This window comes from Taudactylus pleione, unplaced genomic scaffold (assembly GCF_031769625.1).
Source record: "Taudactylus pleione unplaced genomic scaffold, aTauple2 ptg000683l, whole genome shotgun sequence".
Taxonomy (NCBI): domain Eukaryota; kingdom Metazoa; phylum Chordata; class Amphibia; order Anura; family Myobatrachidae; genus Taudactylus; species Taudactylus pleione.
The window spans coordinates 2,105,009-2,177,097 of NW_028285085.1; the positions used below are offsets into that span (position 1 = coordinate 2,105,009).

The window sequence follows — 72,089 nt, forward strand, 5'->3', positions numbered from 1 at the left end:
TGCTGGAATGCCAAAGATTGCCTTCGCCTGGACTATAGTAATAGTATAATCAATCTATCTATCAATCTATCTTTCTCATATTTATCTATCTATCTATCTATCTATCTATCTATCTATCTATCTATCTATCTATCTATCTAATAAGGGCTCTGCACTCACCATAATAACTAACAATAATAATAAACCCCACTGTTCTTCATTATTGTTCGTTACTATGGTGAGTGCAGAGCCCTTGTGATTTCTACTTACACAATGTGTTGCACCCCAAATCTAGGAATGGTGGATTAGTGTTTTATATATATATATATATATATATATATATATATATATATATATATATATATATATATATATAATTATATATATATTATATATTATATACACACGCAAGCACGCACTATATCACACATGTATACAACCACCTACCCACACACATACATATCTGTAAAGAACCTGAGTGAGACCTTGGAGATTCCCCTTTGATAAGAGATACGTGACCACCTGACTTCCTCCTGTTTCCCAGGAGTGTCACATTGTATCAGCAGCATCACAGGAATCACCGTGCGTGTCCTAGTGTCAGCAGTAGGAACTACATCTCCCATAGACCTGCAGGAAGCCCCCTCCTCCTATCAGCATCATAGGATCTATCCTCCTCCGCAACTCACTGTAGAGACAAGGAGGAAGGGGAGACCGACAATTCCCTCAGCCTGGCACCAACAGGAGGGGGGCTGATAGGGAGGGTGAGAGACCCTGGAATGGAGTAAGCCCTCAGCCATGGTGAGGGAGGGGGCAGAGACAAACTCTCAGGCCTGGTGCATGGAAGCAATCACCCTGGTCCTCCTCCCTGCAGACCTCTAGACCAGAGCATCCTTCATCCTCAGGAGGAGGGAGGAGGTGGAGAGAGACAAGGTCTGGGCTGACATGGAACACTGAAGGCTGTGAGGCTGCTGCTGTCAGACTGAGGTACCTGCTTTGGGGATTCTCTGTCCCCAGCAGAGAGGGAGGGGAGTTTGCAGGGTAGAAATATGGAGATCTTGGTGTACGCACGTGCCAGCAGCCTCTTGCTGATGCTCTTACCCAGCTTCCTGCCAGTTCCTGGGGAGGTGGCCATCAAAGTACCCCTGAAAAATTATCCAGGCCTTGGAGCAGTTCTGTTTAACAGAGCCAAGCGGTCGACAGAGGATGAGATGGGACAAGAAATCAACTTCATGGACATGAAAGATAATCTGAGAGGAAAGTCTGGTCAAGGGTATTACGTGGAAATGAGGGTGGGCACTCCTCCACAGATGGTACGTGACACTCTTATGCCAACACTTGAATGTTGTGTACCTCAGCATGCCAGTCTATGGGCTATATAAATGTACAGTAGTCATTTTTGTTTGAGGGTTTTGCTAACTGATAACATGGCCAAAGCATAAATGCACTTTCCTAAACAATTTAGTAGTCAATAACTGAGCCAGACGGACTGCCAAAAGATGAGATAATCCACTAATGTGTCATCATTTGTAATTAATGCATTACCTTTTATCCTACAGTATAACGCTCACTAATGAGTCATATCTACTTCTCATACATAATGATATACTTTAGATAACAAGTTCATGACCAAGGGACAGATATCTATTATTAACCACATAGCTTATCAGCTTACAAAAAGCTGAGAGTCAGTACTGGAACTTCAGTATTTAGCTCAAAAATATCGGAGAACACAAAAGGCCTAATGCAATGTCAATCGTACGTCTATTCGCAGAACATTTCTAGTTATGAGTTTTTGTACTGAGCATGCTCCAGTACCAAGCACGTGCAAGTACTGGCAATGCAGAGTTGTATGTATTTCGTTTGCATCAAGGGGTGTCAAGAGCTAACAAGGACTCGGGTACCGGGGCAAAAAATACTGTGCATGGCGGCGCATGCTGCAAAAGTGGACATTTGGCCCCCTCAGCAGCACTGCAATGGGGAACATTTGTCCCCCTCAGTTGCACAGCAAAGGTGGACAATGGCCCCCTCAGCAGCTGACCTGGGCCCCTCTAACAAGCCCGACCCTGTGTAATTGGTACCTGCCCACCGGCCCTCTTGGCGCCTCTTGTTGCATCTCCACATGGCAACTGATTAGGCATAACTGGGATGTAATGGAGCACTTTCACTTACACAAAGTTCAGTGGGGACGTGTTGACGTAACTGCGTGCTATGCAGAATTAGATGGAAGTGTAAATATGTATGATCCCGGGTGTATCATTTGCACCAATTATATATAGGTGCAAATATAGGCATTTATTTTCGTGCATACAATGCCGAAGCATCTACCGCCAGTATGCGTTCAACTTTGCATCAGTCCCAACGTTTCCAGATATTTCTCATTTACAATTTTTCAGTTTTTGGATGTTGTTTTTATAGACTTCACCCTGTCTGCCAATATTAACCAACACTTATAATTATGCATACAATATAAATTTCTCCTTATCAATTCTTTTCCCGTGCAAATTTGTAAATATTAATTTAATACAGCATAAAGAGGCTCTGGAAAAAATATGAAAGCTGCCTCATGTAGGAGAGGACAAATCAACTGTAATCATGGCCCAACAAAACGTATATGGGATCAGTAAGCCATTAGCCTTAGCAGAGCCGTAACTAGACTTTTTGGTGCCCTGTGCCAGAAAGAGCATTGGCGCCCCCCTCATTTTTCAAAGCAACATAATGCACCCAAAAAAGGGCCATGGCTTCATGGGGAAGGGCCAGGGAAGAGATAGGAGAGGCCAGGAGATGCTGGGGATCAAATAAGGGGAAGCTACAATCAAGAATGATAATAGACAGAAATTTAACAGGTCCAAGCAGCGCCCCCTGACCTGTGGTGCCCTGTGCGATGGCACCGGCCGCACTACCCTAGCTACGGCCCTGAGCCCTAGCCACAGCAGTGGTAAGCAGAGCAATACAACATGGTAGGTTGAGTCACAGCAATTGCAGGAAGAACCTGTCATAGTAGGTGGAACTAACTCAAGTAGGTGAAGCATTGCACTGATAGATGAAGCATTGCACTGGTCGGTAAAGAAAATAAGTTGGCAGAGTCAGCACTCTTCGGTGGAGTACACTCATTAGTTAAATGAGTGGTACTGCTTAATCCAGCAGTACGAAGGTCCCCCTTGGATTAGTATTGAAATTATAATAGTTGATGGAAATCCTTGCAATTGGATGAATACAGGGCCTGATTCAGAGCCGGACGCTATTTGCGCTCGCTCGTCCAGAAAAAGGGGCTGGCTATTTAAATTAACCGTTCGCTCTTTGCGGTCTGTTCACGCCTCTATGTCTGAACGAGCGAACGAAACATGCGAACGTAATTTTGAAAAAAACGCCCCCTGGCCGCTCGCATCATACGTCATTTCCGCTATTTATTAGATTAATCGAGTACATCGGACGGCGTATGAACTGCTCGCTATTCTTGTGGTTGGTTTTTCCTACCACAATCATGCGAGCAGTTCTAACTATAAAACAACCAAGTGACGTGGGCACTGACGCTGATTTGTTAACTATGCACACCCTTAAAACGCCCGTTTTGACCTTTTGGCACGCCTGCGTTCGGATCTCCACTCCCCGTTTTCAAGCACCTTCCCCTGTTACCACCCACAAACGCCTCATTCTGTCACTCAAAATAGCAGGCATTCGCTATTTAGCGAGCACACGATTTTCGGCTGTACTGACTGGTTTGCGCATGCGTATTAAAATCCGTACGCATGCGTAGTTGTGCGAACATCGGTCGGAACGAACGAGCGGCCGCTTACGAGCGGCTCTGAATCAGTCCCACAGGTCATTGTAACATAGATTATTATTACTAGGGTCTCATCCAGTCAAATCTCCCACTGGATCTAAATTTATCCCTAGCAATGTAAAAGTAAATCATATTGCCTTTGCCTACCATTCTAGTAACAGATAATTCAATATTGCATTCCATTATCTGCCATACAATAAAGAGGGAATCCCAGTGACCACCAAACAGTACAGACAGCATTCCAGTGACTACCATACATTACAGTGAGCAATCCAGGGATGACCCTACCATACAGGGCATATACTAGGGACCAACATACAATAGGGAGAACATCCCAGTGGCTGCTATACAGTACATCACAGTCAGGGCTGGATTAAGGCTTGTGGGGCCCCGGGGCAATAAAGTTGGGGGCTCCCTCCAATAAAATTGACATCCCACAATGCCCCCCACCCCTGTTATGATCCAGAGTGCCTCACCCAATATGCCCCAGAGAACCCCTGTTTGCAAACAGAAATGCCACCACCAGCCCCCGCATATTCAGGCTCCACTTGAAACCTTCCAGCTCTTCTGTGTTCTGCATGCACAGTTACAGTGCATACAGCGCAAGCAGCTCCCTAATGAGTCCTCTCATCAGTGTCACGGATGTGAGGTGTCACACGATGCTGAAGAGGAGCCACTCTGTGCTATGTGCACTCACTGTCACTGTGCATGCAGAACACGGCATTCTCGGCTGTTACAGGCTCAGACCGACCATGTGTGGGACCCCTCTGTGTGTGGGGGGTCGGCTGCTCCTGTCACTCTATCCCTTAATCTGGACCTGATCATGGCGACTGCGATACAGTACAGTAAATCTAATCCACGATACATTTCAGTTTTTAATGCAATTCAGAGAGTATAATTCTCTCAACAATAATTAGCATTTCCACAAAAACTATTAACTACAGATGTATCCACATACATCTATCCTCCGTGCACTACAAGTCACGTTACACATAATGGACCTCATTCAGAGTCGGTCGAAGCGGCCGCACGGTCGTACGCCACCGATGTTCGCTATACTGCGCATGCGTAAAGTTCGCAATGCGCGTGCGCAAACTAGCCGCTACGATCAGAAATTTCTCTCTCCTTGAACACAGCCAGGTCGGTAGTTTGAGTGACAGAATGAGGCGTTTGTGGGTGGTAACAGGGGAAGGTGCTTGAAAACGGGGGAGTGGAAATCCGAATGCAGGCGTGCCTAATTATGCGAATGGAGTTTTATGGGAGTGCATACGGTTTATGGGAGTGCATACGGTTTATGGGAGTGCATAATTAACAAAGTAACGTCATGGCACATGTGACATGGGAGGTTTTTACACTGACATGATTGTAGAGTTTAAGAGAGGGTATGGTCAACCTTAAGCTTACGACCAGTTCCGATGGTTCCCGATGGTCTCGATTAATCCTTATATGCCTGGAGATGATGTGTAATGCGTACGAGAAGGGGGCGTATTTTTTTGTCTTCCGGCCGCTTCCTCCCCTTGGTCGGCCAGCTACCGATCCGAACTTAGGGACGCAACTTGCGAGGGAATCATTTGCATATCCGGCCCCTTTTCCCGTACGACCGTGCGGCCGCTTCAACCGTCTCTGAATGAGGTCCAATGTGTGAGCGTCGCACGACTCAGTAGTGCCGAGCGTCTTTTTCATGTGACTTTTTCCCTTCAAATGCGATGCGAATGTGAAGCATACACAGCTTCTGCTGATTAAAATGATATGCAGCATGCCTATATTCTGTGTGCGACTGCGACTGTATCTTCATGCGAAATGCTATGTTACAGTGTCAGCAGCTGTGACACTGTAACGTAGCATTTCGCATTCAGATGCATTCGCAGTTGCACATAGAATATAGGCATGCCGCATATCATTTTAAACAGCAGAAGCTGCTCGTGTGTCCTATTCACATTGTGAATAAGATGCTTTTGAAGGGAAAGAGTCTCAAGAAAAGCCACTCAGCCCTACCGAGTCGTGCCATGGCATAGCACGACTAAAAGAGTTATTTAATGCACAAGAAGGCTAAATGTATGTGGATACATCTGTACTTCAGCATCATCGTAAAACCCCCATTCAATGTAATTACTACAATTAACATCTTTACAAATATCACCTACATAATCCTTATTATTAATTAGTCCCAACATCATCAAATAATTTCAATTATGTACACTATGGGCCATATTTAATTAGGCTGTGAAAACCCGTTATGACGTAATTTTCGCCATTTTTACTTTTCCCCACGTATTCAATTTCAAAGACTTTTCGCAGGTGCGAAAAGTCTTTGCCAAAATCCAGGGATAAGTTTTCACCATAGAATAGGTGGCGAAAAAAAGTCCAGAATTGGGGTTTTGGGCAACAAAGTAAAAAAAAGTACCCTGCACCCCTTGGACTGTCCCCCAAAAAATGTACTTTAATTTTGGGGGCAAAAAAAAGAAATTGGGGGGACAAACTTCTAAACTAGCAAAACAGACTCAGGGGGGTCCCCAAGTATGCGGCAGGTGTTTTTTGGATTGCAGGTGGTTGCGGCAGGTGGATTTTTTACGCTTTTTAAAACTTCACATTAACCACTTTAATATATGCTAGTACCCATTTTCATGTTCCCCAAATTTGATGGGACACCTTATTTTTCCACAAAAAAATTGCTGAAAGCTATTCTTCACCACTATCCCAAAGACGCTATACTGCACCTATTGAGACCATTTAAAGAACCCACATACCTTTAGCAGGGCTATTCGGGGGTACCCATAGTGAACCCCCATGTCACAGCATCTTTTGGGGGTGTCAGGCTTATTTCCCCAAAAATGACAGGACTTTTCGCCGATTTCCTTTTCCCTGGGTCCCGTTTTCGCCTAAATGAAATTGAATACGGGGAATAGCGGGGACGAGCGCAATACTTTATCATTGGCAAAACCTCAGATGACGGCGAAAAGTCCAGCAACGGACTTTTCGCCTCAAATTGAATATGGTCCTATGGGGTATATTTACTTAAGTGAGTGTTTTTAGAAGTGGAGATGTTGCCCATAGCAACCAATCAGATTCTACTTAACATTTATCTAGCATCTTATAGAAGATAATAGCTAGAATCTGATTGGTTGCTCTGGGCAACATCTCCACTTCTAAAACGCTCACTTTAGTAAATATACCCCTAACCCTCTTATTGCATCCCTCAGGGGTCTTTTTACTGAGCCTTGGATGGAGATAAAGTGAATGGAGATAAAGTACCAGCCAATCAGTTCCTAACTGTCATTTTTCAAACACAGCCTGTGACATGGCAGTTAGGAGCTGATTGGCTGGTACCTTATCACCGTTCACTTTATCTCCATCCAAGGCTTAGTAAATAGGCCCCTCAGTCTCATTAATACTTCACCTAAATTACCCCATTAAAGCAGTAACCCCTTACCCCCTTATTTTTATATTATTTATCATAAACAATACCCTCTCCTCTTCCCTCCCATATCCTTTCTTACCTGTTGGAGTTCTCTTCTATTCCCCTCCTGTCGCAGCTACTGTGTTCAGGAAGAAGCATCATCAAGCAGCTGCCTGTCATGCAGGTCCCGCCGAGGCTGCTTTCAGTGAGGACGAGGAGGAGCCATGCACGGGCATGCAGAGACAGGAGCTGCTCAGCTTATTGCTGCAGTATACGGCCCCTGGAAGGAGATAAATCTAAGCTATCCACCCTCCCATCCTGCTCACCGAGGCTGTGGCAGCTGCACCTTTGGCTCATCCGCTGGTGCCCTCCTTCCTACGTCTCCTGGGACACATGTACCACCTGAATGATGCACACCCCTTACTGGCTGCATGCAAATAATAATTATAGTTGTACTTTAGGAAGGACTAAAGGGCCTATAAAGCAAGACTCATACTACAGGTGTTTCTGCATGATTAAGGCATTATTTAGTGGCAGGATACAAAAAGCTCAATGAAAGAGATATCAAAAGTAGATTCCCTGTGACCGCAGATCGGGACTATTTTTCTTTGTCAGGAATATAGTACCAGGGAATCGGTATGTATGCAGCCGGATGTATTGCCGGCGGACTAAATACTGACGCTGGAAGCCCGAACCGTCAGGATCCCGACTGGGGCTGGTAAGACTCATGTATGACACGCAGATACCCAGTAGAAGCGGGAAGCGATTTATTAAGACATACTAATAAAATCCATAGTTTTGTACAACATAGACTAAAAATAGGACACAACAGGATATATTCCAAGCAGGGCTTACAAACAGATCCACACCATCTCTGTGCTGCAGTCTCTCAGAGATCGCGGGGATATCGGCAATAATCAGTCCGAACAGTAATGAAATCGCGAGGTGTTTTGGATATTGTTTTTAAACCTTACTTATTATAAGAAGAAATGGAATATTTCACTCCAATACCAACTTTAAAATAAATGACAATGTTTTACTTGAAAAGCAAATGAATTATACATGTATTATGGCATTAATGACAAAGCAGACTTACAACATAAAAACAACAAGTTCAGCAACAGTGAGAAAATGATTATGTGCAATGCCTAGCCCAGACGCACAAGGTGACAGCCAGCCCTGTTTATACTTACAGCCCAGCGCCCCGCCACTCTCATGACCTACGATCTCTCCTGCTCAGCCCGACTGACGACCCCTCCCCTTTTTAATCAATCTTTTATACTTTTTCCTCTCTGCTACTAACATATTCTAAAATGGTGAATATTAATTAATTAATTCAATATTCATGCGCACTAAACATTACACTGATAATATGTTTTAATCAGAACAAAAACCTATAATCTCCTTTCTATGTTCTCAAAATACTGGTGACCGCTTATAGGCCAAGGCTGTTCTGATTAGCTCCCTTCTTGCTTAGACAGATCTGAGACATGCTGTCTTCTAGTCTGTTAGTATTAAACTAACCCATGATTCTGTCTTTGCTAGTAAAGAAATAGTTTTCCACAGTTCTGATTTATACCTATTTCCGTAATAACACTTATACCTTTTAGATTAAACAATATTAACCAATAATAACTGTTGCTTTGTTGCTTCAGACACACACCTGCCTACTTTAGAGAGAGGGTACACCTCATCTCTAGGCCTGAGGCCATTCGACACACGTGACGGTCCTCCGCAACTTACAACTAATATATATTCTGAATCATTTCTATATACTTTTAATTGTAATGAAAATAATGAAAGACATAAGCATGCATATATATATATGTGAATTGCTGAAGGAATATGTATGGTCACATATTCTGGCGTTATCAGTAAGTACCCGAATGTGTGATCCTTCCATCAACTTCAACTAAGGACTATAAGGACCGCACATTCGGGTACTTACTTACTGAGGCCCTTTGTCTAGACCACTCCAAAACCTTAATTTTGTTTCTTTGGAGCCATTCAGAGGTGGACTTGCTCTTGTGTTTTGGATCTTGCTGCATAACCCAGATCATGGACTGATGACCGGACATTGGGCCTCATTTATTAACGAGTTTTATCACCAAAACGAGTGATACATTCCACTGTGTATGATAAATGGTGCTCCAGCCAATCAGCTCCCAACTGTCAACTGTTAGAAAAATGACAGGGTGAGCTGATTGGCTGGAGCACCATTTATCATACACAGTGACATTTATCACTCGTTCTGTTGATAAAACTGGGGGCCATTATCCCTTATAATTACCTGGTATAAAGCAGAAATCATGATTAATGATGCCCTGGTCCACAAGCAGCAAAGCATCCTTAGACCATCACTCTACCACCAATATGTCTGACTGTTGGCATGATGTTCTTATTGCAGAATGCTGTGTTAACTTTACCCCAGATGTAACGGGACCCATGTCTTACACAAAGTTACATTTTTGACTCATCAGTCCAAACAACATTGGCCCAAAAGGCTTTGGGGTAGTTAATGTGTTGTTTGGCAAATGTGAGACCATTAATGCTGCAAATGTGAGACCATTAATGCTACATTTCCTTAGATGTTCATCTGGGTTCTTTAGTGACTTCCTGGATGAGTCGTTGATGCGCTCGTGAAAACATTTTGGTAAGCCGCCACTCCTGGGATGGATCACCAATGTTAAAAGTTTTCTCTATTTGGAAGTAATAGCTCTCCTGTGATTCGCTGCAGTCCCAGAGCCTTAGCATGGGTTTTGCACCCCTTTTCAGACTGATATACTTAAATAACTTTCTGTCGCAGAGCTCACTTACCGGGTACGGTCTCCCCGGGCTGCCATGTCTCCACTGCGGCTGGGACATCAGGCAGCTGTTCCTTTCTCTCTGGCCCCCCGCTGTGTGTACAGGTGGCCGCAGCTCCCTAGCAGCATGCGCACCAACCTGTTTCAGATTTAAAAGGAAAGTGCTCAACAATCATGGCGTCATGTTCGGCACCAAATTCAAATCTCTTCCCTATATAAGGGAGACTCTGAACACAAGTGCCAGAGTATTAGGTCCCATCCCTAGCTCCACCGTTCCTGCTTACTAGCTTGCTTATATCCTGTTAACCTGTTAGTCAGGCTGCGTCCAAGATCGGACGTTTGCTCACCTATGCGCCGACTTCCCCTGATCCCATGTGGGGTCAGACGTCAGGTGCCGCGGAGGGTAATTATTTTACTTAGTGCCATGTGATCTGCCTGGGACTGCTTCGTGTCTGGTTTCTGCGGTTGCTGTCATGGACGCGGCCATTTATTTTATTTATTATTATTTATTTTCAGTTATTTATATAGCGCACACATATTCCGCAGCGCTTTACAGAGAATAGTTGACCATTCACATCAGTCCATGACAGTTTGCATCACCTGATGACTCCATACCCAATGGTAGCATGACGGTGGTCAGCTGACACTGTCCACCAAAGATCTGCTACTGCAGGACCACAGGAAGTTGCCTGAGCAATATTGTCGTTTTCCAGTGTCTGCTGATGCTACTTCGTTCCAGGTCTGGCTTTGTGTTATTCCTGTGATTACCAGTGCTGACTTTTGTGCTCCAGTGTGTTCAGAATATCTCTCCTGTGCTTGCAACAATTACCAAAATCACTGTGCTCCAGTGTGTTCTGAATTTCTCTCCTGTTTTGCAGCAGTTACCAAATCATTGTGCTACAGGGATGTAGCATGGAAGCCGACGGTCTAAATGCCGACCGCCGGCTTCCAGACTTTTTAATCTCGGCGTGGTACTAATGACAGGCGTCGAAAACTCAACGCCTGTCATTAACCATACGCCGGAAGACCGACGCCCGGCATACCGAACGACGGTAAGCCGGGCGCGGACTGACGCGTTTAGGTTTAGGGCTCCCCAGGGGACTTAGGGTTAGGCACCCCCCCAGGATTGTTAGGTTTAGGCTAGGGGAAGGGGGGGTTAGGGTTAGGCACCCTCGGGGGGAGGCTAGGGTTAGGCACTCCCCCAGGATTGTTAGGTTTAGGCTAGGGGAAGGGGGGTTAGGGTTAGGCCTCCCCGGGGTGACTGAGGGTTAGGCACCCCCCAGGATTGTTAGGTTTAGGCTAGGGGAAGGGGGGCTAGGGTTAGGCCTCCCCGGGGTGACTTAGGGTTAGGCACTCCCCCAGGATTGTTAGGTTTAGGCTAGGGGAAGGGGGGTTAGGGATAGGCCTCCCCGGGGTGACTTAGGGTTAGGCACTCCCCCAGGATTGTTAGGTTTAGGCTAGGGGAAGGAGGGTTAGGGTTAGGCCTCCCTGGGGGGAGGTTAGGGTTAGGAACCCCCCCGGGGGATTTAGGATTAGGCTGCGGGGAAGGGGGGGTTAGGTTTAGGCACTTAGAGGGGGGATTAGAGTTAGGCACTTGGGGGGGAGGTTAGGGTTAGGCACCCCTAAGGGAGGGTTAGGGGGGGAAATTAGGTTAGCGATACTTACCTTAGGGATGATCGGGATCTTCCCCCTTGTCGGGCTGCCGCTGTCGGGATTTGAACCATGCGGCCAGCGGTAATACCTACTACACCCATGCTCCAGTGTGTTCAGAATATCTCTCGTGTGTTGCAGCAATTACCAAAGCATTGATACTACAGTGTCCAGCCTCAGTTATGCTGTCATTACAGCATCCAGTCTCAGTACTGCTATCACTACAGCTTCTACCCTCAGTACCGCTGTCACTACAGCATCCAGTCCTCAGTGCCGTTGAGCTTCCTAGATCCTCCGGTGTATATATTGGAAGCTATACAAGGGTATAGCATAATCCTTGTAAGAAGTATCCACTAGGGCCACGGTAGCAAGGCTCTCTATTCCCGTGAGTACCAGTTACCTGACCAAAGGACCGCGACCTCCCAGCTGGGTGCAGCTAAACCCATATCCCGCTTGGAGGGGTCACTGGAGAACATCTCCTGGCTGGTTAGACTCCGCACCTTTGGTCAGGCCTTGTCAAAAACTGGTACTTGTGGATGAGGAGACCTTGTGTATAGGCCCCACGCCTCAGACTTCCTCTAGCCCTGAACCTCAGCTTGGACCCCTCAGTAAGGGATTCCATACAGCCAGTCGTGACACTGTTCCTGGCCACCACAATTCCTCAGATACAGTCAGGTGCATAAATATTGGGACATTGACAGAATTTTCATATTTTGGCCTCTATTCACCACCACAATGGCTTTGAAATGAAACAACCAAGATGTGCTTTAACTGCAGACTTTCATATTTAATTTGAGGGTAATTACATCCAAATCAGGTGAACGGTGTAGGATTTACAACGGTTTCTATATGTGCCTCCCACTTTTTAAGGGGCCAAAAGTAATGGGACAAACTAAACAATCCTAAATCTAACTTTCACTTTTTAATACTTTGTTGCCTGAAGTCTGGAACGCATAGACATCACCAGACGCTGGGCTTCATCCCTGGTGATGCTCTGCCAGGCCTCTACTGCAAATGTCTTCAGTTCCTGCTTGTTCTTGGGGCATTTTCCCTTCAGTTTTGTCTTCATCAAGTGAAATGCATGCTCAATCGGATTCAGGTCAGGGGATTGACTTGGCCATTGCATAATATTCCACTTTTTAGCCTTAAAAAACTCTTTGGTTGCTGTTGCAGTATGCTTCGGGTCATTGTCCATCTGCACTGTGAAGCGCCGTCCAATGAGTTCTGAAGCATTTGACTGAATATGAGCACATAATATTGCCTGAAACACTTCAGAATTCATTCTGCTGCTTTTGTCAGCAGTCATATCATCAATAAATACAAGGGAACCAGTTCCATTGGCAGCCATACATGCCCACGCCATGACACTACCACCACCATGCTTCACTGATGAGGTGGTATGTTTTGGATCATGAGCAGTTCTTTCCTTCTCCATACTCTTCTCTTCCCATCACTCTGGTACAAGTTGATCTTTGTCTCATCTGTCCATAGGATGTTGTTCCAGAACTGTAATGGCTTTTTTAGATGTTGTTTGGCAAATTCTAATCTGGTCTTCCTGTTTTTGTGGCTCACCAATGGTTTACATCTTGCGGTGAACCCTCTATATTCACTCTTGTGAAGTCTTCTCTTGATTGTTGACTTTGACACATATACACCTACCTCCTGGAGAGTGTTCTTGATTTGGCCAACTGTTGTGAAGGGGTTTTTCTTCACCAGGGAAATAATTCTTCTGTCATCCACCACAGTTGTTTTCCATGGTCTTCCGGGTCTTTTGGTGTTGCTGAGCTCTCTGGTGCATTCTTTCTTTTTAAGAATGTTCCAAACAGTTGATTTGGCCACAACTAATGTTTTTGCTATCTCTCTGATGGGTTTGTTTTGATTTTTCAGCCTAATAATGGCTTGCTTCACTGATAGTGACAGCTCTTTGGATCTTATATTGAGAGTCGACAGCAACTGATTCCAAATGCAAATGTCACACCTAGAATCAACTCCAGACCTTTTACCTGCTTAATTGATAATGAAATAACGAGGGAATAGCCCACACCTGTCCATGAAATAGCTTTTGAGTTGATAGTCCCATTACTTTTGGCCCATTACAAAGTGGGAGGCACATATAGAAACCGTTGTAATTCCTACACCGTTCACCCGATTTGGATGTAATTACCCTCAAATTAAATCTGAAAGTCTGCAGTTAAAGCTCATCTTGTTTGTTTCATTTCAAAGCCATTGTGGTGGTGAATAGAGGCCAAAATATGAAAATTCTGTCAATGTCCCAATATTTATGCACCTGACTGTAAGTCTGTCTTTTTTGTTGAAGTCATTGTTACGCTCCAGCCTGTCTCCAGTCCCTTGTTTTGTCTACTATCCGGTGCCTACCAGCTCCACAGCTCCATACTAAGAAAAAACCCAGACAGACGGCCATGACCTGCGTGTCGGGCACTGCAAAGCCCAAACTTCCTTGTGGGGTCCCTGGTAAAAACCCGCAGCAGTGTTCGACTCCGCGTCTCTGTTCTGGGTATTAGTCAATCCCTCAAGTACGGGTCAGCATCCACACTATCATTATTGAGTTGCACCACTTTCTTTATCGTCTCTTCTGGAATTTATTTTGATCGCTGGATACTGTGTTGCTTTTTTAAACGTTTTAGGAAAACTTCACATTGCTGGAAAGGTTCTATATACACTGAAGTGGCAAAAGTCATGGGATTACAGTATGTAAAGCTAACAGTTGGTGGCGCCACCGTACTGTGACATGTTGGAAATGCCCAGACCAGCATCTGCTGAAATTTGACATCTCATGAGTCAGTTTGAACACCGGCTAGGCTGCTCATGGCAAGGTGAAGTGAATTATTGGAGCTTGAACCGGGCATGGTAGTGGGTGCCTGATGGAAGGGACATTCCATTTTCGAATTTGGCAGACAATCAACATTCCTCGATCTACGGTGTCACATGTGTACCGGGAATACCTCATGGAAGGCATTAGAATCCACTGCGAACAGCGCAGTGGCCTACCATGGGTGCTTCATGATCGCGACCAGCAATGTCGGGCCAGAATTGTCAGGTAACATCTCTTCCGTCCACTCGTGGAATTGATGCCACATCGAGTTGCTGCACTTCACTGGCCTACACGACACTACTAGGTATCTATCCCATGACTTTTGGCATATCAGTGTAAGTGACATTTAGATTCAACAGGGCTGGTAGTAATCAAGCCTGATTTTGCCTAGTCTAACTGAACCCAATTTTCAATTCAGTATGGTTTATTGGTTGAATGAGTAACTAGAAGACAAGCCTGAAGAGGAGAAGCAGCTGGATACTTTGGGGGTGGGGCCTGACTCTGCATAATTAGGCCTCACTCCCATCACTGCAAAATGGAGCTACTGTAACTGCGCGTCCGTTGGTTGGCATTTCATGACTTTTTCACCCCGCCCCCTGCTGCTGATGGACTCGCAATTTTTGGTATTATCTCCCTATTCTGTCCACAGGAGTCTTCCGCACCTTCCGGGAGAGTAGTTAAGTATGGTGTAATTTCTGCACTGGGCCCTCTAGTATCTTGGCCTTCCACTAGTTGTCACATGGCATTAAAATGTGGCTTTAACACAGCACATGTATATTCCTGTATTTTTCTTTTTATGTAAATCTCTTCTGCAGAAAGTTAAGGGTACCATAGTATTTAAGTCAGTGAATAACTGTCTGTGTACTACTCATATGTTGTAAGTGAATGCTTGTGACAACGATATGTTTTATTGTTCATTGTCTTTACCTTACAGCTCAATATTCTGGTTGATACTGGCAGCAGTAACTTTGCAGTTGGTGCAGCTCCTCACCCTTTCCTGAAAAGATACTACCACCGCCAGCGGTAAGATAGGGCTGATTTGTGTATTCTGCGTGCATATGTTATTATATATTGCATGTTATTATGTTACTATTGTTGTAAGCACCTATGATTACTTTTCTTCTGCTTTCATGCCTGTGTGACATTGACATCATAGGGCCTGAGTTGTACGCTTTAGCCGCCACGTCCCTGTTTTAGGGGACTCTGTCTAATGCCTTCTCCACTCCGCCCTCAACCGGCCGCAGCCTGTCAATCAGCCTGCAGCGTCCAGACCCTGCGTGCTCGCAGAAGGATATGTACACATACACAGTACAGATCCTGCGCATGCGCAGATCTTTAAACATTGGCGCGTACAACCAAGGGTGCAGACAGCCGCGCCAGACCCGGGGGGAAAAGGGGGCATGGCCTAATTGTGGGAGGTGTGGCCACGCCCCCTTAGGGGAAAACAAACATAGAAAACTTTTTGCAGCGCCGCTGCGCGCTGGGAAGGTGGGCGCTGTGAGCCCCCTCAGCCCGGCACATAGCCAGTTGGAGGTGTGATCAGTGTGATGGCTCTCCCCACAGGCATAGGAGACTGCTGTGGCTGCTACTTAGGCAGCCGCGAGCAGTCTCCCAGTGCAGCCCAGCACACAGCAATGTGCAGGGGCGTTTCTAGAGAGGAGGGGGCCCGTGTGCAGGCTCCGACACGGGCCCCCTCCCATCCACCCGGCGGCCGGCAGCGCACTGAGCTGTGCACGGTCAGCACCGGAGTTATAGACTCTGGGCACTAGAGTGTGCCCGGAGTCTATAGTGTCTGCACAGGTCACCGGGAAAATGCCGCTGCGGCCATTTTCCCTGTACTACGCATGCGCAAACGACGGGAAAATGGCCGCCGTGGCCATTTTCAAGTCGTTCTACAGCACCAGATCCCCGCGCCGACGTGGGACTCCGGAGACGTAAGTAATATTATGGGTGCAGGGTGTGCGGTGCAGGTCCCCCTTGGACCCAGTGGCCTGTGTTCCCCGCACACCCTGCACCCATTATAGATACGCCCCTGGCAGCGTGTGCTGGGCTGCTTTGATGTAAGAGGAGGGGGGGGACGGTGCCGGACCCCACCAACAAGCCCTGGCAATTAGTACCCGCCCCCCCTCTCTGCGCCCCTGCGTACAGCTCTGAATCAAGTCCATAGTGCTTAAATCCACATGTTAGGGTTAACAAAACACAGACTTTGTAACAATTGCTGCAAGGCTACTAGAGGTCATTAATGATGCACACTGCAAAATATATTGAATTGGCCCTGGAACGTGTTTATGGTGCATGTCCCCACCGTATATCATTAGGTGGAGAGAGATGGATGAATCATTACAGGTGCATTATGCAAAAATGTAACCATCACACCATAGTCACCACGTAAGTGAAATAAATGTAATGCTCCCTGATCCACACTCTCAGGATGTTGTTAGATGAAATTGGCGAGTGTTGTCCGGGTGCTGTCTCTTTATCAATTTGTGAGTATAAAGAAGAATGACCAGAGCTGGCGGCTTTATATAAAGTCTGTAATAAGATTCTCCATATTTGGCTAAAGAGTGTGGAGATTAGCTGAATAGGGGTGGCCCTTATTACTCAGGAATATTGGGCCTGATTTAGAAATAAATGCAATGACCGTCACTTCTGCAATCCCATACGCAGCACAATTGTGAAAATATGTTAATGAGTCAGCCGCCGTCTTGTGAGGCCCACCTCTGTTGTCTCACATCAGCCGCTTATGTACAACAGCAAAATCATTAGTAGTAAATTGAACCTCTGAGCAAGCCTACGCTGCCACAGAAGGGTTCCCAACTTTAGAATGACCGTAATTAGTTAGACAGTGTCTAGATAGACACCACATGTTAGACAGTGAAAAGTTAGACAGGGACAAAAGTTCGACAGGGTCAAAAGTCAGACACACTAAAGTTCAACATGTAAAACTGTCGATAGGTACAAAAGGTCGACAGGGTCAAAAGTTTGACATGAAAATTGTCGACTGGAGGGTTAGGGTTAGGCACTTACCGGAGGGTTAGGCACTTACTGGAGGGTTAGGGTTAGGCACTTACTGGAGGGTTAGGGTTAGGCACTTACTGGAGGGTTAGGGTTAGGCATTTACTGGAGGGTTAGGGTTAGGCACTTACTGGAGGGTTAGGGTTAGGCACTTACACAGATGGTTAGGCACCAGGAGGGAGGGTAAGGGTTAGGGTGAAGATTAGGGCTAAAAAACGGAAATAAATAAATAAATTGTCTACCATTTTTTGTGTTGACCATTTTCATGTCAAACTTTTGACCCTGTTGACATTTTGTACCTGTCAACCTTATTACATGTCGAACTTTAGTGTGTCTGTTTTTTTACCCTGTCAAACTTTTGTCCCTGTCTAACTATGCACTGTCTAACATCTGGTGTCTAACTGTGCACTGTCTATCTCTTATACCACACCCTAAGTGTCTCATCAAAGGCTGGGTACACACGTAAAGATTTTCTGTCCAACCATCCAACTAGTTGATTGGGTGGAATGAAATTCTGGTAACATATGGGAGTAACTGATGATCAGCAATTTCCTCCTAAATGCCAGAAAACAGATGAAAATGGTCGGTCAGACAAGTTTGTTAAATGTTTGATCTACACAATTTGTTCAAACAACAGTTTTTGTCCATTTTCCGGCGTTTGGGAGCAAATTGCTGATCATCAGTTACTCCCATACGTTACCAGATTTTCATTCCAACCAATCAACTAGTTCGATGGTTGGACAGAAAATCTTTACGTGTGTATGCACCATAAGGCTCCTCTGCAGCTGCGAAGGAATTTGCATTGGCTTACTAGAGCAAGCAAAGAAAATGGTCCAGAGAAGTTTTGCATTTTTCTAACCGGCCTTGTTACAGCCCCCAAATGCTGACTACCTGTCACTCACTTTGCAAATAAATCCCCTGTCCTTGATCCATTGCCGCACGTGCGCAGTGAGTCTGTGACGCATGCTCATTCTCCACTGCTTCCAACATCGACATTGCGTCCATCTCTGAATCAGGCCTGATAAAACACCCACAATGGTTACTCGCGCTGAGCTAATAAGTATCTTCACATCTCTCTATTCACAGGTCCCATATTTAAAACTGACTTGGTAACAACCTCTAAGAACATATGGAATAAATACTGTTGTAGTAAATGACAACAGCATGACTAAAGAAATAACATTTCCGCCAGCTTAATTGAGATGTGTTCCCATCTAACAGCCAGTCGTGTTAGGAACAAAATATAAAAATAGTTGAGTTCATTATTCTTTCATAGTGTGATTGGCTTTTGCCAAGCTAAAGGAAACTAAAGATACTCGTTATGAAATCAGCCCAGTGGAGTATTAGAGAAGGGTATGGAAGCTGTGGGTTACACTGAGAAAATTGGCTAATACTATATACTGAATGCAAGTGCTGCTACATAATCAGTTCCGAATTTCGAGATGTTAAACAGTTAAAATATGAGGCTGGTGATGAGAGACAGATGGAGGGCCAGGTAGCTATGGAAACCATATCAAACAGCAGCTGCTGAGCTGGTTATTAACTATACAAGTGCTGTGTATAGATAGAGATCACTGTTTTATTTTATAAAGCCTCTCACACATACCTCTTCTGTAAGAAAGGACATGTATAACAACAGCTCATTCTTTACAGTGTCCTAACTTAGTGCTGCTAAATAGTAAATAGCCACTTTGAGGCATTGTACATACTACCATTTGTGGAGCATACAGTATCTTACATGGTTTTTTTTTAGCACAGAGTTACAGATTCACAGTTATACCCTGTTATACCCCTTTTACACCAGAGCTAAAACCCGGGTTTTTGCAGGGTTAACCCGGGTAGCTCCTTGGTGTAAAAGGGGACAGGGTTGGATTCCCAGTTTTAGTTACCCGGCAATCCATCCCAGGTAACTTGCAGGGTTTAACACAGGAATGACCCGTGAAACCCTGCAGTGTAAACGGCGCGATCCGGGTCACGATGACCTGGATCGTTCCGAATGCCTGCCGATTTGCCGGCTTCAGTGGTGCTTGGAGATGACGTCATCTCCAAGCGTCCACTGCAACGCCGGAAAAGCCGGGTCTCTGCAGACCCGACTCCAGTGTGAACAGCGCCGACTCAGGAATATCCTGGGTTGGCACCGGGGAAATTCCGGGTCTGATCCGAATAGGAACCATGTTCCAACCTCTGGATCAGACCCAGAATTTCGGTATAAAAGCAGCATTAGTATCGCTGCTGCGTCCTTGCTAACATATGCTAATGCAGCAGGAGCCATCGGATCACTTGCGAGACCATCGTCCTCTGGGTAACCCTCAGGTCTTACATCCGTAGCCGAGGCCAGGAAATCTGTGTCGGAAGAAGCAGACCCTGAACTCGGCACTCCCAGAAAACCGGGGCAACACTTAATTGGAGCAACACACACACAACATGCATACAACTCTTTATGATAAATTGGTCCACTCACACACAGTATTTTTTGGTATAATAAAGACCGCAGTAGTATTACTGAACTGTATTAATATTTCCCATGGCGTGATAAACAGGCCACAAACATACAGATTTGACTAACCAGTTGGATAATTTTCTATAACACATTAACCAAAAATTGCAGTATCTTGTCTTTGACTAGATCCTGTCCATCAGGATGCTAAATCAGATCAGTTAGTGACCCCTATCTGCAAGTGTGTAATTGGCCAACCCATGGAAGAACATGTGGATAATTTCCATTGCAATTCAGATTTGTGCAGTTTGGATCTCCATTTGTGGTCTGGTCAAGGCCGGCTCTTGGGGTGTTCGACCAGTGCAGTTGAACAGGGACGCCCATAGAGGGCGCACCCCTCCCAACATCCCGATTCCATGAAGTGACTCGACGAAGTGTCTCGCGGGTGGTCTGGTTGGAAGGTTGGGCACCCCCACCGCCCCAGCTGTGCGGCGGTGCCGGACCCCGGAGTAGCCGAATGGATGCTGCACGCATGCCCGCGGCATCCATTCAGTGCCGGGAGAGGGCTGGGGGAAACCCAGCTAGTGACGGAGTGCTCAGAGACGTAATAGACTTTTTTGGTGCCCAGTGCCAGAAAGAGCATTGGTGCCCCCCCATTTTTCAAAGGGACATAACGCACCCAAAAAAGGGGAATGGCCTTATGGGGAAGGGCCAGGGAAGAGATAGGGAAGACCAGGAGATGCTGGGGATGAAATAATAGGAAGCTACAAGTGAGAATGATAATAAACAGAACATTGATGGGCCCAAACAGCGCCCCCTGACCTGCGGTGCCCTGTGCCATGGCACCGGCTGCACTACCCTAGCTACGGCCCTGGGAGTGCTAGGCACGCCCCCAGACTGATGTTACACGGGAGGCGTGCATGCGGACACGCCCCCAAATAACGTAACTTAGGGGGCATGGCCTATGGTAATTAGACCATGCCCTCAATTTCGGTCGCATTATACCCGGCCGGCACAGGGCGCGGATACCCATGGAGCCGGCCCTGGGTCAGGTTCTACCATTTGGATACCACTGATCCGGTGTTATCAGACAGTAATTTGTTTGGCCAGCATTACAGAATTTATATTTCTGACCTTGGTGAAGATAATCATCAGCTCTCATATATCAAAGGGGGTTAAAAATAGTGATTACTTAGCCCCTAGTTTGAATAAAAAGCATAAGAATCTTCAAAGATATAATCATATATTGTCATAGTCACTAGTTGGTAGTAAGTGGCTAAATGCACCAGTGATTACTCTGTTAATTTTTCATTCAGAAAATCCAATCTCAGAATCTGTTGTTTAGACTCGGAACTGGGACCACTGGGCTATACTAGATGGTGCTGGAGTGAACAAATTTAGGTAGTATTACCTCATTCATGTTATGATCAACAGTGACCACCTCTAGTAAGCCGACTAGAACTTCAGGCGACGAGGTCTTCCACCAATAACAACCGCCCGTTGTTCCCTTAGCGATAATAAATCCACCGGTACTTAGGCGGCCGCCTGTTCTTACTGCTCGGAGTATTAGCAGCTTACAGGGTGTCAACTGGAATCCTGAGATGAGAAAAAGGACTTAATATAGTAGGAGAGATGCGGCTTTGGAAGCCGATGATGTGGTGAGTCGATGGTGCGGCAAGTGTGCCGATGATGCGGCAAATGTGCCGATGGAGCGGCTTGTGTGCTGATGGTGCGGTAATAGCCGTTAGTAGTTAGTCAGATGATATGTTGTGGCTTTGAGAGACGATGTTGTGGCAAACGTGCAGATGGTGCAGCTTGTGTTTTTAAATTGGTTTGGACTGCGCTTCCTCTGCAGCAGCTCTAGTATTGTAATAGATGGTATGTGTGGTTTTATAGAGTGCTTCTAAGGTGGCTTGCATATGTGTTTGTGTTTGGAAATAATTGAATAAAATTGAACAAAATAAATAAATAAAAAATATATTAAAATGTATTATTTATTTTTATTTACAGTCAGGTACATAAATATTGGGACATTGACAGAATTTTCATATTTTGGCCTCTATTCACCACCACAATGGCTTTGAAATGAAACAAACAAGATGTGCTTTAACTGCAGACTTTCAGATTTAATTTGAGGGTAATTACATTCAAATCAGGTGAACGGTGTAGGAATTACAACGGTTTCTATATGTGCCTCCCACTTTTTAAGGGGCCAAAAGTAATGGGACTATCAACTCAAAAGCTATTTCATGGACAGGTGTGGGCTATTCCCTCGTTATTTCATTATCACTTAAGTAGGTAAAAGGTCTGGAGTTGATTCTAGGTGTGACATTTGCATTTGGAATCAGTTGCTGTCGACTCTCAATATGTGATCCAAAGAGCTGTCACTATCAGTGAAGCAAGCCATCATTAGGCTGAAAAATCAAAACAAACCCATCAGAGAGATAGCAAAAACATTAGGTGTGGCCAAATCAACTGTTTAGAACATTCTTCAAAAGAAAGAACGCACTGGAGAGCTCAGCAACACCAAAAGACCCGGAAGACCATGGAAAACAACTGTGGTGGATGACAGAATAATTATTTCCCTGGTGAAGAAAAACCCCTTCACAACAGTTGGCCAAATCAAGGACACTCTCCAGGTGTATATGTGTCAAAGTCAACAATCAAGAGAAGACTTCACAAGAGTGAATATAGAGGGTTCACCACAAGATGTAAACCATTGGTGAGCCACAAAAACAGGAAGACCAGATTAGAGTTTGCCAAACAACATCTAAAAAAGTCATTACAGTTCTGGAACAACATCCTATGGACAGATGAGACAAAGGGCCTGATTCAGACCCATTCGCTCGCAAGTGGGTCGATGGTCTGCACTGAGCATGCGCACGACGGAGGGAGCTCCGTCGTGCGCATGCGCCAGACACGACGAGCGAAGGACTTTCCTTCGCTCGTTGTGTCCGATCAAAGGGGGCGTGCTGTCAATGTTGATTGACAGCACGCCCCCTTTGGTGGGCGTGCCGGGGGCGTGCCTCCCTGACGGGGGCGTTCCCACGGAAACGCCTCCCGTCAGAAGCCGGCCCACTGACATCACTAGTGATGTCAGTGGGAGTGATTTTGGCTCTGATAGAGCCAAAATCACTCCGGAGCTTGCGGTTGAAAACCTCAACCGCAGGCTCCGGCTCGCAATTTCGATGGTCGCGATGGTCACGACCATCGCGGCCATCAAAATGCACGCTCGTATAGCCTGTGGGTGGTGACCCACAGCTATACGAGCGTCCAGGAGGACGCTCCATGAAAATGGAGCCCGGCCCTCATTCAGAGCGTGCGCTCTGCTCAGAGCGTACGGCTCTGAATGAGGGCCAAAGATCAACTTGTACCAGAGTGATGGGAAGAGAAGAGTATGGAGAAGGAAAGAACTGCTCATGATCCAAAACATACCACCTCATCAGTGAAGCATGGTGAGCCACAAAAACAGGAAGACCAGATTAGAGTTTGCCAAACAACATCTTAAAAAGTCATTACAGTTCTGGAACAACATCCTATGGACAGATGAGACAAAGATCAACTTGTACCAGAGTGATGGGAAGAGAAGAGTATGGAGAAGGAAAGAACTGCTCATGATCCAAAACATACCACCTCATCAGTGAAGCATGGTGGTGGTAGTGTCATGGTTTGGGCATGTATGGCTGCCAATGGAACTGGTTCCCTTGTATATATTGATGATGTGACTGCTATCAAAAGCAGCAGAATGAATTCTGAAGTATTTCGGGCAATATTATATGCTCATATTCAGTCAAATGCTTCAGAACTCATTGGACGGCGCTTCACAGTGCAGATGGACAATGACCCGAAGCATACTGCAAAGAGTTTTTTAAGGCTAAAAAGTGGAATGTTATGCAATGGCCAAGTCAATCCCCTGACCTGAATCCGATTGAGCATGCATTTCACTTGATGAAGACAAAACTGAAGGGAAAATGCCCCAAGAACAAGCAGATACTGAAGACATTAGCAGTAGAGGACTGGCAGAGCATCACCAGGGATGAAACCCAGCGTCTGGTGATGTCTATGCGTTCCTGACTTCAGGCTGTAATTACCTGCAAAGGATTTGCAACAAAGTATTAAACAGTAAAAGTTAGATTTAGGATTGTTTAGTTTGTCCCATTACATTTGGCCCCTTAAAAAGTGTGAGGCACATATAGAAACCGTTGTAATTCCTACACCGTTCACCTGATTTGGATGTAATTACCCTCAAATGAAATCTGAAAGTCTGTAGTTAAAGCACATCTTGTTTGTTTCATTTCAAAGCCATTGTGGTGGTGAATAGAGGCCAAAATATGAAAATTCTGTCACTGTCCCAATATTTATGCACCTGACTGTATATAAGTAAAAATTTAAAAATATAAAAATAAGGAAAAATAAATAAAACTGAAATAATGATAAAGTTGTGGATGGTATGGGAAAGGTAAGGCAGGGTAGGTAGGAGGGTAATTGGGTAGGTTGCTGTAACACTGGTATGTTTATAGCTTTTCAGTCAGCGAGTGGTTGGAGCTGCTTGTAATGCGGGTTACTGGGTGAGTCTTTAGCGTGTGGGGTCCGGTGCTCTAGGTACGGACACAGCTGCTCAGGCTAACTGTCCCTATTCCTACCTTGTATCCTGGCGAACTGAGTCTCCTGGTATCTGGTCAGACTTCTCCCAGCCTGGTCTTGCCCTGGCTTGTTTACCGCCGTACAGGAAGTTGAGGAGTGGTACTTCCGGTTCGGCATGTGCGTGTCTCACAGCTATCCAACGCGCAATTTGTGTGTTGATGGTGGGCAATAGCCTTTAGTAGATAGTCAGATGATAAGTTGTGGCTTTGAGAGCAAATCATGCGGCTTGTGGCAAACGTGCCAATGATGCGGCTTGTGTGCCGATGGTGCGGCAACGGCCGTCAGTAGATTAATGGGTAGTATGTTGGGGCTTTGAGAGCCGATAGTGCGGCAAATGTGCCGATGATGCGGCTAGTGTGCTGATGGTGCGGCAATAGCCGTTATTAAATAGACAGGTAGTTTGAAGTGAATGGTGCAGATTAGAGAGCCGATGGCAGCATGGAGATATGGATGCGGCTTGGGAGCTGTAGAAGAAGCTGGAGAGCCAGAGGTAGCACGGAAGCCACTTTGGGGAAATCCAATTCTGTGATACGAAGAGGACAAGAACGCTGAACATGCAGCCAAGCCAATGGGACTCACAAATACGCTATAGTCGGCGAGGCGGCAAAAGTCCAGTGAGTACAAATAGGAGGCAGCACCAATCACACAGCACTGTGGACGACACGTCACTTCCTGAGGCGTGCCGATCGCCTAGTGACAGGAGAAACTGGAGTAACCCTGTCCTGACTGGGTAAACTGCTTGAAGTCGTGACCGCGACTTGTAACAATTAAGTAGAATTATATTGGAGTATCAGCACAGAACAGAATGGAACTCAGAGGGAGGCACTGAATCTGAGAACGAATGATCTCCTGCCCTGCAATGGAAGCAGGCACTTGCTGGAGGAACCTGATATCAGATTTTACAGGAGTACGTACTGCTAGAAAAGTAATTGCACACACTGGTAAAGGTTGACACACTGCTGGTGATGGGAGATATACACACTCAGTATAGGTTGCGCACTCTGCAGGTTAAGGGGTAAATTTACTAAGCTCTGTGTCTGGTTGAGATTGCAATCACAGGAGTGTTTGGCCATTTTTTAGAACTCAGAAAATTTACTAAAGGCAAACTCGGATGAGAAATCATGAAACTCTCTTTAAAACACGGGTGAAAACACAAATGGAAATAAATACACCATCGGCCAAACTCGCAGGTACTTTTCATAGTTAGGAATACAACACGGGAATTTACCAAGAATCAATATTATAATCACGGGTGTAATTTTAGCAAATTCAGTCCTAAATAGAAGTTTTAAATAGACTACCTCCTGAGCTGCGTGTTTGGCAGAAACATACACAGATCACTGTGATCTGTGTATGTTTCTGCCTGTAATTAGACAAATAAGGGTTACATTTAAAAAAAGCATAACCAGCCCCGGGCTCCTGAGCCACCCCTGCTTCTAAAATTATGGGGGACAAAACGTGTAGGGTTCCCCGTATTTTATAAACCAGCACCGGATTCAGACTAGTCGGGGTGTAATGCCACGGCCAGGGGACCCTTTCACCGGGTCACCCTGGCCAAAGTATTAACACCCCCAGTTAGTCAGCCCAAGCTGGGGATCTCAGGGGAGGTGTGGACCCCCCCCAATAAAGGGGTTCCCCTCTTGTGAGCACACCGGGTGTGGACTGAAGCCCGGGGCTTTTCCCTGCACCCCTGGTCGGAGGGTGCAGGAGTAATAGCGTTAATAATAGATGGGTACTATTGATTTTTTTACACCGCCGGGTCCGGTAACAGGCAGATGAGTGCGTTGTGTGGCATCCAATCTCTAGACCAATTTTATAGTGTTCAGCTGAAACCCAACTTCCAACACGTTTGTGAAATATGTGGTGAAGATAAAAGGGAGATTAGTAAAGCTGGGTACACACTATGCGATTCTTGGCCCGACATGGCTATATCTGTCAGCTCGGCCCGATAATTGTGTATTGTGTACACAGCACCAGAGTATATAAGAAGCGTCTACACAATACAATAGCGTAATGGCGAATATTGTACTTCCTCTTACTGTATTGTCCCTTCAGGCCAGCCCATTATTATAACTAATTAGCATTTTCCAGCCTGAAAGAACAATCATCTGACAGTGTGATAGTTTGGAACTAAATGATTATTGGATACTGTGTACAGTGTATATCAGCCGTTTTCTGGATGATTTTGGTCGGGCTGAATCGTTGTAGTCATTAGCATCATTGGGCAAAATCTTATAGTGTGTAACCAGTTTAAGCAATGAATGACAGCTTACACAGTAGAAAAATGCACTCCCTGACTTAGCTGGTGCTCACATACTATAGAATCTGAATAACAAATAGTTTGTGGTAAAAATTACCATCAGGTAATGACCAATGTTGTAATGAAATGGTTGACTGACAAATTTTGATGCTATGTTCCCACAGCTCCAGAACGTACCGAGATGTCCGAAGAGGAGTCTACGTTCCGTACACTCAAGGAAAGTGGGAAGGGGAATTGGGTACAGACTTGGTTACAATTCCACATGGTCCCAATGTCACCATCACAGCAAACATTGCAGCCATCACTGACTCTGACAAGTTCTTCATCAACGGTTCCAACTGGGAAGGGATTCTGGGATTGGCATATGCTGAAATTGCAAGGGTGAGTGGATTAAAGCAGGATTGTTTTGTGGGGGTCAATCTAAGAGACATAATGGAACCGGTTCTTAGTTCCGCTCAACTCTGAATGTGAATGGATCGTGTGGTTTTTAGCAGTATATGCGCACGCAACGTGGACAGAACACGCACCCTAAAGATGATGGTATAAGTGAGGGGGGCAGGGTGAGGGAAATGCACACGAGGTTACACTCAAAAGATTTGATTTGCTTCTCAGTTTTGTTAATCTGTGAAGTTTTCCATCACTCATTATTTCTCTCTATTACTCATCTATCGGTCCATCCTCTATCAGCCTGATGACACGCTGGAACCATTCTTTGACTCTCTGGTGAAGCAGACGCGGATCCCCAACATTTTCTCTTTGCAGCTGTGTGGGACAGGATATCCCATCAAGGAGAACAACCTGTCTTCCTCCGTAGGGGGGAGCATGGTGAGTAATATGAATGGTGGAAGTGGTCATGTTGGAGGGTAGGCTGTTCTAGTGCGGTACTGCAGCTGCAGACTAGTGCATGCATGTGAGAGGGTTGGAAGGGGGGTTGAGGGGGAGGGGGGGGATCATTAATCTCGAATTATGATGATGTATGAGAATCCCTACTACTATTGTGTGGGCATAATGTGTATAAGGGGTTTGGGGTATTACTTTATAATGTAATGTGAATAACAAACACTACTGTGCGGTGTAATGTGAGTTGGTACTTTTGTGTGGCCATGTCCCTTTCCCGTGAGGCCACGCCCCTTTATTTTTGGCGCATGCCTTCGCCGTGCACTATCCCTGTTTAAAATATAGGGGGGCACCAATGCTCTTTTTGGCACAGGGCACCAAAATGCCTGGTTATGGCTCTGGGTTTAATCCAGAAATCCATCATGGATATTACTCGTGTTTATGCGAGAGGGCTTTACATAGTCACAGTCATGTCTACAAGAGAAGAAATGTTATATAGCCACTAAGATCTAATAAGCATAATTAAATATGCATGTATGCTGCTCTCTATAGGTGATTGGCTGGATTGACCCATCTCTGTATGTAGGTAATATCTGGTACACACCAATCAGAAAGGAGTGGTACTACGAGGTCATCATTGTAAAGATTGAAATCAATGGACAGGATTTGATGATGGACTGTAAAGAGGTAAGTGGTATTGAAGTGGCAATCTCTGCACACACTGGGTCACGCAGCGGCCACAATGCGCATGCGCAAGCCCCGGAGCGAGAGAGAAATGATCTCGCTCCAGGGCTCACTACAAAAGGGGCGGCTGTCGATGTTGATCGACAGCTCGCCCCGTTTTGTAGGCGGGGCGGGGTGGTGGCTACACAAACGGAGACATTCCTGACAGAATGCCTGCCGTTTTGTGGGCGGCTGCACTGACATCAGCAGTGATGTCAGCGGGGAGCTTCCTGCTCGATCAGAGCAGGAAGCTCCCTGGGGCTTGCGGTTGCCGAGACCCAACCTTAGGGTCTCGTCGCAATCCCCGATGGTCGCGATGGTCTTGACCATCGCGACCATCACCCTGGTCGGTCGCTGAAGCTGTGGGTGGTAACCCACAGCTTAGCTAGCGACCAGGACGCCGCACTAAAAAAAACAAGTGGCCTCCCTCATTCAGAGCGAGCGCTCGCTTCTTGCGAGCGCCTCTGAATGAGGGCCACTGATTTGTAGTATCATTTAAATTGTATCAGGTTTACATTTAAGTGTCATAATATAAACTTTTATCTATAAGCTGAGCCCTCAACTTCCAAATAAGATTCTCCCTGACTTTTGATTTTTATATATTTTTCTTACCTAGCATGGACTCAATAATATCAGCAGTTAATTCACAGTCCCTTTTGCTATAAACATCCCACGTTTTATGTATTTGATGTATTTGTAATGTAGAGTACGATCTGTTTGGTAGGAGCTAAGCTTGGCATCAACTCAATTGTACAGTAACCCTGAAAAAATGTTTGAGATTAGCATGTACATTCTTACATAGCAGAATGTACATCATTTTACAGTGAAAATATAAATACTTAACACAATATATAAACAGAGCACTAAATACTGTGACAGTGCTGGCTGCTCCCAGCAGAGAACCACGTGGCACGGGTAGTTATCAGACACACAGCACGTCCGTCCCACATGCTTAGTACTGAGAGGATGGGTCACAAAAAATAAAGAAATCAATAAGTTGGAGAAAGTAGACTCTTATGGGACGAAGCCTAAGTAGATGACTTGGAGAAGGCAGAATATTGGGGGTAAACAACCCAGAACTCTCTGAAGTGCCAACAGAGATACAGAAATCCATATGTTGCTTGTGGGAAGCTAGGTAGCTTAAAGGCTGCATATATATGAGGTCTGATTGACACGACCTTTAGTTATTTTAGGGACCTATTAATCAACGTGCAACGATAAGGCTAAGGGGTATATTTACTAAAGTGCGGGTTTTTAGAAGTGGAGATGTTGCCCATAGTGACCAATCAGATTCTACTTAACATTTATCTCGCACCTTCTAGAAGATAATAGCTTGAATCTGATTGGTGGCTATAGGCATCATTTCCACTTCTAAAAACCCGCACATTAGTAAATATTCTCCTGAGTTTTCTACTGACGCACTTTCAACACAACTTGTCTCCACACCCACTCCCATAGCTTAATATGTCACAATGTAGTCTATATTTTTTTCCAATATTATCCCCAGGGTACTGATTTCTCAGGTGCATACAGGGCCTGATTCAGAGCCGCTCGTAAGTGGCCGCTCGTTCGCTCCGAGCGATGTTCGCACAGCTGCGCATGCGTATGGGTTGTAATATTCATGCGCGAACCAGTCATTGCGGTCGGAAATTGGGTGCTCGCAAAATAGCGAATGCCTGCTAATTTGAGTGACAGAATGAGGCGTTTGTGGGTAGTAACAGGGGAAGGTGCTTGAAAACAGGGAGTGGAGATCCGAACGCAGGCGTGCCAAAAGGTCAAAACGGGCGTTTTAAGGGTGTGCATAATTAACAAAGCAGCGTCATCTACCACGTCACTTGGTTGTTTCTTAGCCTGAACTGTTCGCATGATTGCGGTACGAAAATCCTACCACAAGCACTGCGAGCAGTTCATACGCCTATCGATGTACTCGATTAATCAAATAAATAGCGGAGATGACATAGGATGCGAGCGCCCAGGGGGCGTCTTTACAAAATAGCGAGCGCATATTTCGTTCGCTCGCTCAGACATAGAGGCGTCAACAGACCGCAAAGAGCGAGCGCTCAATTTAAATAGCTGGCCCCTTTTTCTAAACGAGCGAGCGCAAATAGCGTCCGGCTCTGAATCAGGCGCACAGTCCAGTGCCGCAGTTGTAGTTATCATTTTAGTTTACTTTTTGTCTTCTCAGTACAACTATGATAAGAGCATTGTTGACAGTGGTACCACAAACCTACGGCTGCCAAAACGAGTGTTTGATGAAGCTGTAAAAGCAATTAAAGCCGCTTCTTCGGTGAGTGAAAGCAATTAATACTATAACGTGTCATTTGTATTTGCATATGTACATACTATTCACTCTATACAATACTGTGCACTATTTCAAATAAACATTTGGATATTTTTAAGGAGCATTTGATTTGGGTCAAAGCCAGGGTTGCCATGAGGGGGGTACAGCCGATGCTAATATACCGGGACCTGGCTCAGGCCTGCAGATGGTCTCACCTGTGAAAGAATGACAAGTACGCCAATTATCAATGGCAGATATTTTGCTGTTGTGTGGGAGGGGGGCTCCCGTAGGTACAGGAGTATATGTGCACCTTCAATTACATCTTCTTTATTTAACATACACACTTCTCAGTAATGTCCTACCTGGGGCGTTTTAAGAGAGGAGAGGGCTGGTGTGTGGGCCTTTCCTCTCTGGCAGCGCAGTAGATTCTGGTTTGGTGCAAGAATCTACTGCGCATGCGTGGGTCTCCGGGAAAATGGCGTCCGCACCTTAATCCCAGGAACATTGCTACTGTGCATGCGCAAGTCACCGAAAAAACATCCGCTGCCATTTTCCCAGCTGACCTGGTGCTGCAGAGCAGCACTCTGGAAACTGTGGAGAGCTAAGTACATCAATATTTGGGTGAGCGCTGTGTGACTCGGTAGAGCAAGCTCTTTTTAATGTGACTTTTTCCCTCCAAATGCGTCCTATTCGCATCGATGAAGGGAAAAAGTCACACGAAAAGACGCTCGGCGCTACAGAGTCACACCGCGGCATGGATGACTAGAAGGGCTGTTTAACCTGCAAGGAGGCTAGATGTATGTGGACATATCTGTATAGTAAGAATTAGCAAGCTATTAGGTGGCTGACTGCAGTGTGATTGGTGCTGGGTTCTAGACCTGGGTATGACTGTTGAGAAATGTGTGATTTAAAATAAAGGACAATGTAACTGAATGGCAGGGTGCTCACAAATGTCTGTTCAGTGCACGAAAATGGTACAAGAGGATTGGTGTTCACATCCCTTTTGTTGAAATATTCTGAAAGTCAGTTATAAGAAAGTGTGTTATAAATGTGTGTGTGTGTATTTATATACAGTATGTCATGTGGGAAGAACTATCATAGCATGTGCTGGCTCTGAGCGCCAGAGCTTGTTGGACCCCTGCATCCAACGGGTCGGAGGCGGGGAGATGAGAAGGGTGGCCATGATTGTTCCATCAACTCATCTAGTATGTGTTATTTTTTTTATGTGATATAAAACAACCTGTAGCCAATCAGATCATTAGGATGCTCAGTACTTCAGGAGATATTGTTGGAGCAAACAACGTTCCCACCTGTGTGGTTGTGTATGTGATGAGGGGAGACAGCAAGCAGGAAGCCATGGTGTGAGAGCTGGATTGTGAAATGAACAGGGTCCCGGAACTGCACAAGAAAACCAGCAACATAATCTGGTGTTATTGTTGCTGTTGGCAGAGGAGTGCAGTTAAGCCTTTGAAGCTGAATAATGAGTTGGAAGCAGAGCAAAAAAAAAAGCCAGTAACTTTGCATCTGGAACAAACCATGTTGCAATACAAGGGGTGCAAATGTATCATTTTTGGAGGGTTTTTTTGCATGCAGGGTACATACTGGCCACTTTTGGATGTAGCCCACAAATGCTGGAGAGCTTTATTTTTACATTGCAATGTAGATTGATTTTGGAGACGCCCCTCTCTAATCTAAATCTATCTGTACATTTGATTACATGTATTATTTCTGGTATTATAGGAACCCTTGGTCAAACGTGACAAAACGGAATAAGCTCTGCCAAGGCAACAGCTCCAACCAAAACATGTATTTGTTTCGCACATCCATAAATATGCCTGATCAATTCATAATTATTTGCAATTCTTACATATTTCCTTGTTAAGCCATCTCAGCTTGTTACTCAACATTCTGACATTCCATAGACGGAGAAATTCCCCGATGGGTTCTGGTTGGGAGAACAACTTGTTTGCTGGCAGGAGGGTACCACCCCTTGGAATATCTTCCCGGTGATATCCCTCTATCTGATGGGCGAGGCTACCAACGAGTCTTTTCGCATCACCATATTACCACAGGTTAGCACTTTGTTCATACAAAAATCTCTAGGTATGAGCTAGACGCACCTCATGGTACCTTTCATCCTCCTGGTTAATGTAATTTTTTTATTTATTTAAATTTCACATATGCAATAAGGAAATAAACAAACGTGAAAAACAAAAAATGTTTGACAATGCATAAAGTATATGTTATCTCCATACAACAAAACATACATAAGGGCCAATAAATGTACGATGACATACATTCGTATATAAAAAATTTACTAATCACATTGCAGACCCGATTGACCCTTCAAATACGTGCTGTAATTGGACCAATATCTGTGGTTGTGTAGATATTAATTATCAGCATTCATTCCTGGATATATCTTATTATAATTGGCAGCTGCTACAATATTTAGGGAGAACTGTCCATATATTATGGTTTAATACCAGACCATGCCGGTGAATCCAGGGTTCTTTAGCAGGTAATAGTCCATGCAGGATAGTTGTCCCCTCCGGTGTACAATGTAAAATGCTGGTGCTCTCAAAGGTAGTTTAATGCTGCCCATCCACTAGACGATTTTGACAGGCGATTGCACGATAACGACGTCGCTTGCAAATCGTCCGCAAATATGGCACTTTAAAGTCAGAAACGACCAGCGATGCGCGCTAGCTGGTCGTTTCCGACATCTATCATCGGGAAAACATGCTGGTCAACCTGACCAGTGGCGTATCTAGAATGGGTGCAGGGTGTGCGGAGAACCCGGGCCTCTTAGAAGTCCCACGTAGGCGCATGGGTCCGGCACTGTAAAAACGACCATTTGCTGGTGACCAGTGCATCCTCTATAGACTCTGGGCGCACTCTAGTGCCCAGAGTCTATAACTCCGGCGCTGGCCGCGCACAGCTTAGTGTGCTGGCCGTGCGCCGGACAGAGAGGAGGGAGCCCGTGTCGGAGACTGCACAGGGGCCCCCTCCTCTCTAGAAACGCTCCTGAACCTGACAATAACGTCAGGTTCAGCATGTTGCCATATGATTGATGAGCCTGCACTGAACGACTCCTCGTCCAGTGTAGGCTCATCACAGACATATAAACGACAGCATGATTACAATGTCGTTATCGTGCTGTCGTTTCTACAGTCTGCTAGTGGATGGGCAGCTTTAGACAGTTATTCTAGGTAACTGGCACATCGCAACAGCTCCTCAGCCATCTGGGGTCAGGGTATTGCAGTCAAATTGGCCCATCGAACGCGTTTCCCTGACATAAACCTGCAGCTTTATTAAAGGTGACATTCTATAATGCAGCATTAACAGACTAGGGGGTCTATTTTCTAAGCAGTGTTAGGAGACAGAGTGAAAAGTGATAAGAAAGTGATAAGGTGCCATCCAGTCAGCTCCCATCACTTTTCACTCTGGGCCTGATTCAGAGACGTACGCTCTGAAAGAGCGCTCGCTCTGAATCAGGGCTTTTTTTTTTTTGAGCGGCCTCCTGGCCGCTCGCATAGCTGTAGGTGACCACCAACAGCTATAGCTAGCGGCCAGGTTGATGGTCGCGATGGTCTAGACCATCGCGACCAGCGGGCTTGCGAAGAGACCCTTGTGGTAGGGTCTCGTGGCCACAAGCCCCAGAGAGCTTTCGGCTCTAATAGAGCCAGAAGCTCTCCCACTGACATCACTGGTGATGTCAGTGGGGCCGCCCCCAAACGGCAAGTGTTTCGTCGGGAACGCCTCCCTTTGGCCGGCCACCCCCCCTGGCCCGCCCACCAAATGGGACAAGCTGTCACTTACCATCGACAGCTCGCCCCCTTTGGTGCGAGACCCGGAGCGACAGAGCACCCATTGCTAGCTGGGTCTCGCGCATGCGCACGACGGAGCCGGCTCCGTCGTGCGCATGCCTCAGTGGGCAAACATCGACCCCGTTTCGAGCGCTCAGCGCTTGCGACCGGGTCTGAATCAGGCCCTCTGTCTCCTAACACTGCTTAGTAAATAGACCCCCAGATCACACTATTAAGCTGGTTCTATCCGTCATGGCCATGTTCCGCACTCCCATAATCGGAGAGTAGAGAGTAGATTGTCAAGAAAACTACTCCAGGCAAAAGGAGATTGCAGACATTTTAACTATATCCGATTAAATTTGGTCATGGTGGGCCTGATTTGGAGATGGACGCTATAGCACAGACGCTGCGTCTTTGTGCTAAAATATGCGTAAAGAGAGCCCCACTGCCAGCTTCTGTGACCTGCTGTGTCCGAAGACGCAGCATCGGATCAACTGCGTGACCATCAGACATCTGAGTAACCCTCAGGTTACACATGATGTCCGGTTAAATCACGCTGCCGGGGCCAGTGAAGCTGCGCCCAAGGACGCAGCCACTGGCTTTGGCACACCCAGAAAACTGCTGCCTGCCGCCGCCCCCAAACGTCAGCAGTATGTCAGTCATGCTGTGGCTTTTGGGGCACAGATCGGCTCCTGCACAAATGTGGGGACTTGGTTCAGAACCCTCTGCTGGACACCCCCCCCCCCCCCTCCTAATGACTAATAAGGCAAATAAAAAATTACAAAATAATTCACCCCCCAAAAATACGTCATTTTTGGGGCAAAAATGTAAAAAGTGTTGGAAAATGGGTAAAAAGTAGGGGGCTTGGTACTTTGGGGGCTATAAGGTTGGGACAGGAGTTTTTGGGATTGCAGGAGGCTGTAGCAGGTGTACGTTTTTATTTTTTAAATCTTCACTTTAGAGACACCAAAATATACTTGTACCCATTTACATGTACCCCAAATTTAACTACGGTACTAAGTTTTCTCAAAAAAAATTGCTTTATATAATTTTTCCACACTTATGCAAATATACATACAGTATAACAGCCCTTTGACGCAATATAAGATCACTAAATACTTTTATTAGGGCTATTAATATTCTTCTATATTGATTCCCAGCGTGGGTTAGTATTTTTATGGGGTACAGACTGATTTCCCAAAAAATATGCTGTCCTTTTCGCTATTCACTACATTCACCTATCTGCGTTTTTGCCTGTTTTGGAATTGAACAGGGTAAAAAGCAGAGATGCGCATGGCGAATACATCGCGTCCAAACAGGCGAATGAGGCAAAATCATTGCGCTTTTCGCCAAACCGGACTTTTCGCCTCTAATTGAATTTGGCCCTATATCTGTAATATTTTTGTTTCCATTTCTTTGTTTCTTCCCTGTGATGTAAATGTTCCATCCATACACGTTTCCCTAGTGTAACTGATCACCAGCATAGACCACATGCTCTCACCTTTTCTCTTCCTTGCAGCAATACCTGCGTCCTGTGGAGGACATAGCTACCTCTCAGGATGACTGTTATAAATTTGCCGTGTCCCAGTCTTCCACAGGCACAGTAATGGGTGCTGTCATCATGGAGGGCTTCTATGTTGTTTTCGACCGTGCTCGTAAACGCATTGGATTTGCAGTCAGCACATGTCATGGTGAGAACCCATACGCACTTGCTTACGTCTATCACAAGCATTATCACAAGCATTATTTTTGTATTGTGACATGAAATTTGTTTTGCCGATAAGATGCAGAATTACTTCCTTTTGTTTGTTAAATGTGCAGTGTGGCAGCCATTTGTACGGTTCATTTGGCAACAGTCACCATCTGTTCGTCCGTCATTCAGTTATGATGTGGGTGGGTAAAAATTGTGTAGCCATTCCGATCATTGGAACTTTCACAGCAACATAGAGTATTTTGTGATGAGTGCGCTGACCTTGTGGAAGGATATCCTGTTAAGGTGTCATTGTAAAATAAATTGTATGGTATGCAAATTGTTTGTTCTAGGAAATAGGCAGTGGCATAACAAGGGTATTTGGAGCCCAGGGCAAGATGAAAAATGGAGTCCCTACTATGTGCGCGCTCTGGAAAAGTGGGCATGGGCTCATGCCTCAAGGGGTATGGTCACTGAAAAATGGGGCATGTCAACATGACCAGTCACTCTGGGAACATTCCTTTTCATTCCATATGCACCTTAATGCCCCCAGTAGTAGTGCCTCTAATGCAATGACCCCAGTAGCAGTGCCCCTTATGCAATGCCCCCTGTTGTAGTGCACATCATGCAGTGCCCCTTATGCAGTGCCCCCAGTAGTGCCCAATATATAGTGCGCCTTATGCAGTGCCCCTAATGCAGTGCCCAATATATTGTGCTCCCAGTAGCAGTGTCTTTGACATAAAACACACAGACACAAACCCACACACACAATATTATACTTATCAGAATACCCGCACCTGCTCTTGTGCCCGCCGCTGTCCGCTGCTCCCGTCCTGCTCGGCACTATGGGATAGACATCATGACGCTTCTTCCTACATCCAGTTCGGGAGCCGGAATGCGGAGCTCATGAGTGAGCGCCAGCCCGGCTCTGGCCCTGGGTGCAGCAGCCAATAAGAGTCTGTCTGCAGTGCTAAAACAAACACACCGCCTCCACCGTGTTTGTTTTAATATGTAGTGCCCCGGACCGCACGTGCTCTGGATTGCAGCCAGTGGCGCCACCCGTGTCCTGCTCTACCCCACCCCACGTTATGCAACTGGAAATAGGCTATTAGCACCAGCAACAGCTAATAGGTGGTAGCAGCCTCCCGTAGTAGACTCTCTATGGAAGAAACAGACCATTTTTTTTGCATGTGACTGTGCGGGCGGAGGTCATATGATCAGCTCATTTAGCAGCTGTGATCTGTGCGCACTGAGCCTGCCAGATTTATCCGTAGACTGAAGGCTGAATGTGTTGTTAAACTTTAAAGTTGTTTTACTTAACTGGGTTATTTTTTTTATAATTTGCCCTCACTAGGAACAGTAGAACCATTTTAAAACAGTAATGTATTTCCCTGTCCGTAACAGAGTGTGACAGTATAAAGGTAACTCTTGAGAACTGGAAAACAGTGTAATCAAGACACTATTTTGTGTAATGAATCCTACTGGGAAAAGATTGTAAATCAGACTCTAAAGCATAACCTCTGGGCTGTGGAGTGGAGGTGGTAAATTTTGTCAGTGGCTTATATGGTACAGCGGCTCTAGTGGTATCTTCCGGGTCCGGTGGTGACGTCCTGATGACTTCCAGATGGATCCTGCAGCGCTTTGTCATTATGTTGTACTGCTGGGGCACATGAAATTGTTTAAGCTGCAGGTCATACATGTTGATCTCCTCTCACCGGGCTTCCCATAGTGTTTGTTGACAGTATCAACATCAACAAGCACACTGCATACCAAGAGTAGTATATCAGCTAGATATATTAGGCATGGGAGGCCTCTTTGATGCAGGTAACTGATAATGACTTCCATTATTCTTGTGAACACATAAGGGACATTTGACAAATCCATCACCATCCTAGGTTTGATCCAGCCAGATGAACCTTAGAAACCATCTGTGGTTCTGGCAAATCGAAAATTTTTATGACAATCTTCATTGATTATGGACTTAAGTAAAAACGTGCGATGTCAACACTACCATAACTGGCCGATATGTGCGCAGCCAGCAACACAGCGATTCCCGATGGCACACCACTCACAATGAAATTCCATTGGTGAAATGTGCAGCTATTAAGGTCTGCAAAGGACTTAACCTTATGCCTTAATTTTATCTCTTCAATAAAATTGGGACTAAAGAGACCATCGGGTCTATTTACGAAGCCTTGGATGGAGAAGTGGTGAACGGAGATAAAGTCCCAACCAATCAGCTCCTAACTGTCATTTTTCAAACACAGCCTGTGACATGGCAGTCAGGAGCTGATTGGAAGGGACTTTTTATCTCCATCTAAGGCTTAGTAAATAGACCCCCATAAATCTCCAGATTGAGAAACTCATTGCACTGGAGGTCAGTTATCTAAACCCTAGTAAGCCAGAGAGATCTCTGTAGATTGGATATGTGCCTGAAGGACTGTTCAGTTAGGATCCCTGCACTGCTGATGGACTTAAGCATCACAAGGTTGGATGCCATTAAGTATCCCCTAAAGGCACAACTCTGTCCTTCCTGTTCCACCTTATACGACTAGCTGTAACAGCAAGTTGGAATTGGGACTTACTGAATGAGTCTGTACCTACGGGCTCTATGTTTCAAATGCGAGAAGGGTCAATTTATGGGTCCACTATGGCAGAAATTTCAGGAAGACCTGTATGATTCCAGAGGACCAGATCATCCACCCTTGTAAGATTGGTAAAGTCAGAAATCTGGCTATAAAAATTATGTTTAGACCTTCCCTGGTCATCTGAAGGTCACTGATTTTGATTCTTATCAGTGGAAGTCAATGACTGGAAGTAGGGCCAACTACCTCCTCCTTAGAGGACTAACTACCATCCATTCCTGGCAGTAACCCAACAGTGAAAGGATAAGTACGCTGGTCCACCTGTGACTGCAAAACTGGGCAGGAATGCCCAGCCCTGTGAAGGCATGATTATCATGCATGCTTTTGGCTGTGCAAAGGAATGATGATTTACTGAAACTTTCCTTCCTTATACACTCTTGTACTTTAGTTGCCAATAAACTCTACAGTCAGGGGGAGTGATTGAGACCTTGAACCAGGCAATGCAGATGTTTTAACATCCCTATGCTCAGTTGAAACTCAGGTACTGAACAAGCTGACTTGCAGTTAGAAACACTCACAGCTTAGTTTGAATATGAACGGCTCCTAGTTGTGAAGTCCTTGACAAAAAAACAAACAAAACATCACAATAAAGTTGGGGGTAAGTTCTCACAAAGTTTGTAGCACTAACTTATGAGGCCCTAACATGGAACCTCACGTTAGTGACAGAGGGGTGTAAAAATGAAACAGGCTAGACTGGTGTATTTCTAGAACTAGAAGGCTGCTGGGACACACGTAGATAGAGTTTTAAAGGGCCAGTAAAAATTGTTTGTATGGTAACCAAGTTTTGCTTGTTTATCCACGAAGAAGGTGAGAGGTGCTTGACAATAATGTACAAGTATTCAGGGTGCACTATTACTAAAAGTTTGAATAGATCATAAAGTAGGTGGAAATTCAGGTGAACAGTAAAGTGCTGGGGACAACCATCAGTAATGTTATAATAAGTAGTGGACATGATAGCTCAACTGTTCTTTTTGTTATGTAGAAATTGTTTCACACACACCGTTGTGGCTTCATTTCTTGCAGTTCATGACTATTCCCGCAAGGCATCTGTGGACGGCCCATTTTATGCCTCTGACCTGGAAGACTGTGGCTATAACACCCCCCAGCTGGATGAATCGGCATTGATGACCACCGCTTATGTAATGGCTGGTGTGTGTGCCCTCTTCATGCTCCCCCTCTGTCTAATGCTATTCCAGTGGCGTTGTTCCCGCTGCCTAAGACGATCGCAAGATGATTTTGCCGATGACATTTCCCTGCTGAAATAAGCAACTATCACCTCCGCCTACCATCCTGAGGTGGCTGCACCCAAGTGGCAGCAAGAGCACCTGAGCTGTGCTAGACCGGGCCTCGCTCCTGCCCGAAACTGACTGCCAGATAAGCTAGGGCACATGAATCGAACGGTCTGCCAAACGATGGGTTATTTTGCAGCTTTAAAATACAGCCTTTTAAATCTTTCACTTGTGATTCAACAAAAATGCATCTTTATATGTATCAATGCTAAAAGAAATTAGGACAGTGGGTGTGTTTATTAACACTAAGCCATAGTGAAGAGTAACAGAAATTGCATTCCCAATGGTTCATGCTTAATATGACTGCTTCCGAGGCTTTGGTTTGCTTGTGACCATCTAAGTGAACATTATGTGACCTTTAAATAGGAAAGCAGTTAAAGGGAATAGGGTAAAGGAAGAGCATAGGGAAAAGAAGGCACATGGGTACTGAATATGCAGCATCTCTAGGGATCCATATGTAGCCCTTCATTTACAAGTGTGATTGTAGCTTCGCTACACCCATGAAGAATGGTTAAAGCAGGCCAGTACCTGTCTGAAGTGAAAATATCTTTTTTTCCAGTCCACAAGGGCTACAATGCATTAAGGACCAAACCTTTAACACAAGAATGGAAATGTTAACAAGATAATACCACAACACAAAACTGATAGTTTTTTTTTTATATATTTAGACACAATACACGGTATTGCCTTCAAACATTGGTGGCATATAGACTCAGTGGCCACTTTATTGAGTACACCTGTTTGTTAATGCATATATCTAGTCAGTCAAACATGTGGCAGCTACTCAACGCATAAAATCATGTATACTCTACATGATAAAGAGGTGCAGTTATTGTTTAGACAAAATACCAGAATGGAGATGAATTAGACGAATGTTCAGACCGGTTCAAACTGACAGGAAGGCAACAATATTTATAAAAAAAACACAAAAACATTGTTATTCAGAAGAGCATCTCTGAATGCACCTCACAATGAACCTTGGGCTACAGCAGCAGAAGACCACACCGGGTGTCACTCCTGTCACCTAAGAGCAGGAAACTAAGGTTACAGTGGGCACAGGCTCACCAATACTGGGCAGTTGAAGATGGGAATAATTTGCCTGGTATAACAAATCTCGATTTCAGCTGTTACATGCAAACGGTAGGGTCAGAATTTGGCGTAAACGACAGGAATACAAGGATCCATCCTGATCTGGCTGGTGGTGGTGTATTGTTTTCTTAGTACACGTTGGAACCTTTTATGGCAACTATCTACCATTTTTAATGGCTGTTTCAAGCAGGATATCATGCCATGTCATCATATGCTGGTTCCACCAACATGACACTGAGGTTAGTGGCCTCCACAGTCACTAGATCATAACCTTTAAGAATGGAATGGAAGACTCGCAACATGAATCATGCAATCAACAAATCTGCAACAGCAACTACATGAAGTGGTCATGACAACATGGACCAGAATCTGTAAGGAATGTTGCTAGCACCTTTATGAATCCACTTCATGAAGAATTCAGGCTGTTTTGGGGCAAAGGTGGTACGACCCAGTACTAAAACAGTGCACCTAATAAAGTGGCTACTTAGTGTATATACTTTTGACCAAGAAACTCTACCGTTAGGGGTAAGGGTTCAGACCTGAACCGTTCCATACCACCGTAGCAGTTACACATGTAAATAGCAGAGTTTTACTACTTTGTGGTAATATCTTTTTTTTCTTGGTATTTATTTTATGAAAACCGGAGGAAAAAATAAAACAGCAACAAGAAAAATCACTATTATTATTTTAGGCCTAGAAACCAAAATTACACAGGTGTCATGTATATTGGATCACAATTATGCCAATTATTGGCTAGGAATACTGTACATGTTATTTAAAGTAATATGAACACTCTTTTTTTTATAACAAACTAGTAGCTCTGCTCAAACATGTATCAAAAAAAAAGTCATTAAAACCCACATGCAAATCTTTGCAGGACATAGATGAGAGTGTTCATTCTTACAGAAGTATAAACAGGAACGCTAGTTTCTTTTAGCTGGCCATTGTGTCTGAGTGCCACAAAAATGTATTATATTTGTATCTGCTTCTCTGGGAATCGGTATGATATCCCGGCTGCCGCATGGCCGGGAGTTCGAATCCTGGCAGTGGCAGCCCAACAAAACAGCAGAGCCCGGCAGCGGAAGCTCGACAGCGCTGGAAATCCCGATCGTGGTAAGGTAAGTACTAATCTAACCTCCCCCCTGTGCCTAACCCTAATCCCCCCTCTAAGTGCCTAACCCTAACCCCCCCTTCCCCGCTGCCTAAACCTAAGTCCCCCGGGGGGGTGCCTAACCCTAAGTCCCCCCCTGGGGGTGCCTAGCCCTCCCTCCCCCTAGCCTAACCCTCCCGGGGGTGCCTAACCCTTAGTCCCCCCCGGGTGCCCTAAATCTAACCCTCCCCCCCCCGCGGCTGTCTGCTCGCGGCATCCGCTCGATCGGGATGCCGGGCGCCAGTCTCCCGGGGTCGGGGAAACGGGCGGCGTCTAGATATAGACGCCGGTCAGTTATCCCACGGCGGAATAAAGCAGTCGGGAAGCCGGCTGCCAGGATTCCGGCGGCCGGCTTCCTGATTGTATACCGCTTCTCTGTACCATAAAAACAGACACAACACCAAGCAATGGAGAGAAAATAGCCACAGACTTGTATTATACTTATTTAAGGGGAGGGGTCTACCTATACAACCCATTGACAGCCAGGCCATGGATATTGCTGCAGATAATCAATAATCTAAGGGTTTCATTAACAGTGCCCATCCACAGCCACCTATTATTCCCAAAACAAAGTATGATCGCCCAAAGAGTGGTTTGAAAACCCCTCCAGGACTGCCACCTAGCCAATCCCAGGGTTTCTCCTAACACACAATTATATTCCTATCCAGCCCCACCTCTACCATGGACAACCAATAAATAATTTCCTTTTAACCTAATGACACATAACATTGTTTATAATTTTTTTCATAATCATGTCTTTGTTTCTGCTTATATGCTTTATTTTAAAAATATAATACACAAATTACAAACCAGAACCCTCTCCGTCCCCTCAACCATCTTATCCAGGGTAAGCTGAACGGTGTTGCTTCCCTAAACATATTTCTGGATAGAGATGGAGGTGAGCTTGCCAAGTGCATATAGCCATATTCCCAGCCCATACCAAGCATGCATCTATCTCCTCCACCCTTACCTCTTCTCAACCGGGGGGAGATGTATCAAACTTTGGAGAGTTATAAAGTGGAAAGTGATAAAGTACTGTCCAATCAACTTTTAACTGTCATTTCTTCTTCAGGGTCCATAGAGCTCCACAGTTAGACAATGGGGGTGTAGGTGGGATCTTGGAGGACCGGACACCAACAGCAAAGCTTTTCAGTCCCAGGATGCACCGGTCCTTACCCATATACCCCGCCCACAGCCTGAAGGCAACTCAGTTTCGTTGGTGTCCGGCAGGAGCTGGGTCACAATGTTTAACAATGGGGCTGCTTTAAGCAGCCCAAGATTATTTTTAGGATTTATTTTTTATTTCTAGTGTTTTAACCTGACCAGCAAAAGTCTGTCCCTTGGCCATCTGCGCTGCTGCTCCATCACCCCACGTGGCGCCGTGATATCAAGCCCCGGCTAGGTACTCCCAGCAGGGCTCTTGGGGGGACTAGTTAGCAAGCTCCCCAGACTGCAGCTCGGAATCCAGGTGCAATGCTGCAAAAGAAAAAGCCTTTACCCACTAAACGTGCTGTGGTATCTTCCCAGTCCACCCAGTTATCTGATTCTGATATATCATCTGGGGAGGCAGAAAATGCAGACCTTTCCCACTCACTCCACCCTGGCTCCTCCATCTCAGGAGACAAGGAGCCATCCTCTAAATTAAATTAAATATACCTACTCTTATGAGAGCTGTAAAATCTATTTAGATTCTATAGAAGAGGAAGAACCCGCTCCTAAGAAAAAAAAACTTTCTAAACAACAAAAGGTAGTTTTACCAGTGTTCCCTCACTGTGATCAGCTACTGTATCTGATCACATGAGTGAAGCATTGAATATGCCCAGTAAAAGGTTTCAAATTCCAAAATGTTTAAGTTCCTTTTACCCTCTTCCAACTACTGATTGCACTAAATGGGAAGTTCCCCCAGCAGTGGATTCTCATTTAACACGTCTGGTTAAGAATGACACCTTACCCATCCATACTGCAACCTCCTTGAAGGAGACTACAGATAGGCATATAGAATCTGGTCACAAATCCATATACTCTCTTACAGGAGCTATTACTCGTGCTGCTAGGGCTACGGCCTGTGCGGCTAAAGCCATTGAGAGTTGGGCAGAGGCACTAGAAGGGACATTCCCCCCTGATGCTTCAAAGGAACAACTATCCTACATATCTCACATTAGAGATGCAGCCTCCTACTTGGGAGAAGCAGCTATGGATACGGCTCTGCTGGCCTCCAGGATATCTGCCACTTCGGTAGTGGCTCGCCGTATTGTTTGGCTCCGTTCCTGGAAAGCAGACACGTTCAAAAAGGGCTCTGGAGTCCATTCCTTATTCTGGAGATAACCTATTTGGTCCAGAATTAGATAAAACTGTGATTACTTTGGCAGCTTCCAAGACGGCATTCCTGCCCTCTACATATAATATAAAGCCTTGGACGCCTTCTTTTCGCCCTCAAAGAAAAGCTAAAGGTCAGTCCTTTCCATGGCAGCAGGCATCAGCCAAGGCCTCCAAGTCTAGGGCCAAACAAGCCTAGGCTACTAGACGTCCACCTGCCAAGTCTGAAGACAAGCCTACAGCCTGACGGGACGGGCCTCTCTTCGGGGGCTCCCGGAGTGGGAGGCCGACTTCTTCAATTCGCCCAGTTTTGGCGTCAGAGCACATCAGATGCCTGGGTAAGAAAAGTGGTCTCCCACGGATATGCTTTATCCTTCCTAAGGTGACCCACCCAGCAGTTCTTTTATACAGGGCATCTATCGGACCCAAGCAAGGCCCTGCTGCTTCAAAAAGCCATTCAGTCCTTACTGAATTCAGCAGTAATAATTCCAGTCCCCTCCTCACAACGAGGCAAGGGCTATTATTCTACCCTATTCCTGGTTCAGAAACCCAACGGGTCTCATCGGCCTATCCTCAACCTTAAATCTCTGAACACGTTTATTAGGGTCCCAGGTTTTGTATGGAAACCCTCCACTCTATTATCCTGGCTATGGAGCCTAGGAATTTTATGGTGTCTCTGGACATTCAGGATGCTTACCTACACATATCGATAGAGACTTCTCATCAACTATATCTCCGGTTTGCTATCCTACAGCAGCATTACCAATTTCAGGTGCTACCGTTTGGCCTCTCAATGGCCCCTCGGGTCTTTACCAAAATCATGGCAGTTATGGCTTACGAGTCCCTTCGTCGTCAAGGGATTAGACTACTCCCATACTTGTTGGCCAGCTCTCCACAGATTTTTCAATGCAACTGCAGGTAACAATTGCCTTCCTACAAACGTACGGGTGGCTGATCAACTGGAAAAAGTCTTCCCTGACACCTTCTCAAAGAATGGTACATTTAGGAGCCCTCTTGGACTTTCAGGTTCAGAGAATCTTTCTAACAGACAAGATCTCCTTAAATACAACACCGAGTGAGCAGACTGCTCCACAGTCGCCGAGTGTCAATTTATGCAGCAATACAGACATTGGGATCAATGGTGTCCACCTTCGACATAGTGGAGTTCGCTCATTTTCACTCCAGGCCCCTGCAACACCTGATCCTCTCCAGATGAAACAGACTACCCCATCTACTTCGATCCCCAGAGGTTCGCCTGTCCCTTGTCCTGGTGGCTACAGACATTCTATTTACACAGGGGTTGGCCCTTTTTGGATCCCGGATTGGGCTCTCCTCACCACGGACGCAAGCCTCCGAGGGTGGGGCGCAGTGACCGGCAGGCACTCCTTCCAGTGCCGCTGGACCCCAGTCAAGGCAAAGTTACCAATCAATGTCTTGGAACTTCGAGCCATCTACAGAGCTCTCACTCTGGCTCAGGATATTCTTCAGGGCAGGCCAGTACAAGTACAGTCCGACAACGCCACGGCAGTGGCCTACCTCAATCACCAACGAGGGACTCGGAGTCAGGCAGCAATGACATTCTCACATGGACCGGTGAGGCCTCTTTGGAAGTGTTCCCTGCTCTAAAGACCTACGTGGACCATACTACTTCCATCAGGAAATCGAACTCCCTCTTCGTCCTATATGGATTCCACAAGAAGGTATGGCCAGCTAACAAACAGACTCTGGCCAGATGTATTTGCATGACTATCTCACAGGCTTACACACAGTCAGGCTTTCCTGTGTCAGCTACAGTATCTGCTCATTCTACTCGCTCTGTGGGATCCTCGTGGGCTGAACAGCTATGCAGGGCGGCCACCTGGTCGTCTGTCCACACCTTTGTTAGGTTTTATGCGTTTGATACATTTGCTTCTCAGGATGCTTCCTTCATGGCATAGGGTTCTCCTACAAGCTCAGGAGCTTTCCCACCCTTGAACAACTGCTTTGGGAAATCCCCATTGTCTCCTTATGAACCCTGAAGAAAAGGAGAGTTATGGTAAAACTTACCTTTGTTAACTCTCTTTCTTTTAAGTCCATAGGGTCCACAGGGCACCCACCCTGACACTCCTAACTTCCATGGGTTTCTTCTCTTGGTCACTTGTTTCCTTCTCTGTGAGAGAGTGATTCTTCAGTGTGCTAGTTTTCCTTCTCTCCTCTCCTGCTTCTGCCTTGGGCTTATTAACAAAACTGAGTTGCCCGCGGGGTATAGGGGGAAGGACTCGGAGCATCCTGGGATTGAAAAGCTTGGCTGTTGGCACCCGGTCCAAGGATTGGTACATCTCCCCCATTATCTCACTCCACTTTATCTCTCCCCAGTGTTTGATACATCTCCCTGTAGGTCACATCTGCCTCCTAGTGTCCTGCTACTTGCCCTGCCTGACCTACTGTACCACCTAACCCTTACAATACCCAAACTACATACTCACGGAAGGCTCCCTTCTGCTGTCTTGCCTATTCCATCTGACTCCGTCGGGTGCTTTATGGTCAGTGTGCCCAAATATCTGCTACCCGCACTCAGTGAAAGTAGATAGGTTATGGGTAATCAATTGTTCAAAGGATATGGCCTATCCATTCACTATGACCTAGCGATATCACAGCACCACTCTGGAGTGCCTGTGGAGATGTTTTATATTAAATGGATAGACTGCATTTCCATTAATATTGATTCTGTCCATAAACATTCTACATAACCTGTGCGTATGTGACTAGCGCTCTTTAAAGGTAACAGCAAAATAAGATTTAATAACAATGTTTTGTTAGGAGACTTTTCCTTTTTCATTTAATTTTTAAATTGAATGGACGCAGGGGATTTATAATGGTGACCATAAAGAAGTTTAGTCCATGACTAAACGCGCTGCACAAATAACAGAACAACAAGCAGGACATCTAAACCAAATTGCAAAACAATTCTCCAGAACGTGTATTTTTGTTTTTCAAATGGATACAGCATTTAATTAGGATACATTTTTTTACAACATTCAGAAATGCTTGTTTCGATGCCAGAGATTTTTTAGGGCTGTTACTCTTGCAGGCAAGGAAGTAACTTAAAAAAACCCCAAAAAACTAATTTTTTAACGTAAAAACATCATATCCACGACCAACACAAACAGCAAATGTTTGAAAGTAATTACTCATAAAATTTTAATGGTAAACATCTTGACTTTTTTTTTTATAGTTAAAGGTCTTAAATCGTCTTTATTGCCAAATTCACAAAAATTTTATTACAACGTGTTACTCATCACTTTAGCCACACCCAGTGCTATGATCAGAAGTTCTTTATTTTGTTTTGAGTACATTTGGATTCCTCAAAACAAAGTCTTAAAGGTGTCTACACACTTGGCGATGTGCTCACGATCCGACATCGTGTACGATTTCCCTTGAACTCTCCCCGGCACACGATTTGGTGTAAAAAGTATCCAATGTGACAAACGATCTATCGTGCATCCTTAACTGTTTCCAGTGCATCGTGTCCCAGATAGGCAAATCTGCCCTACAGCATGCCAGATTTGAAGATGCGATGTACGACCTGCGAGGACGCGCATCGGCATCGTGATCATGAGTGGATTTGGGCATAATTTAAACGATTTGTCATCACAATGCGTCGGAATCGGGTGAATCGAGTAAAATATCGCTAAGTGTGTAGGCACCTTTAGAGGTATTTTTACTAAAGTGCAGGTTTTTAGATGTGGAGATGTTGCCCATTGCAACCAATCGGATTCTAGCTGATATCTTCTAGAAGGTGCTACATAAATGATAAATAGAATCTGATTGGTTGCTATGGGCAACAACTACACTTCTAAAAACCCGCACTTTAGTAAATATACCCCTTAGGCGGTTTTATAATAGATTCCAATATTACGAAAACAGCACAATTTCATCGAGTTCGCTGCAAATTTAAAGTGGCGATCAGTTATAAGGCCGGTTCCGTAATCTCGAAAGCTAATACATAAACCCAATAATGTGAGTAATCATACCGAGAGGATCTATTTTTATGATTTTACCCGTGTATCAGTTCCCAGAAATGTCTTCAAATTACAAAAAAATATTATTCTGATAATGGAAATGCTTTGCTAGGAAGGACTATTAAATTAATTGATTATATTAATTATTAATGCAAATGAGCTTGCAACAAAATGATTTTCAGAATAAAGTAACTATTTCTGTGCTATGCAACAAGCTGCTACAGAACAGCTTACTGACCTCTACAATATAGCAAATAATTTGCACGGCTGTCAACTGCACAGAGATTGAAAAAACACGGCAATAACTAGAACTTAAACACTAGAGCAGTGGTCTAGGGGTGGCTCACAGCTGCAATCCAAGTAGCTCGAGGGGGCAGCGCGGCTGTAGTGTTCCTTGCACCAAATGGAGCTGCGCGACTGGAGCTCGCCTTACACCAAATGGAGCTGCGTGACTGGAGCTCGCCTTATGGCAAGGCGCGCATAGGACGTCATACACGGCCGGCGGCAGTGCACGACAGTCACTGCCAGCAGGCACTCTGCTGACGGCGTCTATAGCAGCACCGACAGAGCAGCGCTGACAAAGTTAGGACAGCGCTGCTAGTGTTCTTTAGAGCAGTGCTGACCGGACACGTGTTTGGTGGGAGTGTGGGACCAGGTCATCTACTGTCCCACTCCCACCTGCAGCCATATTACATCCAGCAGTACCCTGCTCCCAGTTCTCAACAGGTACAGATTGGGCACTTTGAAAAGGGGGTGTGGGACCAGGCTATCCACTGTCACATCTGCATAATCTTTCCAGTAGCACCTTGGTCCCCACTGACAGCTTTCAACAGGCATAAGAGGTACTGTACAGATCGGCAGTGGTGTAACTAGGGTATTTGGAGCCCAGGGCAAATTTGAAAAGGGAGCCCCCCCCGTGTGCGTGGCAAAAAAATGGGCGTGGTCACTTAAAAATGGGGGGTGTCAACATGACACACCCCTTTATTTTCAAACTGAACATTCCTATCCATATGCACCTTAACCCCAGTAGTACCCCTTATACAGTACCCCCGGTATGCAGTTGTGGTCCCTCTCATGCAGGCCCATAGTAGTGCCCCTTATACAGTATCCCCAGTAGTGGTCCCTCTTATACAGCCCCCAATTAGTTCCCCTTACTCAGTACCCCCAGTAGTGGCCCCCCCAAATGCAGTGCCCCACATAGTGTTCCCCCTTATGCAGTGCCCACAATGCAGTGCGCCCAGTAGCGATATCCCCTTATGCAGTGTCCTTTATATGGTGCCCCCAGTAGTAGTCCCCCCTATGCAGTGCCCTTTTATATAGTGCCCCCAGCAGTAGTGCCCCCCATGCAGTTTTCCCAGTAGTGGTCCCCTTATGCAGGCACCCTGTAGTGATCCCCCCTATCTAGTGCCCCCTGTAGTGGTCCCCACAGTGCCCCTAGCAGTAAGCCCCTTATATAGTGTCCCCCCCTCCCATGCAGTGCCCCCAGTAGTGGTCCCCCTGATGCAGGCTCCCAGTAGTGACCCCCCTATCCAGTGGTCCCTGTAGTGGCCCTTCCTATTATTGCCCCCAGTAGTGGTCCCCCGAGTGCAGTGCCTCTAGTAATAGGCCCCTTTTAGAATGTCCCCAGTGGTAGTCCCCCCCCAAGTAGTAGTCCCCAGTAGAGTAGCCCCCCCCAGTAGAGGTCCTCCCAACGGCACCCCCAGTAGTAGCCACACCTCCCCCAGTAGAGGTCCCCCCAGTAGTAGCCAACCCCTCCCCCGTTGTGCAGATAGGTTAAAAAATAAATAAATATATATAAAAATATACTTACCTGATTCCACGCTGCTCCTGCTCCTGTCCGCGATGCCGCTCCCGCCCGCCAGTCCGCCCGGGCTGGCGCGCTCAGCATTATGGGACTGACGTCATGACGTCAGTCCCATTACCCACTGCCGTCCGGCTCTTGCAGTGGGTGCTGCAGCAGCAGTCAATGAGAGTCTATCTGACTCTCATTGGCTGCTGTTTAACACACGCATCGCCGCCAGCGATGGCGGCGATGCGTGTGTTATGCACAGCCTGAGCCCGCCTCCTAGCGCTATTGGGCAAGCGCTCAGGGGGAGGGAGGGGCTCAGGCGTGCAGCACTGGACCGGCGCTGGAAGCCTAGCGCTGATCCTGTGCAAATGTGTAGCGCTGACCGCACTCATTGCGGTCGGCGCAACAATAGCTATCTAGGGCGGGCGGGCCGGTACCGTGGCCGGCAGCGCGCCCCCGCGCCGCCGGTCCAACGGCGCCCAGGGCACGAACCCCGCTCGCCCTACCCTAGTTACGCCACTGCAGATCAGGCACTTTGAAAGGGGGTTGTGGGACTTGTTCATTCACTGTGTTCTGCCTGCCACATTTTATTTTTGAAAGCTAAAATCTGGCTAATAGCCAAATTTGTCATAGAAAAATAACAATGCATTTATTAATACAGGGGTCTATATATTGAACTTTGGATGGAGATAAAGTGCCAGCCAATCAGCTCCCAACTGCCAGGTCGCAAACAGTTTGAAAAATTGCAGTTAGGAGCTGGTTGGCTGGCACTTTATCTCCTTTCAAAGCTAAGTAAATAGACCCCTTTATCACTGTATTCATAAATGCATTGTTATTTTTCTATGACAAATTTGGTTATTAGCCAGATTTTAGCTTTCAAAATTAAAATGTGGCTCTTCAAGACGTCTCATTTTTCTCAAGTAGCTCCCACCCCAATTAAGGTTGGAGACCACTGCAATAGAGAATAAAAGATGACTTACTGGTTAGAATACAATAGTTTGTGGAGCTGGATGCATTAATTACACAGTGTTTCATTGTGGTTAATTTTCTGGGCACAATCAGCCTGGAAAGGAAAGCTGGAGGAACTCCACTTGTTCTCAGTTCTCTTGTGCTCTATATTATGTTTGTGTTTCCACCACAAAAATGGCCTTACAGAAATATACTTAAAGTAATGCTTTTCTTATGGCGCAGTGTGTATATTATTTGTTTAATCAGTTTTCCGGATGTTGCAAAGAATGTGTGTGCATTATATAAAAATAGCTCATCTGAGAGTGATTGATTTTTAATTTGAAAAGGTTTTCTTTTATTAAATTAACACTACACACAGACACCTAGCCAAACTTTATTCATGCCACAAAATGCATAAGTCAAATTACGGAATATTAAGGAACGTTAATATAAATCACTTCAGAGAGAAACTGTCATGGACCTGTCTAGTTTTCACCTTTTGCCTTACCACTGCCAGCTGTCTCCATGGATCTGTATGTGTAATTTGCCTGGAGGACCTGTTCTGATCATGCTGGCTGCAGCACTTCTCTATGTGATTATTTCACCTGGGCTCTCCTCTGTCTGTGAGCATTGCTAGTTTTGACTTTAATCGCAGGTGTGGTTCTGATTCTCAGTGCTGCAGAGATGAGTACTCCCTCTGCATGTTGTGCCTTCCACCACTCAGAATGCTACTGCCAGACCACTTGACCATATCCACCAATTGCAGCCAGACCCAGGGTATATATAGCATTCTGGGCCTGAACATCTCGTTACTTCCCGTGGTGTATGGTTCATGCTGTTTCTGTGTACAAGTGTATCCCTGTCTCCTGCTGACAGCAACCCCTTGTGCATCCAGAAAACCTGCTACAGCAATACCTGGCAATCCAGTAATCCTGCTAGTTCCAAGGCCAGTGCAACTCCTGTGTTTTCAGCTTCAGCTATAAGTGTTCCTGTGCCCCTGACCTTAGTCCTGTGCTCTGATGCTAGTCCTACTCCTGGTTGGTCCCTGGCACCCTACAAACCTGCATCGTGCTTCCTGCTGTGATCAACTCCTGCTCCTTCTACCTACCCACTCACTCCCTGAACCTAAAATCCCATACCTACCCATTCCTTCCTGAACCTGTTATTCACAATTACCCTATTCAGACTGCACCTGAGTTCCAGTCTTTGTCACAGCATTTCTGGATTACCCTGTTTAGCCCTCGTCTCAGCATTACCTGATTTCCCTTCAGCCATTGTCACGTTATTCCAGTCCTGAGTCAAGTTCCAAGTTCACCAGTTCAACTCAACAAGTCTTCCTGCCGGTCCCAGTCCGGTTCCTCCAAGTTCCTGTCATTCATCAAAGGCAGTTCTCACTGCTACATAAATCTTGCAATAGAGCTATCTACTGTGGTTTCAGTCATGTCGGTCTCCGTTGAATCCCACTCATCACCTGAGACAGGTAACTCACAGACACCATTTGTGACAGAAACCACATAGAACCTAGGATGGACTGGAGCTGTAATTTGGCCACAGCATCCCTTACGCACATGAAAAAGGGGTGTGATCACAACTTACAGTGCGTGTCGTGAGTCACAGGAGTAGCTTCATGGCACGCCACATCTCTCTACATGTTGTCCAAGCGAAGCGCTGGGAGGTGGAGCTGCTAGGCTTTTGGACAGCCGGGACTGGCCCATCAGGCTATTGGCCCTTCTGGCATTATTCAGAAGTGCCAGATTGCCAGTCCGGCCCTGCATGGAACCTTTGTGGCTTCCAAATATACTACAATTAAGAAACGCATCAGGATTGTAAATCCATGGCATACTATGGGAGACATGCCAAACTTGCGACTCCAGATTTCAAAAGGCTCTCACATTCTGCTGCTTTTCCAGTGAAGAGGACGGGCCAGAGGGTGTGATACGACCACACACCCTATAAAGTAATGTTGTGGGTTCATTGGGATTGCACACTGGTAGCAGGATACAATGAACTAAGGATGTACACTGGTAATGGGGCCAGGCACTCAGGATTTCAAATGGTAGCAGTATGCCAGGAATTTAGGACTGTAACCTCATAAAAGGGTACCAGGAACTCAATAATGCACATTGGTAACAGGAACTCAATGCAGTATATTAGTATCAGGTGACAGGAACTCAGTTGCATATTTGTAACAAGATAAAAATATTTAATACTAAATTCATTGTAACGGGATACCAGGTAATCAAGATTGTACTCCGTTTGCAGGATGCCAGAACTCAAGATAGTATAATGGTTTAATGATATCAGGATACTAGGAATGTACAATTGCATATATGGTAATGGGCCAGAAACTCAGAACAGTATACTGGTAACAAGATGGTAGAAAAAGGAGACTTATGTGCTAACCTGTTAAATACTTTTCTTCGATTCCATAGGGGTCACAGGCTTGGTATAGGTATACTCTTATACTCTTGGTATAGGTTGGTGGGTTGGAGTCTGAGCACCACAAGGTTAAACTTGTTGAGCACAGCACAGACTCCCACTATACCCCGCCCCCAGCCGCAGGCACCTCAGTTTAGTTAACAAGCTTAAAGCCAGGGGCGAGAAAGACCGGCATGCACTCAGGTCCATACACACAAGAAATGTGAACAGGAGAACCAGAAGCAGAGTAAAGCCCCGGCAGGTCAGGTGCGTCAGGGTGGGCACCGTGTGTCCCCTAGGAATCGAAGAAGAGTATTTAACAGGTAAGCACATAAATATATTTTTCTTCTTCCTCCATAGGGGACACAAGATTTACGCTGGGACGTCCCAAATCTATTCCCCTAAGGGAGGGGACACTCCTGGGCTGCACTGAGAACACTTGGTCCAAAAGCTGAATCTGGGGAGGTGAAGGTGTCAAAAGAATAGAACTTTAGAAGCATATTGGCAGAGGACCACATGGCCGCTTTACACAGCTGCTCCACGTCGCACTGCCCACAAAAGTTCCCACCGACCGGGTTGAATGAGCCCTCACCACGGCCGGTGGTGGAATATCCGCCGCCGCATAAGCGTCGCGAATAGTCAAATGGATCCATCTGGCCAGCGACTGCTTAGTAGCCGGCCAGCCCCGTTTGCGAAAATCATACAGGACGAAGAAAATCTGTCCTAAGCTAGTCCTTTGTCCTGTCCACGTAAATCCGGAGAGCTCGCACGACATCCAAAGATGCCTCCTCCGGAGACTAACCGGGAACCTGGAAAGAAGGAACCACAATCTCTTGATGTGGAACCTAGAAACAACCTTAGGAAGGTAGCCTAATCGTGTTCGAAGGACAGCTCTGTCCTGGTGAAAGATTAGAACCAGAGAGCGACCAGACAATGAACTCAAATCTGACACCCGCCGGGCAGAGGCTATGGCAGTCTTCCAGGTAAGCCAACAAATGTAGTGTACAGGAAAGATTCCTGGTCTGCACACCCTGAATATATATAATGGGATGTGCTACCTGTTGAGACTAATTGCAGGCACAGAAACAGACAAATCACAGGTGCACAACTCCAAATTACTGATTATATATAAATGCAATAAAATGTTGCAATCAATAGAGGTTTTTAGCATATTCATGGCCAAGGTTATGGGCCTACCCACCATATCCAGGTAACCTCTGTAGGGTAGGTCCCTAACATACAAGGGTTCAAATCCAGACTGCAGGATACCCCTAAATCAGCGCAGCCTAGTCACTGCAGGACATCACCATAGTGAGAAAAGTGAAGTAAAAAAAGAGCAGCTATGGCTGCATAGAAAGGTGAAAATACAAATATAATGAAAACAAAGAATTAAAATTGTGTAGAAAAGAAAGAATGTGTTATTATAATACGATGCCCTGGAGCAGACCAACTAAAATAATTCAGGGAACCCACGCCCCAAAAATCAACCCAAAGTTGCACTACAGTATATAAATTGTAGGACTTACCTAAAATTGTGCCTATTACTAGTGTGCATATACAATACCAGGCTCCATGCTTTTGAACCAATAAGGGAGGGGTGGTAGTCCAGACTGAAGGCGTCTCCTTTCCTTCAGATGTGCAATGAAGCACATTAAATGGAGTGTATAGGAAAGACTCCTGGACTGCACACCCTGAATATATATAATGTTAATACTTTGTTTGTTTTCATTATATTTGTATGTTCACCTTTCTATGCAGCCATAGCTGCTCTTACTTTGTTTTACTTCACTTTTCTCACTATGGCGATGCCCTGGGGCAACTAGGTAGCGCTGATTTAGGGGTGTCCTGCGCTCTGGATTTGAACCTTAGTATGCTAGGGATCTACCCTACAGAGGTTACCTGGATATGGTGGGTAGGCCCATAACCTTGGCCATGTTTATGCTAAAAACCTCTATTGATTGCAAAATTTTATTGTATTTATATATTATCAGTAATTTGGAGTTGTGCACCTGTGATTTGAGAAAAGCACTACAAGAGCCAGCATGCCCTCCAAATGCTGGTTCATTAATGCCTCTCAAAACAGCAAACATAAAATGGAAGATGCTCAATTTGGCAATACTCTTCAGGTACATGAATGAACCAGCATTTGGAGGGCATGCTGGCTCTTGTTGTGCTAGTTGGAGTTCCCAGGGGTGACTTCCAGGTAAGCCGGCTCTCAATTTGGATGTATTTCTGTATGTGTCTTTATCATGAGGGCTTACAACAGATAGTTACATGGCCCAGAGTGGGCACTGTTATCATGCAGGAGTAGGGACTGCCAGTATCAGAAAAGCCGTGAAGTGGCCTGGCAGCTTACCATGTACTTATAAATGCATGCAACAAATATCTCTGAATTTCTATTACCATATAGTTTTCATGTATTGTTGCAGGTACAATTTAGTGTGCTGGGGGAACTCTAGGGATACTCCCCTTTCTGTTTTTCAGGCCAACAAATGTCTAAAGTATCTAATGGCTCAAAAGGCGAAGACTGAAAAGCCCAAAGAACCAGGGACAAAGTCCAAGGAGCCATCAGTGGCACAAACGGGGGTTGTACATGGAAGATACCCTGAAAAAGTGTCAGAACATCAGGCAACAGTGCAATCTGCCTCTGAAAGAGCTGAATCCTGCACCTATGTGAAGCAAGGCAGAGGCCAAATCCAGCCCCATCTGTAGAAAGAAGAGGACTTGAGAGAGTCGGAACGACCTGGGATTAAGATTCCTAGCCAAACACCAGTCCTCCAAACCCGATGGTAAATCCTATCTGAAGAGGGCATACGGGCATTGAGCATAGTGTTAATGACTGACCTGGAGAACCCGTTAGCTCTCAGGATGGATGTCTCAAGAGCCACCCAGTCAAGCAAGACGGGCCAGATACAGATGAAAGCACGGGCCTTGAGATAGAAAAGTTGGCAGCAGTGGAAGGCGCAGTGGAGCTTTGACGGAGAGGCCCTGTAAATCTGCGTACCAAGCCCTTCACGGCAAATTGTGAGCCACTAGGATCACTGTGCCGCCCTCCAACTTCAACTTGCGGAGGACCTGCAGAATTACAGAGAATGGAGGAAAGATGTACAGGAGCAGAAAGGTCCACTGAACCACCAGTGCATCTACCACAGAAAGGCTCCTGGATTTCTAATACAAGAGCAGTACCTTATTACCTGGTGATTGTGACTAGACACCATCATGTCAATGTCCGGCAATCCCCAGCGAAGAACCAAGAGATGAAAAGATGTCCGGATGTAGGGCCCAATCGCCTGAATGAATGTCCTGGTGGCTTAGGAAGTCCGCTTCCCAATTTTGTACTCCGGAAATGTAAACAGCAGATAGGGATGGAAGATGTGCCTCCGCCCAAAGAAGAATGCGGCTGACTTCCCCCATGGCGGCACGACTGCGAGTACCGCCCTGATGATTTATGTAGGCTCCAGCCATCGTGTTGTCGGACTGTGCCTGGACAGGGCGCCCCTGAAGCAGAGCCCTGTAAACCGCTCGGAGTTCCAGAATGTTGATCGACAATCGGATCTCCCTAGCGGACCACTCTCCCTGGAAAGTCTGCTGACAGGACACCGCCCCCACCCACAAAGACTTGCGTTGGTGGTAAGGAGAGTCCAGTTCTGAACCCAAAAGGTAACCCAAACCCGTAGATGGGATTTGTCCCACCGGGCTAGAGTCTCCAATTGGAGAGGTTGGGAATGAAACTGGGCATACTCCACCATGTCGAAGGTGGAGACCAGAGAGCCCAGAATCTGCATGCAAGAGTGAATTGACACCAGGTGGTAATGCAGAAAACAACTGAATCTTGGACTGTAAGTCCCGAACCTTGTCTGCCGGGAGGAACATCCACTTAGACCTGGAGTCCACTAAGGCCCCCAAATGCACCATTTCCTGAGCGGGAGTCAGAAAGGATTTCTTCCAATTTATGACCTATCCGTGAACCTTGAGAAGATCCACTGTGGCCCGGACATGCTACCTGAGAATCTCCGGGAACTGGGCCAGGGGAAGCAAGTCATCCAGATAGGGAAAAATTTAGATTACCTTGCTCCGAAGTTGAGCCGTCATGATCACCATGATCTTCGTGAAGACCAGAGGAGCTGTGGAAAGCCCAAAAGGCAAAGCACGAAGCTGGAAATGATTCTCCTGGACCGCAAACCTGAGGAACTGCTAGTGACTAAGACAGATGGGAACATGCAAATAGGCATCCTGGATGTCTAAGGAGGCCATGAAGTCCCACGGCTCCATGGTTAGAATAATGTACCTGTTGAGAGTCGGTCGAAAAGACCCATTCGGCTTCTGAACCAGAAACAGATTGGTATAAAAGCTCGTGCCTCGCTAAGATGTGGGAACCGGAACAATGACCCTGGAGACCATCAGAGAGCGAATGGACTCTCTTAAAGTTGCTGCTTTTTCCCGATCCAAAAGGAAAAAAACTGCGTCGGAGTATTCTCCCAAAAGGTCAAAGCGAACTCCTGGGAGACCACCCCTCTTACCCAGCCATCCTCCGTGGTCGCCTTCCAGATTCCGGAAAAAAGAAGCCGGCCTCCCACGCTGGTGACCCTCAGGTGGAGGCGTGCCCCATCATACTGAAGGCTTGTCGGTTGGCTTATCAGCTGGGCATCTGGTAGACCAGGGTTGCTTACCTGCTGGCTTAGACCCCTAATAGAGGAAGTCTGAGACCTGGAGAATGACAAGCACTTGGCCTTACCCTGCAGACGATAGGAGCGAAAATTAGAAGAACGCGACCTAGGAGCTGCTCCGGTAGGAAGCTAGGCCATCTTAGATGCCGACAGAGTAGCCACTATTTTATCCAGTTCCGATCCAAAGAAGCCGAAACCTTGGAAGTTAGAATACCATTTTCTATAGCGACTTCCACAAGATAAGAAGGCCCCTTGCAGATAGCAGATATGCTCCACCAGCGACAAAAGCTCATTCCAGTGGGTACCTGAGGTAATGCCATCTTCCAGGGCATCCGCCCAGCAACCAATGGCCTTAGCAACCCAGGCTGATGCAAGGGCATTAGAATAAATAGACTTAAGAAAAAGTCTCTAGCTTACTATCCATCGGATCCTTAAGGGATGCTGTGTTAGGAAGAGGAAGGGTGATATTTTTAACCAGCAAGGCACCATGCGCATCAACCGGGGGAGGAGACTCCCATTTAGCCAGATCTGCAGCAAGCTAAGGATAAAAGAAGTTTTACGCTTAGAAACTAGGAAGCGCCCATTAGGGTGGAACCAAAAGGTCCTCAAGCTGTGCAGAAGAAGGAAATTCTGCAACTGCCCTCTTTTGACATTTGAATACTGGAGCACTGGACATAGGGGCCAGATCCACATCCTTGATAAGCAAAACTGACTTAACTGCTTTTAGCAAGGAAACTATGTTTACCTGAGGCTGGGAATCTTCCGGAATAGAGGAGGATTCAACATCGGAAGCTACAGATACATGTTCTTCGTGATCTGAAGAAACTTCAGTCAGAGTCAATATCAGCCAGGGGTGTAGAGCTGTCCCTTCTAGATGGTCTACACTTAGAAGGACGCTTTCTGGCCAGCATCTGTTTGAAAGATTTTAACACTTGCGCTAAACCCTGAACAGACTGCGCAAAAGACTGCATCCAGGGCGTGGCCTGATTGCCAAGTGAAGTGGATGTGGTACCGCGTGGCTTCCAGCCTGGACCTTTCTGGACCCAGCTATTATTGCCCCTGACCGTCCCCTTTGGCCAGCCCTGTGTAGCTGACCACCCCAAGTCCAGCTGGTCTCTTTTCCGGGCTCCGGAGTACCTATTGCGGCCTACATTACCTCCGGAAGCCATGGCTTCGATTTACAGTGCTGCAGCTGCTCCGTCGATCGGAGATATTGCGACTACCGACAGACACCGCAATGAGACTCCTGCTCCCTGTGGCCGCTTGTTATCTAGCCAGGGGCATAAGGTTAACACCCTATAACCTCGGGGGATACTGGAAGTTGCCGATAACGGAGCCGTGAATTGCGGGAGGCGTCATTTTGGGACCTCAGCCTAACAACACTCTCCCTGATAAGGTGCTGCGAACGGCTGCTAGAAGCCCGCTTACCATCTCACAGGTGGGGGACGGTGCTTGCCCTTTTCAACCTCTTGGAGACCCAGTGAGGAGCAGGGAGATCCGAGTTTAGTGCTGCGGAGGAACCATTCCTGCAACTGCAGGCAGCCAATACACTGCTCGGAACCACCTGATCCCTCCAGTGAATAGGTGGAGAGCCCCAGACGGTGGTAGACGGCTTGCTGGTCCTGCTGAATCAAGGCATAGCACTCAGTCCCAGGACTTCCTTATAGGACTCGCGCCCAGGGCCGCCAACCGGGGGGGGCAGCCAGTACTCCTGTACCGGGCCTGGACAGCTGAGGGGCCCGGCTCCCGGCAGAGTAATTGCTACAGTAATTCATCATTCTCACACAGGACACAGAGGGCTCGATTCTATTCAGCGCGATGTAAATAGCGCCGGGAGATAGCTCCGGGAGCTATTCAATTCATCGCGCTGTTAGGTCGGGGAAGGCTCGTTATCGCGCCTTAAACAGGGTGTTTAGGTGCGATAACAGGCATTCCCCGATCTGACTTCCCGGCGCGAGGCTGTTTTCCCGGCGCTAAGGGCAGAAAACAGCCTCGCGCCGGGACTTTTGTCGGATTTCTTCTCTCATCCCCGGAGGAATGAGAGAAGAAATCATTAGTCGGACTTGTCAGCGCGGTGTATTGAATAGCTCCGGGAGCTCACTCCCGGAGCTATTTACATCGCGCTGAATAGAATCGAGCCCAGAGAGAGTTCTAGGAATGAGTCATCACATACAGGACACAGCTGAGCTGTGTGTGATGAGTCATTCATTAATTAAGTCTCCGGCCAGCACAGAGCAGCTGCAGGAGAACCATCTTATAATAAAGTTAGGAGCACTGGGCCCCCTATTACAGACAGGTCCCCCTCTCAGTACCCCATCAAATAAGTAGTATCACCTCTGCGAGTCTGCCTCCATACTAGTTGCTCCACCCTCAGCTCTCCTCCTGTCCTCCCCCCTGCTCTCACTGGCCAGATACTGTGTGCACTGCACTGAGGAAAGAAATGTGAGAGAGCAACTGCGGTGCACACACAGAGGTGCCTCTGCCCCCTCCTATAAAATCTACCACACTGTCACTTTACTATTCCTGAATCCTGCCACTCTCCCCCCTCCCCAATTCTCTATCTCTGTGCCCTCCCCATATCTGTGCCCCTGTTCTCCCATATCTGTGCCCGTTGCCACATGCCTCTGCCCGCTTCCCATTTTTGACTCTGCTCCCTTCCTGTGTCTTTGTGTCCTTACCTAAGTGTGCCTCTCCCTATTTGCACCTATGTCCCTTTTACCAAGGTGTGCCTCTGGCCTTTTGCCATGACCGTGCTGCGTTCCACAGCACAGTAACTGAACCTACGGATGGCAGGTAAGTACAGCTTCCTGCTGTAAATCATCAGGCTTTTCTCACTTTAAAAAAAATCCTTTTATTCCTTTTTAATCTTTAAAGGCAAATATCTTGCATATTTTAAATGTACTGTTTATTTTTATGTGTAATGTGTGTAAATATATATATATTTATCTCAGTACTGTGGTGGGAGCTCATTGCATGCAGACCTGCTCCAGGTACCAGACCTCAACCTCACACCACTGTGTCCACCAATCCTTTAGGGTGAGTTACCAAGGAGGTGGGGGGGCTTCCTTATAGCTGGGCAAGTACAAGTCATACTCACCTCACTCAATTTCATTACTACTATTGCCACTGCTACCCCAGTAAAAGAGAATAAACATTGAGATGATTTCCCTGGCATAATTACTCCTTATAGATCCCTCCGAATGCTTTTTCCTTCTGTCATTATGTATATGCGCACTATAAAACCAGTTACCTGTGATACGTGCAATAACCCAGCAAGGATCCCACTTCTTTAATTATAATACAATATCAAAGTATTGTACTTCATTTATTAGGATAACACACTGTGACTTTTGCATTTAGGAATATGATTTCCCGATTATATAAATGCCTCCCAAACGACACAAGGCCCCTGCACAGGTGCGTCAGATTAGCTTCTTTAAACATAACCCATCAGCAGAATCCCCCAAAACTCATACGACACTAGATGCTGGACATAAAAAGATGTCTCTCCCAGTTCCTACTCAGATTATCCCTAATCCACCTCTTTCTCCAGATGATGATTCAAATGATGATGCCCCGCTAACATTAGGCTCCATGAAACGCCTCATGGCATCACTTAAGGCTGATCTTTCGTCTGAATTCAGATTCGCTATTCAGACATGCCAACAATCAGTGGATGATTTAGGTCAACGTATGGATAGTCTGGAGAATAAACTCGAAGAAGTTGTCATATCACATAACCATCTCATTAACCTTCTCAATGATCTACAAACAGAATTTGTAGCCCTGCAAAGCAAAGTGGGTGACCTTGAAGATCGTTCGAGGCATTATAATGTAAAAATCAGAGGTATCCCGGAATCAGTCTCTCAATCAGATCTCACTCAATATGTTACGGATCTGTTTACAAAACTTTTACCAACTACTCTTATTAAGGCGAAAGCTGCTCCAACAGATGCTCCGTGAGATACATTGATGCGGTTGCATTATTATCATATTAAGGAATCCATCCCAAGTTCTGAGAGATCTTCAGATTTTAGGGGACCTTTCAGCTTCCACATTGGCCTTACGCAGGTCATTCCTTCCGGTGACCCGGGCACTCCAGAAGGCCAACATCCCTTATCGTTGGGGATTCCAGACAAAGCTTATAAGAAGAAATGGCTCGATGTCCGTGGTTTCCAACCCAGGGGATGGGGTCCAGCTCCTGGTATCATTCTATAAATGTTTCCAAGACTCCTTAACTCCTCTATTGGTCCAGGTGTTTAACGAAGCATCAACATCTGGTATTTTCCCTAAGGAAATGCTAGAAACTAGAATAGTTACATTTCCTAAACCCGGTAAAAACCCTAACATGCTAGCTAACTATCGCCCTATTGCTCTAATCAACACGGACGTGAAAATATATGCAAAGTTAATTGCCAATCGCCTTAACCCATTACTCCTGTTTCTTGTTGACCAGGATCAGGTTGGGTTTGTGCGGGGCCGACAAGCCCCTGACAACACTAGAAGAATTTTTAATGTAATTGATGCCTTCTCTGGGTCGGGAGACCCCCTGTTGTTGCTGTTCCTGGAAGGCATTCGACAGACTTCATTGGGGCTATTTGCGAGCCACCCTTTGCAAGTTTGGGATCATGGGTCTTCTATTTTTGCATTATACTCCAACCCTTCGGTTAGGGTCTTCGTGGATGGCCTCTTATCTCCAGCATTCCAAATATCAAACGGCACCTGTCAGGGATGCCCTCTATCCCCGCTGGTATTCGCGTTGGCGATTGAGCCATTAGTGGAGACTATATGTGCTAACACTCTTATTAGGGGTCCTGAATTATTCGGAATGATTCACAAAGTAAGTTTGTTTGCAGACGATGTATTATTGTCTTTAGTCGACCCGGCCTCCTCTTTACCCCATGTACATTCTGTTTTGGAAGAATATTCCAGAGTATCTTTTTATAAATTAAATTGATCCAAGACAGAAGCACTTCCCATTAATTTTTCACACCAGCTATTATGCTCTTTGAATGACACATTCATTTTCTTTGCAGGTAGATAGTCTAAAATACCTAGGTATTAATATAACTCCCAAGATTACATCAATGATCTGTGCTAATTATCTACCTTTATTAAGTAAAATTTATCTTATGCTATTGGATTGGATCTTTCAGGAGGTCTCCTGGATGGGGCGAATAGCAGCATTAAAAATGGTAATCTTACCAAAAATGTTATATTTATTTCGACCCATCCCAATATTGGTCCCCAGTATTTATTAAACAAATTCTACACCGTTTTCTGTAAATATGTTTGGAAAAATAAAAAACAGATTAGCTAAACGCATTGTCACTCCCTAAATCTGAAGGAGGACTTTCCTTCCCAGAGCTACATTACTATCAACTAGCTTGCCTCCTCACCCAATTAAATGAATGGACAGCAATAGAGAATCCCAAAATGTGGGTATTACTTGAACGGGGTCAAATATCACCATTCTCTTTAACTGATTTACTGTGGCTACCCGCTACTATTAAACACTCATTTACAGGGGTGTTGGCGGTGCAGACTTCCCATAGGACCTAGCAGGAGTTCAAATCATTGTCGGGGGATGTTTCCCTCCCATTGTCCGAAATATCGTTAAAAAGTATTGCACATCTGATTCTGAATTTATCCTTCCAATCCTGGGCTGCCCGTGGAATTCCCAAATTAAAGACGTTTGGACGAGAGGCTCCCTGGCCACGTATTCTCAAATACAATCTCAATTCCATTTACCCCACAAGGATTTTTAGAAATATCTTCAGTTGCGACATTGGAAAAGATGTAAAATACAAAATTCCCAAGACATTCCATCACTTCCTAATTATATAAACAACAAATTATTTAAATTGGGTAGTAGAGGTAATATCACATGGTGGTATTCAGCACCAATCCAACCTCAAACCCCGATACGATTCCCCTCATTGGTTAAATGGGAAAGGGATCTCTCATGCTCAGCCTCAGATATCCCATGGAATAAGATTTACTCAAGTTGTTTCTGACTATCTAGATATATATCTCATAGCGAGCAGTACTACAAATTCCTGCACAGATTATATCTTACCCCAGCGTTTCTGCACGTTATACAACCTACTACGTCCAAGTTATGTTGGCGAGAATGTGGACATGTCGGAACGCTATTGCACATCTTTTGGTCTTGTCCCAAGATTATAAGCTTATGGAGGTCGGTCTTTGTTAATATCACAAATCTCCCAATCACATATTACATTTTGTCCAATCCTAGCTTTATTCCATTTACCTGAAGGAAATAAAATATTCAGTAAATCCTATATAATTGGACACATTCTTATATCCACTAAACTTCTCCTAGCCCACCATTGGCGTTCCCCAACTGTCCCAACCATCGAAGCAGCAGAGAAAAGTGTACAATCCCATTATGAAATGGAAGTAGCAGGAGTAACGTATTCCTCGTCAGCCTCCAATTTACATATTAAATGGTTTAGACGGATGGTTTAGATGGAATGAATACTGGCTAACAAAACCCCATTAATCAACTTGGGCACTAGGTGATACTCCCGCTTTCAGCCTAAAATGGATTAAGATTTTATATTGATACTGGTTTGTGTATTGTTAATTTTTGCTGCAATACCTCAATACTACTTTATTCACTATCACAATGTTTTTATGGGGAATCGGTATGAATTACTGCCGGGCGCAAATCCCAACAGCGGCTGCCCGACATTGGTGAAAATCCCGATCGTCCCCAGGTAAGTATTTACTAACCTAACCCCCCCCACCCTAACCCTCCTTAGGGGTGCCTAACTCTAACCTTCCCCCCAGTGCCTAACGCTAATCCCCCCCTCCTAAACTTAAGTCCCTCGTGGGGTGCCTAACACTAACCCTCCCTTCTCCTAGCCTAACCCTAACCTCCCGGGGGGGTGCCTAACCCTAAGTTCCCCCCGGGAGCCCTAAACCCAACCGTCGCCCCCCGCGGTTGTCCGCAGCGGCGCCCGCCATCATTTCAATCGGGATGCCGGGCGCCGGTCTTCCAGCGTCGGTAAAGTGACAGGCGTCTAGATTTAGACGCCTGTCATTTAACCCTCGCCAGGATAAAGCAGCCGGGAAGCCGGCCGTTGGGATTACGTCCAACGGCTTCCCGACTGCATACTTTTTATGGTGTACCGTTTGAAGTTGAAGCATATCCTATTCTATGAGACACTAATTTGATGTGTGTAACAATTTGTGCCTTTCCCCCCTTAAACCCTCTTTCTTCCCTTGCCCATTTTTATTCCTGTATACCTTTCCTTTTCTCCTCCTTATTCTGTATAACTATGTATACACTCTCAATAAAAATCTAATCTTGAAGAGGGAGTGGGCCCAGGGGCTGAAAGCCTATCCACTACCTTTAACATTACCTGGGATAGCGAGGATTTCCAAGCAGGTTCTTGGGTAGCAGGTGAAGCTGAAGGACCCGCCTGCTGTGGGGTTGTAAAACAGCTAACACAAAGACCAACGTGGTCCGGAACCTGTGAAGAAAATACAGCAACACAAGCCCTGCAATTACCCAGTACCGAAGCACCCGCCTCCTTGGGAACTTTTTTTACCCCTGGAAGACATAGTACAGCAATCCAGGAGGGCCACACAAACCAGAGCAAGACACTGTGATGTGCCACACAGGGTAGAGCAATGAATGTAAATGCACCACAAATAGAAATATAAGTGGGGCTATGCAGAGACTGAGACTATAGCACAGTACAATAAATAGTCAAACACACAGACACATTCAATGCAATAATAAGGCAAAATTTAAGGTAATAAATGCTCAACAAACCAGGGGGGAAAGGAACTAAATGTATAACCTGACCACAGGGGTGAGGAACACGGGGAGACAGGAGCCTGCATTCTCCACAGACAAGATGCTCTAGCAGGCACTCAGAAATGGCTGCCCAGCGTCTGTGAGGGAAAAGAGGAAGAGACGTGACCCTGGGACAGAGTGTCTCTAATTAGGAAAGCACCCAGGGGTGGGGGAGGAGCCAACGGGGAGAGCCTACTTCCCCCTTCTGACATGGACTCCTAGTGCTATGGCTGCCAGCTACTGCGGCGCCCCACTGCTTAAAAGTGCCCTGGTGGCCTTGCGGAGAAGACCTGGTCCCCTATCAGCAACATCGATGTCTCCCATACTAGCGGTGTAAAAGCATGGAGCTGCCTTACCTTGTCCCATTTGCGCCGGCTTCGGCTCCCTGCTGTGTCAGGAGCAGCAGCCGAGGACACTGACCCATTTGCCAGCTCTATGACCGCCGGCGCTGGGGTGATGGAGCAGCAGCGCGGGCGTCCTATAGGACGCCTAGCGCTGCTAACTCAGTTAAAAGAAAATAATTTTTAAAAAATAAAAAAAACAAAACACAGCTTCTACAGTGCGCCCTCTGCAGGCACCTACATTAAACTGAGGTGGCTGGGTGCGGGGTATAGGTTGGAGTATGTGCTGTGCATCAGGAACTCAGAATCCTGAATATACAGTCAGGTGTATAAATATTGGGACATTGACAGAATTTTCATATTTTGGCCTCTATTCACCACCACAATGGCTTTGAAATGAAACAAACAAGATGTGCTTTAACTGCAGACTTTCAGATTTAATTTGAGGGTAATTACATCCAAATCAGGTGAACGGTGTAGGAATTACAACGGTTTCTATATGTGCCTCCCACTTTTTAAGGGGACAAAAGTAATGGGACAAACTAAACAATCCTAAATCTAACTTTCACTCTTTAATGCTTTGTTGCAAATCCTTTGCAGGCAATTACAGCCTGAAGTCTGGAACGCATAGACATCACCAGACGCTGAGTTTCATCCCTGGTGATGCTCTGCCAGGCCTCTACTGCAAATGTCTTCAGTTCCTGCTTGTTCTTGGGGCATTTTCCCTTCAGTTTTGTCTTCATCAAGTGAAATGCATGCTCAATCGTATTCAGGTCAGGGGATTGACTTGGCCATTGCATAACATTCCACTTTTTAGCCTTAAAAAACTCTTTTGGTTGCTTTTGCAGTATGCTTCGGGTCATTGTCCATCTGCACTGTGAAGCGCCGTTCAATGAGTTCTGAAGCATTTGACTGAATATGAGCATATAATATTGCCCGAAACACTTCAGAATTCATTCTGCTGCTTTTGTCAGCAGTCACATCATCAATAAATACAAGGGAACCAGTTCCATTGGCAGCCATACATGCCCACGCCATGACACTACCACCACCATGCTTCACTGATGAGGTGGTATGTTTTGGATCATGAGCAGTTCCTTTCCTTCTCCATACTCTTCTCTTCCCATCACTCTGGTATAAGTTGATCTTTGTCTCATCTGTCCATAGGATGTTGTTCCAGAACTGTAGTTGCTTTTTTAGATGTTGTTTGGCAAACTCTTATCTGGTCTTCCTGTTTTTGAGGCTCGCCAATGGTTTACATCTTGTGGTGAACCCTCTATATTCACTCTTGATTGTTGACTTTGATACATACACAACTTCCTCCTGGAGAGTGTTCTTGATTTGGTCAACTGTTGTGAAGGGGTTTTTCTTCACCAGGGAAATAATTCTTGTCATCCACCACAGTTGTTTTCCGTGGTCTTCCGGGTCTTTTGGTGTTGTTGAGCTTTCCGATGCGTTCTTTCTTTTTAAGAATGTTCCAAATAGTTGATTTGGCCACACCTAATGTTTTTGCTATCTCTGTGATGGGTTTGTTTTGATTTTTCAGCCTAATGATGGCTTGCTTCACTGATAGTGACAGCTCTTTGGATCTCATATTGAGAGTCCACAGCAACTGATTCCAAATGCAAATGTCACACCTAGAATCAACTCCAGACCTTTTACCTGCTTAATTGATAATGAAATAACGAGGGAATAGCCCACACCTGTCCATGAATAGCTTTTGAGTTGATAGTCCCATTACTTTTGGCCCCTTAAAAAGTGGGAAGCACATATAGAAACCGTTGTAATTCCTACACCGTTCACCTGATTTGGATGTAATTACCCTCAAATTAAATCTGAAAGTCTGCAGTTAAAGCACATCTTGTTTGTTCCATTTCAAAGCCATTGTGGTGGTGAATAGAGGCCAAAATATGAAAATTCTGTCAATGTCCCAATATTTATGCACCTGACTGTATGTATATTGTATATGTCACAGCACATGAATATCCAACAGGTAACTTCATCAATGACACTGGCATATAAGTCGTAATTATTCAACAACTCGGCCCTCTCTTCAAATCCACAAAAGTAAAGAAAAACTAAGCTCAGAGTGTGAAATGTATTGCTCAGGCTTGCCAAGACACTTCACTGTAGCTCTGTCAAAAAGTAGAGTAGCATGGAGTATTTCCCCTCTTAGACATCACAGATAAAAAGTAAGGTTCAAATAAGCGAGATCCCGTAGGAGCCTTACATGATGTGAGAGAATGAACATTTTCGTATTACCAAGGTACTGTAAACATCACTTATATTTTCCTGATCTTCTGAAAAATGAGCAAAGTTTTTGCCTGAAACATACCGTCACATCTGGTGAGGCTCCTGCAGGACCTCGCACTTAATTGAATCTGCACTGAAGTGTCATTCCATAGATTAAGGCAAATGCTAATGTGGTGCTGCCATTAAGCAAAACATAGCACATGAGCTATACTTTATAGTTACTGGCTGTGCTCCTGTGTGTAACTCCATCATCTACACAGAATAATTCACTTGAAAACAAAGGTTTCTTACAAATAGTTTGTAAACTATATATTGAAAAAAAAAAAAAAAACCCACACACAATGTCCAAATCCCAGGACTTTGTAAATCATGAAGGCAATATGCCCAGGTAGGTGCCTACCTTGAAGTAAATTTGATAGAGACAAAGCAGCAGGTGGCACTCGGGGATTGTGCAGCAGCATATAATAAAAAGACCAGCAGCATATAATAAAAAGACCAGCAGCATATAATAAAAAGTCCAATAAAGTATCAGTCCAATGTTTCAGTTTACTAACAATTCTTCAGGGATAGGTTTTTATCTCTGAAGGTTATTAAAAATGAAACTGATTCATAACTTATAGGTCTTATTATTATATCCTGCTACAAAGTCCCTGAGTGCTACTTGCTGTGGTCTCTCTCTCACTTACGGACACGCCGGGCAGCCCCCAAGCACTGCTAGCAGGTAGAATTGATGCCGGGCACATGCACCAAGCGTCTATTCACCGGGTCACGGCACATTTCCCCACCAGCAGGACAGTGCGACCCGCTGGTGGAGACGGCACCCACAGGCTGTCTTAGCGAGGTGCTACGCGGTGAGGACATGGAACCAGTCTTACAAGTGTGGATTTCCTTGATGTGACCATCACTAAGCGTGGTGGGAGAAAAAAGCGTGGTGTTTGTTAAAGCCACAGATAGAAACAACCTGTTATTAGCTAGCAGTGCTCACCCAGTTCCACTAAAAAAGTCTTTGCCTTTTTCAGTTTTTACGGGCTTTGAGAATTTCCGAGAATCGTGAACAAGGCATTAAACAACTTGATATTATGTTGAGTAAATTCTCTAAAAGAGGATATGCAATGTTAGATTTGGTATGTGCTAAGAATAAAGCGCTGTTAGTTTCCCCTGATAGACTATTGGCAGGTGCCCCTAGAGCTGTTGAGGATGGGTTAGAGAGACATATATGGGTTAACAAGTTTAACCACATGAGTGCTACCATCAACAGCCAAGCTAAAAAGTTGTGGCCGATCATTAGCACGGACAAGGAGTTGCACCCACTTAAGAATACACGGTTAATGTCGTGTTATCGCAGAGGTAAAATATGAGATATGGTAAGAACTTACCCTTGTTATCTCTATTTCTACGAAGTCCATAGGGTTCCACAGGATACCTTGGGGTATAGGTGTGACGTCAGTCGCTGGGCACCATAGAGTTAAGCTTTTCAGCCTCCCAGGATGCACTAGGGTCCCCCTCCTATACCCCGCCCCCGAGCCAAGGCACCTCAGTTAGTTATCAAGCCATAGGCCGGAGGAGGAGAAGGAAGAGAGAGAAAAAAGATCTGGACACATACAAGAATCACATTCTCACCAGAGGGAGACGGAAAACCGGTGACCAGAGCAATGCCCATCTGCAGCACAGGTGCGACAGGGCGGGAGTCCTGTGGAACCCTATGGACTTCGTAGAAATAGAGATAACAAGGGTAAGTTCTTACCATATCTCATATTTTCTACTTCAGGGTCCATAGGGTATCCACAGGATACCTTGGGGATGTCCCAAAGCAGTATCCTTTAAGGGTGGGGACGCTCCTGTGCAGAAAGGAGAATCCGCCGCCCGAAGGAAGCATCCTGAGAGGCGAAGGTGTCAAACCACGTAGCAGCCTTGCAGATCTGAACTGCCGAGGCACCACGTCGAGCTGCCCACGAAGGACCCACAGACCTAGTGGAATGAGCCTTCAGAGAAGGTGGGACCGGTAGGCCTTCATGAAGATAAGCTTCAGAAATAGCCATACGGATCCAGGCTGCCAAAGTTTGCTTTGAAGCAGGCCAACCCTTTTTACGGAAGCCATAGAGGACAAACAAAGCGTCCGACTTCCTAAACGAAGAAGTGCAGTCAACATAAGTCCTTAAGGCCCGCACAACATCCAAAGAGGCCTCACCCACGGAAAGACCCGGTGAGTTAAAGGCCGGAACAACTATTTCCTCGTTAACATGAAACTGGGAAACAACTTTGGGAAGAAACTCGGGCCGAGTGCGGAGCACTGCCCTGTTCCCATGAAAAACCAAGAAAGGGGGTCTACAAGAAAGAGCCCCTAACTCAGAAACACGTCTGGCCGAAGCAATGGCCAGAAGGAAAACAGTCTTAGCTGTTAGCCATTTAATATCCACTGAGCCCAGTGGTTCAAACGGCGGTCCTTGGAGAGCCCTCAGGACCACAGCCAAATCCCAAGGCGCCACAGGTGGAACAAAGGGCGGCTGAATACGGAGAACACCTTGCATAAAGGTGCGCACATCCGGGATTGTAGCAATCCTACGGTGAAACCAGACAGATAGGGCCGAAACCTGTACCTTCAAAGAAGCAAGGCGAAGCCCATGATCTAGTCCCGCTTGCAGGAAGGCGAGAATCCGAGACAGACGAAACTCCCGCGGTGCATAACCTCTCGGTCGACACCACTGGAAGAACGTATGCCACACGCGATGGTATATCCTCGCAGAAGACGGTTTCCGAGCTCGTAACATGGTACGCACCACAGAGCTGGAAAACCCCCGGGACCTCAGCATGGCCGTCTCAACAGCCACGCCGTCAAAGACAGCCGAGTCAGGTCCGGGTGAAGGCAAGGACCCTGAGACAGAAGGTCCGGTCGTAGCGGCAACCGCAGAGGACTGTCCACGGACAGACCCTGAAGGTCTGAGAACCAGTGCCGTCTGGGCCAAGCGGGAGCTATCAACAGGAGCGTCCTTCCTGTTTGAATTTCCGGATTACCCGTGGAAGAAGGGAGACCGGAGGGAACAGGTATGCGAACCGGAACGTCCACCGGACGGACAGAGCATCCACCAGAGACGCCCCTTCGTCTCTTGTTGTGCCGGGACGCCATGAGGTCGATTTCTGGAAGACCCCACCTGTCCACCAGTAGTTGAAAAACGTCCGGGTGCAGGGACCATTCGACCCGGATGAACGTCCTG

General features: G+C 45.9%; 1 protein-coding gene across 1 annotated transcript; it reads left to right on the forward strand.

The window, feature by feature from the left end:
- The first annotated feature begins 614 nt into the window (after positions 1-614).
- Positions 615-42,035, forward strand: BACE1 (beta-secretase 1). Its single transcript, XM_088456015.1, has 9 exons — positions 615-1,289; positions 15,379-15,467; positions 26,965-27,181; positions 27,488-27,625; positions 28,190-28,324; positions 30,546-30,647; positions 32,564-32,713; positions 35,970-36,141; positions 39,809-42,035. Exons 1-9 carry the CDS (start codon positions 1,026-1,028, stop codon positions 40,048-40,050), a joined length of 1,509 nt encoding a protein of 502 aa, XP_088312141.1. The 5' UTR covers positions 615-1,025; the 3' UTR covers positions 40,051-42,035.
- Positions 42,036-72,089: the final 30,054 nt, after the last annotated feature.

Bases quoted from the DNA above. Each gene is read 5' to 3' on its own strand.
- BACE1 (XM_088456015.1), top strand. From the start codon at position 1,026: ATGGAGATCTTGGTGTACGCACGTGCCAGCAGCCTCTTGCTGATGCTC. The intron at 1,290-15,378 runs GTACGTGACACT...TTTACCTTACAG, and splicing joins TGGGCACTCCTCCACAGATG to CTCAATATTCTGGTTGATAC. The intron at 32,714-35,969 runs GTTAGCACTTTG...TCTTCCTTGCAG, and splicing joins GCATCACCATATTACCACAG to CAATACCTGCGTCCTGTGGA.